Below are 72,089 nucleotides of genomic sequence, written 5' to 3'. Positions count from 1 at the left end.
ATGAGAGGCAAACCACTAGGTCAAAGCCTAGGGTCAAAGATGGAGAAAAAATTCAAGACAGAAGCTCAAATTTGACATGATGAAACTTCAAACAATTATTGACACATAGCAAAAAGTCTCACATCAATATCATTTACCAAATGCATTTTATGATCAATTGAAGTTCAAGGCAATTTTAAAGTGCAAATGTGATCAACCAGAATGAAAAATCTCAATTAAATCAGAAATGATTCACAAAAATCTAGGAAAATTCATGTATATTTAAGACATCTCATATGATCAGCATGCAAAAAATCAGAACAATTGAGCATCATTTGATAGGGTAAACACATAGCACAAGATGAACATCAAAAGGTGTGACACAAATTGTCACACCAACTTAGAAAATTCACAAACCAGAAACCACAAATGATAAAAATGCAAACTCAACACCAAAATATCCAGCAAAGTGTCTAATTTCAACATGCAAATTTTCAGATTCATTGGATCAACAACCATCATTTCACAAATGCAAAAGTAAGGCAATGTCAAAATATGATACATGTTCACAAACCCTAGGGCAAAAAATAAATCCAGCCAAGCACAATTTTGGAATTCATGATCAAAAAATAATAGACAGAAAATGTGGCACAATGCAAAAATCCTCATATTTTTTGGATCATTATTTAATTTGTTATGAATTTTGGAAGATGCAAATGAAAATGAAATAAAAATTGAAATAAGTAAATGAAATAAAAGGATTTAATGAATTAATTTGAAAATGCTGAAACTGGCGCCACATCAAAGCGCTGCGTTTCATTTAGAAAACGCCCAGCCAATCAGTGAGCAGCATGGAGTTCTCATGCAACCAGTAAAAATAAAACCCCAGGAACCTTTGGAAACGGATTTGCGTTGCAAAAACAAAATGAAAACCGTGGCCATAGGGACTGCACATCATCTTCCCCAAACGCGTTTCCAGGAACAGTAACTCATCAAGAACACGATGAACAAAATCTCCAGATTTTAAAAACAAACATATATTCATGTAGCCTAAACCTCATGGATCAAGAATCAAGCAATGGCTAAGCTTCTAACAACCTAAATCAATCGGATCGAGCGAAATAAATTTCAACATGAAAACTTCAATTCATCGAAACTCAGTGGATATGGCATGGATTTAAGCGATTCAAAGCTCAGCATGCTCACACAAACAAGATCTACAAGTTTAGCATAACAAAAATGAGAAATAAGAGACACGATTTCATGACCTCTTGAAGAGCAACTTTCGAATTCACGCGTTCCAGGCCTTGCAGTGCTTAGATCTTCCTCTAGCAAGCTTGTGGAGTTGATTGGAAGAGGTCTTGATGTTCAATTGGCCTTGATTCAACAGAATTTGAAATTCACCATTGATGAGTTCTTGCTTTGAGCTGCTTCAGATTGCACGAATTGCCTTGGATCTTGCTTGAATCTTGATCAGTGATGATACTAGATGATGAATTAAGCAAGGAGATGCAAATTGATTTGAAGAAATTGAGAGAAAAAATGAGAGAAAAGTTTGATGAAATTTTGTAAATCTAAAAATGTGATGTGTTCTCTGCAATTCTGTTAGGGTTTTACTATATATACTCCCTATTAGTCATGCTTTAATCAAGATTAGCAAATTGGTAATGAAAATTAGGGAAAATGGAGGTGTTTTGCAAATTTGGTCATTTCACCCTTGCATGGAAAATATGAGTGAACAGTGCACGAATTTATTTTAATTTCACTAAAAATGAGTTTTTTGGAATCAATGGCAAAGGCAAAATATTTGAATTATGCACAAAATTTAAATTCCATGTTTTCCCTCCAAAATTAAGTGAATTTGCAAAATGCTCATGTGATGAGAAATGATGTAATGCAATGCAAGATTATGAAATTATAGGTCAAAACAAGAATTTAGCAAAAAGAGCCACATGATTTGGACATTTGGTTTGAAAGTTATGCACATTTGAATCTCCATGTACACCTTGCCATTCTTTGATCATAACTCCTTAACCACACATGAGAAATGGATGATCTTGGACTTTTTGGAAATGGGAGAGAAAGATCCACAACTTTCATGTTCAACAAAATTTCATTTGAATAATTTTTGATTATGTAATTTGAAGTTGAAGTTAGGTTAAAACCTTTCCATTTTTGGCAATTTTGAATTATAGGTCACTTTCTATTTTTGGAAAGTTTTGACCTGACTTTATTTTCTTCAATGTTGATGTTTGAAATGTCAAATGAGACTTGTTTGAACATGAATGAAGTATTTCTCATCACTTCCCACCTCCAAAATCCAACAGTTGACTGAGCAGTTGACTGGCTAGGGTTTCAGTTGACTGAAGAATGCCTTGATGAGATTCAAGCCTCTACCACTTGAGATTTTGATTCAAAATGATATCATGGCTCATATGAACTCTTATGAATGAATATGGTGTCCAAATTCTCAAGAATGGCCACCATCTGTGGCTCAATGACTGCCTTTGACTGTCTTGACCTGTGATTGCTTCATCTGCAAGTAACAAGGTTAGATGACATATTTTTGTACTTTTGGTTAGTGGTAAAAAGAAAAGCAATGATATACAAATGAAAAACATGCTTGGTGATCAAGAACCACTCTCAAAAGATAACCCACCCACAGGGAATCAGGTAGGGTGCACAATGATCCTTGAGGCCATGAAATGATATGATATAATGCCATGAGGAATCTTAGGGACAAAATTGGGGTCTTACAAATGCCCCTATTTAAGGTCATTCTAGTCGGAGAAGTGAAGTTTAGAAATCCTCATCTTGACGCGGTAGAATGGGCTTAAATAACCATAATGAGACAAATTTTGGTCCCTGAGAGACCTCATGATGCAGATGTATGGATGCAACACAAATAAAACTCTGTGGGGAATATGAGTCCACAAAGAAGAAAAGACATTCCGTCGGAGTAATGCACGCACCAGGAACAGAGACTCTAACAGGTAACCACAATTCCGTTGGGGAATCTAGTTGAAGATTATCCAGGGAAATCCAAAGGAATGAGATGTTACCGGTTAGTGAGTAACACACTCAGGAAGAATGAATATCTAAGACCTATGTACGGGTGAGAGATATCAATCAACCAAAATCATCTGAGGAAAACCTAAAAAAAGGTAAACTCAGGGAAAATCGGACTCCAACAGGGGACCAAGGTTGCAAAAGGGAGCAGACAAGAAGGAACACCAAGGATACCGGGTTGTAGGTATGTTACAGGTGACCGACCTAGACGTGAATTGGTGTGTGTTCCAAAACACTCATCATCCTGAAGAAAGCTAGAAAAACAGACTTGTTTATAGGATGGACATTTGATTCTGTAAAGAATGCAAATCTTACTCAGTTGGGGAAACAAACAAAGGATTCAACCAAAGAGTGCATGAGATATATTATCTATTGCCGTCAAAACATAGATAATAAACTCGCATGGGAGATTATCCTAAACCGGGTTGTAGGTTGTTAAAGGATAGATCGACCGAAATCGTGAATTGGTTTGTGTTCCAAGACACTCATCATCCTGAAGAAAGCTAGAAAAGCAGACTTGTTTATAGGATGGACATTCGATTCCACAAGGAATACGAATCTTACTCTGATGGTGAAAACAATCAAAAGATTGACCAAAAAGCGCATGAGATATATTATCTATTGCCGTCAAAACGTAGATAATAAACTCGCATGGAAGATTATCCTAAACCGGGTTGTAGGTTGTTAAAGGATAAATCATCCGAAAAGAAAGGCCTCGGGATACCAAACTAGGTATATAAATGATGACCAATCAAAAGGAGCAACTGACGTTACCACGAAAGGGTAAATGAAAGAAGACTCGCTAGGAATACATTGATGAAAATCAATGATCCGGGGAATACAATCACTGGAAAACGGTGAAGGGACCCGCTGGGGATAAAATTGCTAGCATACGGCAATTACCCACAAAAGAGTTGCTGAGGATATAAGTGCTTACTCAAGCAAATTATCCAAACAAAGGGAAAATCAACATCGAGAACTAGATGAAGATAACCGCAAATAGGGCATTACATCTACCAAAGATCGGGTAGAAAACCACAGAAGGGGAATTGTCATCAGTTGGAATTGTCATCATCTTATTATTCAGATTAGATCCATTATCAGTAACGATCTTATCTGGCACACCATAACGGCAAATAAGATGATTCTTGATAAACTTCACAACCACCTGCCTGGTCACATTCGCATACGAAGCGGCTTCAACCCATTTGGTGAAGTAATCAATTGCTACGAGAATAAACCTGTGTTCGTTGGACGCTTTCGGTTCAATCATGCCTATCATGTCGATTCCCCACATAGAGAAAGGCCATGGTGATGAAATCACATTCAGAAGTGTCGGAGGAATATGAATCTTATCCGCATAAATCTGACACTTGTGGCATTTCTTCACATATTTGCAGCAGTCAGACTCCATTGTCAGCCAATAGTAGCCTGCTCTCAACATCTTTCTAGCCATGGCATGTCCATTGGAATGAGTACCAAATGAACCCTCATGGACCTCAGTCATCAACAGGTTTGCTTCGTGTCTATCCACGCATCTGAGTAAAACCATGTCGTAATTTCTCTTGTAAAGCACTTCACCACTGAGGTAGAAACTGCCTGACAACCTTCTCAAAGTTTTCCTATCTTTCACAGATGCCCCAGTCGGGTAGACCTGGTTCTGGAGGAAATTCTTGATATCAAAATACCAAGGCTTGTCATCATTGACTTCTTCAACTGCAAACACGTGAGCTGGTCTATCCAAGCGCATCACGACAATGTTAGGAACTTCATTCCAATACTTGACCACAATCATGGAAGCAAGCGTAGCAAGCGCATCTGCCATCCGATTATCCTCTCGAGGAATATGATGAAAGTCAACTTCTGTAAAGAACGTTGAAATCCTCCTCGCATAATCTCTGTACGGAATGAGACCTGGCTGATTCGTCTCCCATTCACCCTTGATCTGATTGACAACCAGGGCCGAATCACCATACACATCAAGATTTGATTCTCAAATCAATACATTCTTCCAGTCCCATAATACAAGCCTCATACTCAGCCATATTATTCGTGCATTTGAAAGTTAGCCTCGCTGTAAACGGAATATGTGTGCCATGAGGAGTAATGATTACTACCCCAATACCATTTCCGTACTGATTTACAGCGCCATCAAACACCATCGTCCATCTGGAACCAGGTTCCGGACCTTCATCAAGTGTAGGCTCATCACAATCTTTCATTTTTAAATACAGAATCTCCTCATCTGGGAAGTCGTACTGAACAGACTGATGATCTTCAATCGGCTGGTGCGCTAAATGGTCAGCCAAGATACTACCTTTGATAGCTTTCTGAGCTCGATACTCGATATCATACTCAGATAACAACATCTGCCAACGGGAAATTCTCCCAGTTAAAGCAGGCTTCTCGAAAATATACTTGATTGGATCCATTCGGGATATCAACCAAGTTGTATGATTTATCATGTACTGGCGCAAACACTTAGCAGCCCAAGCCAAAGCACAGCACGTCTTCTCAAGCATAGAGTATCGAGACTCACAATCAGTAAATTTCTTACTGAGGTAGTAGATAGCAGATTCTTTCTTCCCTGATTCATCTTGTTGACCGAGTACACAACCCATCGAGTCTTCAAGAACAGTCAAATACATGATCAGAGGTCTTCCTTCCACAGGCGGAGACAAGATCGGAGGTTCAGACAGATATTCTTTAATACTGTCGAAAGCTTTCTGGCAATCCTCGGTCCAATCATGAGATTGATCTTTCCGGAGGAGCTTGAATATCGGCGCACATGTGGCAGTCATATGGGATATAAATATGGAAATATAGTTCAAGCGGCCAAGAAAACCTCGGACTTGCTTCTCAGTTTTGGGTGCAGGTATCTCTTGTATTGCTTTGACCTTGGAAGGATCAACTTCAATACCTCTCTCGCTGACAACAAAACCCAGCAACTTGCCGGAACGGACTCCAAATGTATATTTGTTCGGATTCAGACGAAGTCTAAACTTCCTCAAACGCTGAAAAAGTTTCAACAAATGCTCAACATGTTCAACTTCTGTTCGTGACTTAGCAATCATGTCATCGACATAGACCTCTATCTCCTTGTGCATCATATCATGAAACAAGGTAGTCATAGCTCGTTGATACGTGGCTCCGGCGTTCTTCAAACCGAAGGGCATCACTCGATAACAGAATGTTCCCCAAGGTGTGATGAATATTGTCTTCTCCATATCCTCGGGTGCCATCTTGATTTGGTTATAACCGGAAAATCCGTCCATAAAGGAAAAGACTTTGAATTTAGCTGTATTGTCTACCAACATGTCGATGTGTGGTAGAGGAAAATCATCTTTAGGACTAGCTTTATTCAAATCTCTGTAATCAACACACATACGGACTTTTCCGTCCTTCTTAGGCACAGGCACAATATTGGCCACCCATAGAGGATATGTATAAGTCACCAGAAACCCCGCACCGATTTGCTTCTGAACTTCCTCTTTGATCTTCACTGCCATATTTGGATGAGTTCTTCTGAGCTTCTGCTTCACAGGCACACACTCAGGCTTCAAAGGCAGGAAATGTTGCACAATATCTGTATCTAGACCAGGCATGTCTTCATACGACCAAGCAAAGATATCGGAATATTCTCGTAGCAACTCAATCAACCCCTTCTTGACAAACTCTTCAAGGAGTGCCCCAATCTTCACCATGCGAACACAATCTTCAGACCCCAAGTTGATTGTTTCCAAATTCTCGAGATGCGGCTGAATGATCTTCTTCTCGTGCTCAAGGAGACGGGTAATCTCATCAGGAATCCCTTCAACATCATCTTCCTCTGCTTCGAATACAGGAAATTCAAAATTGGGAGATGGCGTTGGATCATTATGTTCAATGGGTTTTAGAATCAACCTGCATAATGATTTTGGTTAATAAAAAACTTGAGAATTTAAACAAGCAAACCATTATGCAGATGAAAAAGTTGCTTTTATTCTTGTTTTTATGGGTTTTTTTGTGATCACTGATTTCATGCAAAAGCAAAAAGTGAAAACAAATGGAAAAAAAAATGTTTAACAATGCATTAATTGAATGAAATATCATTATATATATGCTGCCAACAATGTCATCACTTCTCCTTTTGGCATGGGAGAAGGGTTTTCGAACAAAGTGAACAAATTACGCTGACTTATGAATGACCGTAGGAACATCCACAACGACCCAATTATGGCAGACACCACCAGGTATGACAAAGTTGTTCAAGTCCTCTGCATCTTCTTCCAGAATAGCAGCAGTTTCCTCAGGTTGATCAGCATGAATGAAACCTCCACTTGTGAACAAACCTTGCTCGTTAAATGCCCCAGACGAATAGCCAATGCCAGCCCGGGATCTATTGTCTTCAAGCTCGATCATCTTCCCTAAACCAGCAACTGCACCACATTCGATGGCCAGTTTCGCATCACGATAGGAAGCAAATGAAAGAGACTTCTTCTCAATCGGTTCAGCAATAGACAAAGCTTGGAAATGCGTTCCAACTTCATCCTCAATATCAATGTAAGAGAAAGAAGACAAGTGGCTAACCAGGAGAGCCTTTTCTCCCCCTACCACAACCAGTTTCTTATTCTTGACGAATTTCGGCTTCTGGTGTAGGGTGGATGTCACGGCGCCAGCTTTGTGAATCCATGGTCTACCAAGGAGACAGCTATATGATGGGTGGATATCCATAACCTGGAAGGTGATTTGGAAATCACTAGGTCCAATCTTGATTGGGAGATCAACTTCCCCAATCACGGTCTTACGCGACCCATTAAAAGCCTTCACAACAACACCACTCTGTCTCATGGGAGGCCCCTGATACGACAATCGAGAGAGTGTGGTCTTTGGAAATACATTAAGAGATGACCCAGTGTCAATTAGCACGTTGAACATAGCGTCAGTCTTGCAATTCATAGAAATGTGTAAAGCCAAGTTGTGGTCTCTTCCCTCCTCAAGGAGATCAGCGTCACAGAAACTCAAAGTGTTGCAAGCAGTAATGTTTGCAACTATACTGTCAAACTGTTCTATGGTGACGTCGTAATCGACATAAGCCAGATCCAAAACTTTCTGCAGAGCCTCCCTATGAGGTTCTGAATTTAGAAGCAAAGATAGCACGGAGATCTTGGATGGCGTTTGTAGAAGTTGATCTACAACATTGTACTCACTCTTCTTGATGAGCCTCAGCATCTCATCACATTCTTCGTTCACAATGCCACTCGGGCCAACAGAAGAATCAGGAGTCTTTTGTACAGAGGAGGGTTTGGCAACAGGTGCCAGATTCGGAATATTCAACGCGGTCCCAACCGGGCGCTCAGCAGAATCCGAAACAGCGTGAGGTTTAGAGGGTGCAGAGAACACACGACCGCTGCGGGTCAACCCACTAACATCAGCAATGTTAATAACAGAAGTGGAGGGCAACGACACTTCTCTTCCTTCTTCGACAGCAACAGCACTGTAACAAAAAGGAATAACTTTCTCAGAAGAATAAGGCACAGGGCCTGCGGGCTTGATAACCAGAGAAGGAGAAACCTTCTGCTTGCTACCATCATATCTGATAACAACAGGCTCAGGAATTTTGAATACCGGAGAAATCACATTCACTTCTGGTTCATCCTCGTCAACATTTCGATTCTGCAGAATCTCAATAGTGCCATCGTCTAGCAGCTCTTGAATATCCTTTCGCACTTTGCGACAACCCAACCTGTTGACAGAGCAGATACGGCATCTATCATGGTCGTGCTCCAAATGACTGTAGTCACATAGCAGACGGTGCAACTCGACCAGTGACTGTCTAATATGGCTCACATATTTGACTTTGTACTTCCTAGGGCAACCCTGGACCATATTGACTGACTTCCCATGCTCGGGCAATGGGTTCTTCTTAACATTCGGGCCTGAGTCCTCGAAGCTCAGGATGCCACATCTCATAAGGTCCTGGACCTTAGACTTCAGTTGAAAACAATTGTCTACATCGTGGCCTGGAGCGCCAGAATGGTAAACACAGTGAAGATCGGGCTTATACCACCATTGGGGGTTGACCGGTATAGCCGGAGGATCTCTCAGAGTAATCAGCTTCCGCTCTATTAAAGAGGGATACAGCTCTGCATAAGATACAGGAATCGGATCGAAATTGATCTTTTTCCTTTCAAAATTCTGACCAGTTTGATTACTACGAGGCTGATAAGCATGCTGCTGAGGGCGATGCTGTTGTTGATGATACTGTTGCTGAGAAGATTGTTGTTGATGGTGTTGTTGATGATGATATTGCTGATGTTGTTGATGTTGATAAGGTTGAGGATTATCTCTGAAGACAGGGGCTACACTAGCCACCTGGTGCTGATGACGCACAGGCTTCCTCTTATCAGAGGGTCTTCTCGGTTTAGCATGGGATTGCACAGCATGTGCCTTCCCATCTTTCTTCTTAAACGTCCCATATCGTTTAGAAGAGCCTTCATCTTTAGACAGACTTCCTTCCCGGACTCCTTCCTCCAGACGCATCCCCATGTTCACCATCTCGGTGAAATCAGAGGGAGCACTCGCAACCATCCGCTCATAGTAAAATGAACTAAGAGTCTTCAGAAAGATCTTAGTCATTTCCTTCTCTTCCAGCGGAGGAGTAATCTGAGCTGCTAGCTCTCGCCACCTCTGGGCGTACTCCTTAAATGTCTCTTTATCCTTCTGGGACATGGCCCTGAGTTGATCACGGTCAGGCGCCATATCAACATTGTACTTGTATTGCTTGACGAAGGCTTCGCCAAGATCGTTGAAGGATCGGATGTTTGCACTATCAAGGCTCATATACCAACGAAGAGTCACACCGGACAAACTATCCTGGAAATAATGAATCAACAGCTGATCATTATCTGTTTGCGTAGACATTTTCCTGGCATACATAACCAGGTGAGCGAGCGGGCAGGTGTTCCCCTTATATTTTTCAAAGTCAGGCACTTTGAATTTGACTGGAATCTTCACACCGGGAACAAGGCAAAGTTCAGCAGCAGACTTGCCAAACAGATCTTTCCATCGAAGGGTCTTCAATTCCTTTCGGAGCTCGAGGAATTGGTCGTTCATGGCATCCATCTTTTCATTGACATCTGGGCCCTCAGACGGCTCAGAATGATAGATGGTGTCGTCTACCCTGGGAATGGTATGCACGACAGGAGGAGCAGCAGCAAGGACCGGGCTAGATGCCGGCATGGAAGCAAAAGTTGGAGGTGGAATATCTGGCATGAAACCCGGAGGCATACCCCATGGAAACCCGGCTGGCATGGCATTAGGCATGAAATGAGCACTGGCGGCTGGCACCGTCGGAGCAACGACTTCAGATATAACCGTCCTCTGGGGAGGAGTTGCAGGAGGTGGAGAAGGTTGGTTTTGAGCAGACAGAAACTGCTCCATCAGAGCACTCAAACGAGCGACCTCTTCCTTCAGTTCTCTGTTCTCTTGTTCCAATTGATCCATCACTCTAGCAGAATTGGCTCTGGTATAGTACCGGTGAGTCAGCTTGTCTTCAAAATAAATGAAGAGCACAGAGTTAGGCCACAGACAAGAAGACCAGAACATCCTGCTTATGCAAAATGATGCATGCAATGCTTGTGCATATGCTTTGTTTTATTTTCAAGGAACTTTTAGGGTATTTATTTGCAAATTTGAATTTTTAAGCATTTAATAGCATATGGAAAAATATCTCATCAAATATATATTTGAGCAAAGAAGTACAGCATTTTTGATTATTACAAGGGGAAAGGAAAATAAACATCCTATGGATCCCTAGAAGCTCGGGATGCTGGAAGACGAGATGCACAAAGCTTTTTGATCTCTCTCTCATAGGCTGCTTCCATATCCGCTTTCTCCTTAGCAAGTCGATCATACTTCCTCTTCCAGAATTTGGAAGACTGAGGAAGCAGAGAAGTCCAAGTATCATTCGGATCATCGATCACCTGATGTTCGAGAAACTCGATCAGAGCGTCCTTCTCCTTGATTTGCTGAAGCAACTCTTCTCTTTCACGGATCCAGGCACGTGAAAGGTCTTCTTCTCTCAACTCCTCTACATCTTGGTTAGGGAGGGTTGAAGGCCCAGCCACAACCAACGGCGTAGGTCTCGGATAATCGTACGGCATCAGATACTCAGAAGCTCTCTGTCTGACCCAAGAAGTATAAGGCTCCAAAGCTATGCAGTTCTTTGGACCCAATTCGCTCCTACCCTTCTTCTGAATCTTGCGCCAAGCGCGGACAAATCTGGCTTTCAGGCCTTGGGGATCTTTACCCTCCTGAAAGAATACACCCTCTAACAGAATGTTATGAGGTTTATCCTTTAGGGGGAACCCAAGCTGACGACGTGCTAAGATAGGGTTGTAGCTGATCCCACCACATGTACCAAGAAGAGGCACATTAGGGAATTCACCACAATAATCAATGATCTGAACTGTATCATACACGCGATCATACCAAGAGATATCATCATTAGTGAGAGACATAAGTCTCTGAGACCACCGTAGACATCCCTTGTTCTCCTTGAAAGCAACCGTCTGCGGTAAGTGAGAAATAAACCACTTATACAACAGAGGCAAACAGCACACAATAACTCCTCCACCCTTTGCATTCCTCAGATGCAAAGAGAAATAGGCATCACCCAACAAAGTAGGAACGGGATTAAGAACTGAGAAGATCCTAATGGTGTTCACATCCACAAATTTGTTGATGTTGGGGAACAATACCAAACCATAGATGAGCAGCACAAACATGGCCTCAAAGGCATCCTCACTCATGGCCTTCCCATAAACGGTAGCTTGAGCAATGAGGAAATCGGAAGGAAGACCCTGAATTCCACCTTTGGTAGTCATATGCGCCTCTATCAGGGATTCATCTATGTGGAACAAGTCTGCAATCTCTCGAGAAGTCAGAATACTCTCTAAGCCACTGAACGGCACCTGATCCAGAATCGGGATCCCAATAAGATGAGCATACTCCTCAAGCATAGGCAACAGCTGGAAATCCGGAAATGAGAAGCAGTGATACAGAGGATCATAGAACTGAGCCAAAGTACTCATCAACCCTTCGTCAACCTGAGTAGTCAACAGAGGCAGAAGCTTCCCATAGCGAGCTTTGAAACCCAAGGGATCTAATACATAAGATGTCAGATTCCTTAACTCTTTCACATCGGGTTGTCTAAAGTTGTACTTCTTTGTATGCCTTTTTGGTCTTTCCATGTCTGAAAATTTTGCAAATAAACCCTTTAAGTTCCTTGAAAATTTTCTGATTTTTTTGATGACATGAATGTAGATGAATGCATGAATGCATGAATGCAACAATCACACTCAAGGATCAAGCAAATCACACCAGACAAAGGTCATGGGAAAGCTCATAGTATCCTTAATATCAATCATCCATTTTGGTGGATTATGGTTTTCACCTTATCAACACCCAAGTTCCATTGATATTAACAATACATGAACCGGCTCAATCATCCTTAATATCAATCATCCATTTTGGCGGATTATGGTTTACACCTTATCAACGCCCAAGTTCCATTGATATTAAGGATGTGTGAACGACTCAACCACGAATCACGGGTTTGTTGTGAATCACGAGCATGGAGTCCTGGTTAAGAACCACCCAAAGGGAGTGTACTAGGGTTTAAACCTGCCAAACATGTTCTACCAAAGGTTCCCATAGTCATCATCCCATCTTTCGAATATTATCGGAGAAACGAATACTCGTATTCCAAAAATATTCTCAAGAGAGACTCTTATGAGTGTAGTATCGCGTAACAATCGCATCAGATCTGACATTTGAACAACCTCCGCACTACGTCCTAAAAATAGGCCAAGATGGGCTTGGTAAACTAAGGTCTTTGGCTTCTAAGGCACATGATTGAAAGAATAATGTCTAACCACAAATAACTTGTGTGACATTATTAATCCAACATGACCTCCACCAAGTGAATGGACTCGCAAGTCAACTTGTTAAGGAATACTCCACACAAGTCGACAAGACTATGCCATTCTCCTATCCTAAGGTGCACTCGAGTTCGGGTATAGAACTCATCTCACAGAGATTACCAAAGCAAACAGCAAATGTATATCAAGCAATTCAAACATTACAATCAATACAGTTATCCCAAATTGTACAAAAATATGTCATATAACAAATAAACAAATATCATACAACAAGGGTGAAAAGTAGGCAATACCACCAAGGAAGGTCTAATCCTATCCCCAGCAGAGTCGCCACTTTTCTGTAGCGGTGTATTCGTCATTTTATGATTTATTGACTAAATCAAAAGCAAAGCATACAAAGAATCGAGTCGCCACCGCACTTTTATTTATCCAAAGGAATGGCTAAAAAGCGAACAAAAGCCTAAGAAGTTTTACACATAGAAAACTAATGAAAAGATCAGAGAATCTGGGTAAGGGGTTAATTACGCAATGGGAAGGTGTTAGGCACCCAAAACGTCCTAGGTACTCCTAGGGAGCCCTTTTCACACTTGTTGTATAAAAAAGTTTATTTGTTTATGACATATTGTGCAAACATGATGGGGAAGATGAGAAAAGAATGTACAATTTTATTATTTTTGTGTTTGAACGGATGAACCCGTTGCCTACGTACCTTTCCATGGAAGGTAAGGATCAAAGCGCCGTAGTTCGGCTAAAAGATTTCCAAATATGAGTGGGTTCATTTTAAAACAAAAGCCCTAAGGTCTTTCGTTATCCACGGGAGAAAACTCAACCTTATACAAACAACAAGTCCACCATGTGAGAAAAGCTTCGACGTACTAGAGGGGTTAACCCTGTTTTCAGTACGGAAGTCTTACAGTTCGATCACTAAGGACGGAAGGCGAGATTAACATCAACCAACTAGGATAAATCAAACCTATGGCTAATGCATGAAAACTTATCAAGAATGGACAACGCCACAAAACGATTGAATGAGTTGGATTAACTAATTAGGATTTATTCACAAAAGAGTGGTCAAGACATGATTAGAATTCAATTCAAAGAAGTATTATGAAATGGAGTTTGAAAAATCAAAGGCCTAAAGCCTAGGTTTCTAATTTGAAAAGAAATGAGAATGATTGCACAACATTTGTCAGGTTTTTGAATTAACATGTGAAAAGGGAGTTTTGAAGACACACACAAAAATGGAAGGGTGAGGAAGTAAAACTTCTTAGATGTTCACCTCTTGAAATCATAGGTAGATGATTCAAGTGATTCCTTTGGAATAGGCAATGAGAAAATAAGCAAATGAACAAAGGAAGGTGATACCGGATGCCAATCAATGGACTTACACCAATCTCACAAACAAATATGGATACCAAATACCAATCAATGGATTTACACCAATCTCCTAAAACAAAACAAATGATACCAGATGCCAATCAATGGACTTATACTAGTCTCACAAAACAAAATAACAAGGATACCAGATGCCAATCAATGGACTTATACTAGTCTCACAAACAAACATGGATACCGGATACCAATCAATGGATTTACACCAATCTCCTAAAACAAAACAATGATACCAGATGCCAATCAATGGACTTATACTAGTCTCACCCCATATCATTGGAACAACTGCCAAGTAATGGACTTATGCTTGTCTCCTCCATGGACAAAGCAAAATGCTATAAAGCAAAGTTTATGAAATGATATACAAATGATGATGATAAATGCACTAAGGCACACTCAAGCAGATATGCACAGATGAACCAAGTAATCAGACAAACAAGTCAATTTGCACACACTATATACAAGCAATTAGGCTCAAGCAAGGGTTAGACTTTACAGTCAACTGGAATGGGGTGTGTTGTGCTCTTAACCTTAACATTGAGAGTTAAGGTGAAGCAGATGAAATGGAGATGAGGGGTGTGCCTCATAGCTCTTATCCCTGGTCAGGGAGAGCTTTGAATAATAGAATGTGTGGGAGTTCAGAAAGTTGGAACTCTTCTCCACAAGTGATTTGACTCTATAAGATCTTGGGTTAGTATCCATAATGCATCAACATGTTATGTGAGCAAAGGGATGACACACTGAATAGTAGAAGATGAACTACACATCTCTTTTATCTACCAATTGCCTCATATGAGGACTTTTCCTGCTTGGCACAAAGAGTAAACAATCACAAGCATTGCCTCTTAAGGAGGACTTCAGACAGATGCCTGACCACATAACAGGCCAGGTCTTCCAGATTACATGAAGAAGAGAGGTTATACCTAAGTGGTTAAGCAACCAAGCAAAAGCAAGTTCAAAATGAACTTAAGCAACTAATGTACCTGCGGAAACATCAAACAAATCAGTACAACTATACAGACAAACAACCAACAGTTAATGCAATAGATAACCAATAAGCAAAGGCATAAGCCACAAGTCAAGCTCAAGAGAGTCAACATCAACCTACAAAACACACATTAGTAATCAAAAGCAAATATCAAATGCTCTCAAGATGAGGCATCATCAATTGTGTAACTTGAATGTGTAACCTGAAACAAAGCTTCAAACATGAGAGGCAAACCACTAGGTCAAAGCCTAGGGTCAAAGATGGAGAAAAAATTCAAGACAGAAGCTCAAATTTGACATGATGAAACTTCAAACAATTATTGACACATAGCAAAAAGTCTCACATCAATATCATTTACCAAATGCATTTTATGATCAATTGAAGTTCAAGGCAATTTTAAAGTGCAAATGTGATCAACCAGAATGAAAAATCTCAATTAAATTAGAAATGATTCACAAAAATCTGGGAAAATTCATGTATATTCAAGACAACTCATATGATCAGCATGCAAAAAATCAGAACAATTGAGCATCATTTGATAGGGTAAACACATAGCACAAGATGAACATCAAAAGGTGTGACACAAATTGTCACACCAACTTAGAAAATTCACAAACCAGAAACCACAAATGATAAAAATGCAAACTCAACACCAAAATATCCAGCAAAGTGTCTAGTTTCAACATGCAAATTTTCAGATTCATTGGATCAACAACCATCATTTTTTCACAAATGCAAAAGCAAGGCAATGTCAAAATATGATACATGTTCACAAACCCTAGGGCAAAAAATAAATCCAGCCAAGCACAATTTTGGAATTCATGATCAAAAAATAATAGACAGAAAATGTGACACAATGCAAAAATCCTCATATTTTTTGGATCATTATTTAATTTGTTATGAATTTTGGAAGATGCAAATGAAAATGAAATAAAAATTGAAATAAGTAAATGAAATAAAAGGATTTAATGAATTAATTTGAAAATGCTGAAACTGGCGCCACATCAAAGCGCTGCGTTTCATTTAGAAAACACCCAGCCAATCAGCGAGCAACATGGAGTTCTCATGCAACCAGTAAAAATAAAACCCCAGGAACCTTTGGAAACGGATTTGCGTTGCAAAAACAAAATGAAAACCGTGGCCATAGGGACTGCACATCATCTTCCCCAAACGCGTTTCCAGGAACAGTAACTCATCAAGAACACGATGAACAAAATCTCCAAATTTTAAAAACAAACATATATTCATGTAGCCTAAACCTCATGGATCAAGAATCAAGCAATGGCTAAGCTTCTAACAACCTAAATCAATCGGATCGAGCGAAATAAATTTCAACATGAAAACTTCAATTCATCAAAACTCAGTGGATATGGCATGGATTTAAGCGATTCAAAGCTCAACATGCTCACACAAACATGATCTACAAGTTTAGCATAACAAAAATGAGAAATAAGAGACACGATTTCATGACCTCTTGAAGAGCAGCTTTCGAATTCACGCGTTCCAGGCCTTGCAGTGCTTAGATCTTCCTCTAGCAAGCTTGTGGAGTTGATTGGAAGAGGTCTTGATGTTCAATTGGCCTTGATTCAACAGAATTTGAAATTCACCATTGATGAGTTCTTGCTTTGAGCTGCTTCAGATTGCACGAATTGCCTTGGATCTTGCTTGAATCTTGATCAGTGATGATACTAGATGATGAATTAAGCAAGGAAATGCAAATTGATTTGAAGAAATTGAGAGAAAAAATGAGAGAAAAGTTTGATGAAATTTTGTAAATCTGAAAATGTGATGTGTTCTCTGCAATTCTGTTAGGGTTTTACTATATATACTCCCTATTAGTCATGCTGTAATCAAGATTAGCAAATTGGTAATGAAAATTAGGGAAAATGGAGGTGTTTTGCAAATTTGGTCATTTCACCCTTGCATGGAAAATATGAGTGAACAGTGCACGAATTTATTTTAATTTCACTAAAAATGAGTTTTTTGGAATCAATGGCAAAGGCAAAATATTTGAATTATGCACAAAATTTAAATTCCATGTTTTCCCTCCAAAATTAAGTGAATTTGCAAAATGCTCATGTGATGAGAAATGATGTAATACAATGCAAGATTATGAAATTATAGGTCAAAACAAGAATTTAGCAAAAAGAGCCACATGATTTGGACATTTGGTTTGAAAGTTATGCACATTTGAATCTCCATGTACACCTTGCCATGCTTTGATCATAACTCCTTAACCACACATGAGAAATGGATGATCTTAGACTTTTTGGAAATGGGAGAGAAAGCTCCACAACTTTCATGTTCAACAAAATTTCATTTGAAGCATTTTTGATTATGTAATTTGAAGTTGAAGTTAGGTTAAAACCTTTCCATTTTTGGCAATTTTGAATTATAGGTCACTTTCTATTTTTGGAAAGTTTTGACCTGACTTTATTTTCTTCAATGTTGATGTTTGAAATGTCAAATGAGACTTGTTTGAACATGAATGAAGTATTTCTCATCACTTCCCACCTCCAAAATCCAACAGTTGACTGAGCAGTTGACTGGCTAGGGTTTCAGTTGACTGAAGAATGCCTTGATGAGATTCAAGCCTCTACCACTTGAGATTTTGATTCAAAATGATATCATGGCTCATATGAACTCTTATGAATGAATGTGGTGTCCAAATTCTCAAGAATGGCCACCATCTATGGCTCAATGACTGCCTTTGACTGTCTTGACCTGTGATTGCTTCATCTGCAAGTAACAAGGTTAGATGACATATTTTTGTACTTTTGGTTAGTGGTAAAAAGAAAAGCAATGATATACAAATGCAAAACATGCTTGGTGATCAAGAACCACTCTCAAAAGATAACCCACCCACAGGGAATCAGGTAGGGTGCACAATGATCCTTGAGGCCATGAAATGATATGATATAATACCATGAGGGATCTTAGGGACAAAATTGGGGTCTTACATTAGGTCCAAAGACAACGGCTACATGTGGAGCTCTCAAGAAACTAGATACTCCTCAATGTGTACCTTAGCCAAAGAAGAAGAGGTAAAGATATGGCATCAAAGATTGGGCCATCTGCACCTTAAAGGTATGAAAAGGATCATATCTTTTGAAGTTGTTAGAGGAATTCCCAACTTAAAGATTGATGAGGGAAAAATCTGTGGAGAATGTCAGATTGGAAAACAAACAAGGATGTCACACCAGAGGCTTAGACATGACACAACTACCAGAGTCCTGGAGCTACTTCATATGGACTTGATGGGACCCATGCAAGTTGAAAGCCTTGGTGGGAAGAAATATGCATATGTGGTGGTAGATGACTTCTCCAGATACACCTTGATCAATTTCATAAGAGAAAAATCTGATGTATTTGAAGTCTTTAAGGAGCTTTGTTTGAAACTTCAAAGGGAAAAAGAAAGTCCTGTTGTCAAAATTAGAAGTGATCATGAGAAGGAGTTTGAGAACAGCAAATTTGCTGAATTCTGCTCTTCAGAAGGAATTCATCATGAGTTCTCATCCCCCATCACTCCCCAGCAAAATGGTGTGGTGGAAAGAAAAAATAGGACTCTTCAAGAATCATCCAGAGCTATGATTCATGCTAAGAAATTGCCCTATCATTTTTGGGATGAAGCCATGAACACAACCTGCTATGTTCACAACAGAGTGACATTGAAGAAAGGAACTCCCATAACCCTTTAGTGATGGACAATGAGTCTTTCATGCTTATTATAGGGTTAACCCCTCACTAGCATGTTGAAGTTATCCTCACATGGTGGATTTGTGGTTTTAGGTTGAGTTTTCTCCCTTGGATAACAAAAGACCTTAAGGCTTTTGGATCAATCAATTTACCAACTCATTTTGAGATTTTTACCCCGAACTACGAGGTTTTGATCCTAATCTTTTTTAAGATGGTACGTAGGCAATGGGTTTCTCCATCCAAACACAAAATGTAAATAACTTGTATCCAAACACAAAATGTAAATAACTTGTATATTCTCTTCTCATCTCTTCAATCATGTTTGCACAAATAAATTTTTCACAAAATACCAACCTTACAACAAATGTGAAAAGGGCTCCCTAGGAGTACCTAGGATGTTTTGGGTGCTTAAAACCTTCCCATTGCATAACCAACCCCCTTACCCAGATCTCTGACATTTTTACTAGTTTTTGATTCGATAAAAAAATTAGGTTTTTGTTCGCTTTCTAACCATTCCTTTGGATAAATAGAAGTGCGGTGGCGACTCGACTTGTATGGTTTACCTTAGATTTAGTCAATATCTCTAATGGTAACGAATACCCCGCTACATAGTCTAAGAATGGATCAATTATTAAATCTTGGATGGAAATTTCTTTTACCGATTTTTGTCGGTAATCTATTATTAACAACTTCGTCTCAATTGTTTTCGGTGTAAAAGAAAGATTGATCTTTTATATCCATTACTTGTCTCAAATAAGAGAAAGAAATCAAACAAAACTATATTATTCATAGATATTTACGATATGTTCCTTATGGTAACTGGGTTCATGAATTATGGTCAACAAACACTATGAGCTGCAAGGTACATTGGTCAAAGTGTTTCATGATTATCTTATCTCACGCAAATCGTTTACCTGTAACTATTCAATACCCTTATGAAAAATTAATCACATCAAAACGTTTCCACGGTCGAATCTATTTTGAATTTGATAAATGCATTGCTTGTGAAGTATGTCTTCGTGTATGTCTTATAGATTTACACGTTGTTTATTGGAAAACAGAAACGGATACTCGAAAGAAACGATTGCTAAATTAGAATATTGATTTCGGAATCTGTATTGAGTATTGTCCAACAAATTGTTTATCAATCACGGAAGAATATGAACTTTTAACTTATGATCGTCATGAATTGAATTATAATCAAATTGCTTTGGGTCGTTTACCAATGTCAATAATTGATGATTATACAAGTCTAAAAATTCAAATCAAAAAAGACAATTTTTTATATTTAAATACAATTCTTAAAAAAAAATTAAAAAAATTAAAAAAAGAATATTCTATATATAAATCGATAATATATAGAATATATAAATAGAATAATCGGAATAAAATATTTTCAAAAATTGTATAAAAAATGAATAATATAGTCGATATCAGATTAGAAATATTCTATAATTATTAGAGAACTATATTCTTAAATAGAACATATCAATATATATTATCGAAATTGAAAATCTCATTGAATTTCAATAAGATTTTCAATGTTATATATGTTCTATCTACCTTTATCTTTAGTTTTAATATCGTTTCAAACTACTCTTTCGTATAAAGAGTGGAATGACATTGATTATATAACCCAAACTATATAAATTTAAACTACTTAGGTTTTTCAATGCAAAGAAAAATTGAAGTATATAAAAAAAAATCCTGGTCATATCAAAAAGGTTATGAAATTTCTATTTCTATCTCTTTTTTTTTTTTTTACATATAATGGATTTTCTTGAAACGCTGCACGATTTTCTTTTAGTCTTTCTGGGATTGGGTATTCTATTAGGAAGTTTAGAAGTAGTATTACTTACCAACCCCATTTTTTCTGCTTTTTCATTGGGACTGGTTTTGGTCTGTATATCTTTATTATATATTTTAGCAAACTCTCATTTTGTAGTTACATCATAGTTACTTATTTACGTGGGAGCTATTAACATTTTAATCATATTTGATGTGATGTTCATGAATAGTTCAGAATATTACCAAGATTTGAATCTTTGGACCGTAGGGGATGGAATGACTTTGATAGTTTGTATAAGTATTTTTGTTTCACTAATAACTATTATTTCAGATACATCATGGTATGGAATTATTTGGACTATAAGACCAAATCAAATTATTGAGCAAGATTTGATAAGTACCAATCAACAAATTGGAATTCATTTATCAACAGGTTTTTTCTTCCATTTGAACTAATTTCAATAATTCTTCTAGTTTCTTTGATAGGTGCAATTGTCGTACCTCGCCAGTAAGAAATCTAGAACTAGTAATAGAAATCAAGATTCTGTCTGAAGCTAATAATCAATGGAAATAACCCTCATCTTATTATAGTGTTAAACTTGGAGGAATTTCGATTCAGTACATCGAAACAAACAACCAACAAAAAAAATTTATATTTTGTAGTACTTGATCTGGTCACTGATTGTGAAATTTCGTTGTTGTATTCCAAGAAGGATAGTTATACTGATTGCGTCTACTCAAAAGAGACCGTTGGTACTCCATTGACGATCGTAACACAAAAATTGAATTTTAGTAAATTTCTACTTACTGATCTTATCTTTTATGGAATCGATCCCCCTTTGACTGTATAAGAATATGTGGAGCTGGACATGTATGGAAGCACAGGAGAATGTTCTTTTGCTAATATTATTACCAGTATTCGATACTGGATTATTTAAAGCATTACTATACCCTCCCTATTCATTGTAGGTTGGTTATTTGTCAGCACGAGTTTAACTTATAATGTATTTGAAAGCCCCCTTCCAAACGAGTATTTTACAGAAACCCGACAAGGAATTCCTGTAATAACTGACCGTTTTGATTCTTTGGAACAACTCGATGAATTTAGTATATCTTTTTAGGAGGCTCAAATGACCATAGATATGAACTATCCCATTTTTACAGTACGATGGTTGGTTGTTCACGGACTAGCGGTACCCACCGTTTCTTTTTTAGGATCAATATCAGCAATGAGGTTCCTCCAACGATAAACCTAATCCGAATTATAGAGCTATGACACAATCAAACCCAAGTGAACAAAATGTTGAATTGAATCGTACCAGTCTCATTCGCTTCGTATAAATAACTCCTTATAAATCTTGTTTCATTAATAAATATATCGGCAATAAAAAAAGAATCTTGATAAAACTCTTTCACTTCACATAGAATTCGACAGAAATGAATGTGAGAAAATTGAAAAATAAAAATAAAATAAGACTCATACGGCTCACCAATCAATTCTTTTGATCTTCCATGGAGTTAATAAAAATAAAAGAGGTTAATTACATCATTTTCAAACTTGCCTTTGGATTAATAATTCAATTTAATCCTTTGTTTTTAGTTTTATCGTTTCTCCTACCTTCTGAAGAATAAAGCATCGACATTAACACTAACACTCTTATTCAAAATTTCTGAAAGGTAACTATCTCGATTTCATACATATATCATTTCAAATATAATATATCTATTTCTACAGAATCTTTGAGAAAGACTTTTCTTCATAAGAAAAGATTTACTATCTTTGGGATCTGATACTACACCGCTGCTCAAAACCTTAGGGGATCAACTTTATTACATAAGTTGATTTCTAATCTATCATCATATAAGTAAGCAGTTCTTGTTGTATTGGCCAAAAACCTTGTTAATTGATCTTTACGGTGCTTCCTTTATCAATTAGATATTGTATCCATAGAAAAAAGTATCTAGGCATATATATTTTGTTTCTTCATATTTTTACTTCTAAGAAGTTTATTTCCTACAGCTCATAAAAATTGTTGTTTCGAACGATATCTATGTAGAAAGCCTATTTCTATTTTTTTGTCTAGAATTTATTACTATTAGTGAAGGTTCTTTTCTTTTTTATTTCTATCATGGAGATAGTCGCACTTAATGACAGATCACAACCATATTGTTAAAAGCTTGAGGTAAGAAAGGGTTTCGTTCGAGTGCCCGAAAATAGTATTCCAAAGCTTTTGTATGTTCTCTGTTACTTGTGTGGATAAGGCCTATGTTATAAAGTATATAACTTCGATCGTAGGGATCAATTTCCAGACGCATAGCCTCATAATAATTATGTAAAGCTTTCGCATAATTTCCTTCCGATTGAGCCGACATCCATTACAGTCGTCACTCGGTTCAAAGAATCTCCGTTACAGAACCATACGTGAGATTTTCATCTCATACGGCTCCTCCTTTATATGGATAATGATAAATATTCATGGAATCAAAAAAGATTTCAATATTCTCATTATCAATTGAGCGAGACTAGTGTTTTTACACGAAATCTCTAGCCAACCTTTTTGTAAAGGATCTTTTATTAACATTTAGTAAGTTATTACTGGATAAATAGTAACTTCAATAATTTCTTTGTCCTCAACGCTGCTTAATTTCTCGAAATTAGTCACTTCAACAGTCTTCGATGGTTATATGGGTATCCAAAATACGAACGAGATGGATGTTTGTTGTCCCAACCATTATAGTTAGTCCCGATCCCGATAAGAAGAAAGGAAAGATTTTTTTACAAAGTTTTCTCCTGTTGTTGATTCCCTAGCGTAATGCTTCTTCCACCATGCTGCCTATTGGTACTCGTGGAGTAGGATTCACCTAACGCCATACATAATTATATATAGGTATAACATTTTGCTTAATACTATAAACCTAAAATTGAAGCATATTGAGGTTGCATTAATCGAGAATACACGACAAAAGGGATTAATCGTTTTTTTATTTCCAAACTTCACCTTCAGCAAGCGTAGATTTTTTTTTTCATTTTTTTTATTTGTCTCTAAAGTCGGTAAAAAAAATCAAATCGCACCATCTCTGTAATAAGTGAATGCCTCTTTTTCTCCAGAAGTTATCGGAGTTATTCGTAATAAGATATTGGCTATAATGGTAAAGGTTTTATCAATAAAATTTTCATTTATCCTAGATCTAATCATAGGTATCCATTCTATAATTTCATTTTTTATCGTGTGATACAAAATTCCCCAAACAAAGGAATTGTACAATACAGTATAAAATAACGTAAAAATGGACTTATTAATCAAATTACTTTATTCTACGGTAGGCCTTGAAGTAGATTTTTTTTTGAATTTTTTTTCTTTCTATTTTTTAGTTTCAATTGATTATGTGCGCCTACACATAGGATATAAATGGATTACTATTCACTCAGTTTAGAGACATTATGTAGGAGAGATGGCCGAGTGGTTCAAGGCGTAGCATTGGAACTGCTATGTAGGTTTTTTGTTTACCGAGGGTTCGAATCCCTCTCTTTTCGCACCCTTACCAAATTCATCAATGTTATTGACCTCAATGTTTGAAATAATAATAGATAACATTATTGCAACTTTGATATGCATTCTCTATTCCTGATTTATTTATGTAATATAGAAAATTGTGGATCAAGTGGGTAAGGAATAACAATTTTCCTACACCCACTTCTATACACGAATGGGAAAAATACTCGGATCAAAATTCTTGTTATTTTAACGAGGTTTAAGTCTAACGAGAATAATATTCTACAACCAGCGATTCATTAATTTCCAAACCAACCCATTTACTATCTATTATTTGCTTAACTAATCCTTTATATTGGAATGGAAGAACCAAATGAGTTGGCAATTGTTTGCGGGGGACTAATTCAAGAGAATTTTGAATCAGAGTTCTAGATTTTTTTTCATCCTTGGCTATAATAATATCTTAAGGTTTACAACAATAACTTGGTATATCTACTATACGATCATTAACTAAAACATGTTTGTGGTTAACTAATTGACGGGCTTGAGGAATAGTCGCAGCCATACCCAATCGAAAAAGCATGTTATCCAAACGCAATTTAAGCAATTTAAGCAATTGTCGTTCTATAAGACCATAATGAAAACGCAATTTTTGTTTTTCTTCTAAACGAATATAATATTGAGATTTTTTACTGGAGCGCGATTTTTCGCTTCCAACTGGAAGCTCTTTTCTGGTTAGTCCTGATAAAGCCCCTAGATGCCGTATTTTTTTGGAACGAGGCCCTTTGTAACGTGACATAAACACTCCTTTTTAAAATAGAAAATTTCATAAAGAAAAATTAAAACCAAACTAAATGACAAATATTATAAATGAAGGGAAATCTACTTAAAGAATTGTACTATTTTAAAGTATTGTAAAAGAAATAGTGTAGTACAAAGAAGAATTGGAAAGATTCTATCCGTATCTTAATTGAATTCTATTATTTCCTAAAGTAATAAAAGATTATCCCTTATGTGAAAAAAAATTAGAGAAAAAAACCCACCGGAAAGATAAAAATAGAGAAAAATGTGATGCTCTGAACTAAGTGGGCTCTCAGAACACAAATTATGCATTTCTCATAATTATTTCATAAACTATTGGGATCCTAGTTATTAACTATTTAATATTAGCTCTTCAGAACACAATTACTATATCATAACATAATGAAATAAATACAAACATACAAAAAAAAATATAGAATATCCTATATTTATTTTATATCTAGTATATAACATATGATAAAAATCGAAATCATTTTAAAATACGAATACAAATTATTTTCATAACCAGTTACCTAGAATTCTCTTTATTATCCATTTATCCAATATTTTTTTATCTATAGAAAAAATAATTTGATAAACAAGAATTTTCATTCATATAGTAAGATTCTTTTTTTATATAGTTTTTAATCCCATTTTTGAATATTTTAGATTCTTTTAATTTCTATTATTTATTATATTTTATCTATTTTTATTATTAAAAATTCATATTTATTATATGTATTTATCCCGATCCTTATTATTTTAATTTATTTTATATAATTTTAATTATTAAAAGTAGAATTATATAGGAAGATAATTTCTATGTATATATTCTTTAGATATTCTTTAATGTTCTAGAATACCTTATATTTCATTCTATCTATATGAAAAACAAAATATATGTAGAAAATAGTAAAGAGTATATAGAATATTATCTTCGATATAAATAAAAATAGAAATTACTATATTAAGATATATTCAATCTTATATTATCATTTTATTTAATTTAAAATTAAATAATAACTAATTAGATTACAGTTATTTATATTCCAAAATGATTATGCATTAAGATGAAATATGTAGAATGTCTTTTATTTTATACATATAATATATCCATATACATATCCATTCGAATTCTAAAAAATTGGATGGATTATCAAAAGAAATTGGATTGAATAAGTAATTAAAAATTAGATCTTTTTTTGAATTTCTAAATAAATATCGAATTATAAATTAATAAATAGATTTCTATAATTTTCGTTTTGTTATTATAAGGTTTGTATGTGTCTACTCGAAGGGAAAAAAAGAATCAAATGTTAGAGTATTCTAAATTCTATAAAAAAAGAATAGAAGGGGAGACATATAAAATAGAGATATATGTAGTATATATCTCTGTATATTGAATTGTGAATACAGAGATAATAGAATCATTTTTTATTTGATGAAATATGGGTATCTCATATAGATGAAAGAAAATCAATCAAGAAAAAACAAATAGAAGGAAATTTTACCCTATCCAATATGGGAGTAGGTTTCGAATAAATTCAACAGTTCCAACATATAATTCTCATAATACTCATAATACAAACAAATGAAAAAACAGCCTAATGCGATATGATATCAATCTCAAAGAAAAAACGGGGGATATGGCGAAATTGATAGACGCTACAGACTTAATTGGGTTGAGCCTTGGCATGGAAACTTACCAAGTGAAAACTTTGAAATTCAGAGAAACCCTGGAATTCAAAATGGGCAATCCTGAGCCAATTCATTCTTTCCGAAAACAAATAAAAGTTCAGAAAGTGAAAATAAAAAAAGGAGAGGTGTAGAGACTCAATAGAAGCTGTTCTAACAAATGGAGTTGACAATATTCAATTGATTAATGAAGATTTCTAACTTCTATTTGTAACTATTTTGATTTTATCATAATTGAAACATTAGAATCCGTTACAACTGGAAGAAAAAAGACTGAATATTCATTGTTCAAATCAGTCATTCCACCATAATTTGATGGATCTTTTGAATAACTGATTAATCAAACGAGAATAAAGATAAAGTCACATTCTACATTTCAATACTGACATTAATGAAATTTTTAGTAAGAGGAAAATCCGTCGACTTTAGAAATTGTGAGGGTTCAAGTCCCTCTATCCCTAAAAGCCAATTAAATTCCCTCATTTTGATGACCTTTTTTTATTTAGGTTGACATAGACTCAAGTAATTTCTTAAAATTAGGATGGTGCGTCAAGAATGGTCGGGATAGCTCAGTCGGTAGAGTAGAGGACTGAAAATCCTCGTGTCACCAGTTCAAATCTAGTTCCCGGTGACTCATTATGTATGAGTATCTATTCCCATATTTCTTTTCAAAAATTGGGGGAATAGATAGATATTTATTAGTGGTCTTAATCATCCTACGTGATTTATGTAGGTGTACGGAGATATGCTCTTTCTAGATGAAGAATGAATAAATGTATATTCTAGGTATCAAAAGGAAGTATGAAAATGAATGATTCGGGTTTGTTTCTATTTTTTGTGCGCTGCAATAACGAATGTTAATATTTCAATTGAAACAACATTCAAATGGTTAAATTAGTTGGTTGAAAGACCAAAAAGTGGAATCTAGGGGAGTTCATAGGTGAGAATAGTCAAAATTTATCTGAGATACATTATCCAAAAATCAGGTCCATTTCTTTATATTTTATTTAATCGTACTTTTTCTTTTTCTTCGTCAGATATCTAATTGATGTTGATGTGCATCTTACATAGTTAATGGTGCCGAACTTTTTCAGTTCATCCTATTGACTCGTCCGAAATAAGTATTGCTCCATCCCATTTTTGAATCTCAATGAATCCCTATATTATTGTCTTTTTTATTTATCAATTTTCTTATTTATCATAATCCAGAATAAGATAGGAATGAAACCCATATTATTATGTCTAATCTATAAGAAAAAGAAAATGTCCACACAAATATTTCTTTAATATTTGGGGTTTTGTCAAAGTTCTGATTACTTTCTTATTTTTATCATTTAGTGAGCATCTTGTATTTCATAAAAATTGGGGGCGATATAAGCTTTACGCAAAGACCATCCTATAAAACTTTCGGGCATTAAAATACATTTCAGACGCGGATGATTATCATAATGGATTCCTAACATATCATAAGATTCCCTTTCTTGAAAATTTGCACTTTTCCAAATCCAAAAAAGAGAAGGAATTCTCGGATTTTTCCTTGGAGTAAATACTTTTATGCATACCTCTTCGGGTTGATCTAGGCTATACTATATTCTCGTAAGATGATAGACACTCACTAATAGTCCTTCTGGTGCTACATCATAGGCACATCGGGAACGCAGATAATTGTAACCATATACATATAAAATAATAGCAATTGAATGCCAATCCTCATGCTTTATTTGTAAAGTCTCTATTCCTTGCTAATCAAAACCCAAAGATCTATGAACTATTCCGTGTTTGACTAGCGAAGCAAACAAATTACCTTGCATTTTTTTACGTCTCCCAGGTTTTTTTATCAGATTGGTATAAGTATTTACCATTTATATACATTACAATGAAATTTTTTAAGATTGACTTGCTTGCTATTTCTTATTGCATTTTGTATAAAAGGATCCTGTTTAATTCACTTTTTCGTTCACTCCGGAGGATACTGAACTTTTTTATATTTCAAAAATGTGTCAGAGGTTATCTTTGAAATAAATTATGGTTGATAGAATAATCCTTGATTAGAATTGTCGGTAGGAGTATTACGTCCAACATAAAACTTGTGGTTGGTAGTAAAAGATATATTCTCTCGTTGATAACTAATTTGATCTTCATCGATTTCTCGAGATATTTTCTTACGAATTTTGTTATCTCATCTATAACAGCTTTCGGTTTAGGTGGACAGCCTAGCAAATAGACATCCACGGGAATTAGCTTATCTACCCCCCGAACAGTACTATAAGAATCGGTACTAAACATACCTTCTGTAATTGTACAAGCTCCCATAGTAATAACATATTTTGGTTCGGGCATTTGCTCATATAATCGACTAAAGAAGGAGCCATTTTCATAGTTACGGTGCCCACTGTTAAAATGAGGTTTTCCTGCCTAGGACTAGAGCGTGGTACAAGTCCATAACGATTGAAGTCAAATCCTGATCCTATTAATGAAGCAAATTCAATGAAGCAATAACTAGTACCATATAGAAGCGACCATAAACTGGATAGTCTTGACCAATTTGAAAGATCATTTAATGTAGTAGAAATAACTGAATTTTTGGTTTTTTGATAAAGTAAGGGAAACTCAATGGAATTCATAATTGTCTAAATGTTTTGTTTAATTGTCTAAATATTCAAGAATTAAGACTATTATAATTCTCCCATTTCCCATCAGTTTGAGTTCACTTACAATAACAATTTCTATTTGAGTATTGGGATGGCACCATTTGAGGCATTGTATGGCAGGAAGTGTAGGACACCCCTGTGTTGCTACGAGTATGGTGAGATTGCAGTAAGTGGACCAAAGATTGTGCAACAGACATCTGAGAAGATCAAGTTGATTCAAAAAAAGATGAAGGCTTCGCAAAGTATCCAGAAGAGTTGCCATGATAAGAGGAGAACGGAATTTGAGTTCCAAGAGGGGGACCGTGTATTTTTAAGGGTTACCCCAGTAACTAGTGTTGGTCGAGTTTTAAAGTCTCGAAAGCTCACGCCACAGTTTATTGGTCCTTACCAGATCTTGCAGAGGATATGAGATATGGCCTATCAGATTGCCTTGTCACGATCGCTTGCTAATCTTCATGATGTGTTTCATGTGTCTCAGTTGATGAGATACATTCCGGATCCATCTCATGTGATCCAAGTGGATGATATACAAGTGAGAGAGAACCTGTTTATGGAGACATCGCCCATGCAGATAGAGGATCGGAAAGTGAAGTAGTTGTGTGGTAAATAAATTTCCTTGGTAAAGGTAGTGTGGGGAGCACCTGATGGTGGGAGCATAACTTAGGAGCTGGAGAGTCAGATGAAGAGTCATATCCGACTCTATTTCCTTCAAATAATTTTCGGGGGTGAAAATTCTTATAAGTGGAGGAGAGTTGTAACACCCCAAGTTCAATTATTTGATTAATCGAATTATTTAAGATTTTATTCGAATTGGTTGGCATGTTAAACTTTTTATGATGTAGTTGTGGGGTAAATGTCTTTGAAGTAAGAGTATAGGGAGAGTATGAGTTGGGAAATGGTGTTTATAATTATTGGGAATTTAATGGATTTTTAGAATAATATTTATTTTTGAAATAATTAAAATAGTGAGGAAATTAGATGTGTAGAGGAAGTGGGGGCAAGGTCGGGAATAAGGAAAATATGGAGGATATAATGAGGATGTAATGATAAGTTGGAGGGTATAAGGGGGATAGTCTATTTTTGAATGAAATAAGTCTTGGAACAAAATAGAGACTTGAGAACCTAGATAGTTAGAACGTGTTTTGGAGAGTTGAATCAAAAGAGGCAAAGAGGGAGAGTAAATACTTATGGTTGAAGAACTCTAGGAAATCAAAGGGCTTTTGCCGGAAATCAGATAACGGGGAGATGTGCTTCTTTAATGGGTGTTAGAACATATGAGGTAGATGGATGAACCCTTAACCTCCTTAGGATTAGGTATTATAGATCTTAATTTTGATGTTGTGTTATCACTTTTTATTGTATGATGGATTAGAGTGAAATTTGTGTATTGTATGTACATATATGTTGTTTTGATGTTGTTGATCATGATATGCCATTGATTGACATTTGAAGGTTTTAAACCTTGATTGTGTTGTTAGTGATTTAAAGATGATGACTATGATGATATGTTGTAACATGATGTTGTCTCTTGAAAACTATGAGTAGATGATGAAATAGGAAGCTATAACCATAAAAAAAATGAGTTTTATTGGATGAGTTCTCGTGGTATGAGTTTTTGGTATATTTAGGAGTGTTTAGATGGTCAAAAATATTGTTTTTTGGAAATTTTTGCAGTATGTGTCGACCTATAAATGCCATGTGTCGACTTATGAAGGTCATGTGCCGACCTATGAATGTCATGTATCGACCTATGAAGGTCATGCATCGACACATGCAAGCGGCACATGAGTCATAACATACAAGCTGTAAAAATGCAACACATGTGTCGACCTGTAACTCGTATGTATCGACTCATACGTAAAAAACTTCTCCTATGTGTCAACCTATGGATCGTATGTGTCGATATGTAGACTAGTTTTTCGCTTAAAAACTTAACTTTTCAGCACAAAACCTTTTCTAACGTATTTCAATGGGCTTATAGGGTTCCTAAGGCTAGGTTGCACTCGCAGTAGTCAATTGTCAATCGTAAAGAGGTTTATGATGATTTGTTTGGTTAGTTAATGAATCGTTACCTTGAATGCGATGATGTGTTGTTGTTTTTGGGTAAAGTGATATGAATGAATGACAAGCAACAATGTGTGATGAAATGTTATTGTTTGTTAATGTTAATGATATTATAACATGAATTGATGATTGCATGAAGAATAATGTGATATATGAATGATGAGATGTGTGTGGGGGATCCTTTGTGGTGAACCTAGTGGTGTTAATGCATATTATTTGAGAGTTATGCATCATGGTGTATGGGCTTCGGTCCGGTTTTGGTGAGCCTCGATCCTATGATGATGGATCGAGTGCGAGTAACTAATTCCTATTATGGAGGATTAGTGAAGCGTTACCTATGGTGATGGTAGCGATTTTAGTGTGCTCCGGTTCCAAGAGGGAATCAATCCTATGGTGGGGATCATGGAGTGAGATGAACCTGAGTGTTCATATTTTGTACCACATGTATGTCAAGTCAGTGTCGAGTGCATTGCGTAAATGTTGCATATTGTTAATTATTGATGATTTGTTTATTGAATGAGAATACTTAGTGTGTTAGTGTTGGTTGGGCATTGTGTATGTTGATGTTATGCAATAATTTACTACCACTTATTTTTCACCGTTGATTTTTGAAGTGTATCCTCACCCCTCATATTTGATTGTTGTCTTTACATGGGTATTGTGCAGATACTCAGGAGTAGTTTGCTGCAACAAGTGGAAGGTAGATATTGGAGTGGTTTCCTGTAGTTGTCGTTTCTTTTAGTAGGGTCTTGCTCTGGTCAATGTAACATCGGGCTGAGAACATTTTGTTTTAATTTCTTTTGTCTTAGTGAACTTGTCATTGGTTTCGATGAGGTTTAAATGGTGATGTTTTGAACGTCACGATATTTGTTATTGCACTATGAAGTTTGAAGTTATGAGCTTTAATACCTTGAATTGCAATTATAAATTGTTTTATTGGTTCTGTTGCAATGATACCTAAGAGAAGGTGAGAATGTGATGATAGGTGTTGTGCGATAAGTTTTGTAACCCGTGTTACAGAGTAGGATTGAATTTTTTATATGTGTGACACTCTTGTAGTCGTAGTTTCAATTAAATTATACATTGAAATTATGTGTTGGGTGTAGGGTGTTACAATAACCACCAACCAATATGAGATTTTAAAACCGGGTTGATCCCTAAACTAAAAACTTTATAGGGTTTAGCTTCAAACTCAAATAAACAATCCCTAAATGGATGAATTATTCAACAAAGGTAAAATCAAAATTTTCTTAGTGAATTTACAATACTACCTTCCAGAATTACAAATGCCTAGCATGCAAAACAACTTTCTCGAAAGCGCTACGGCTGAGTTTAAGTGAGAGAAAGTAAATAAAAAAAATATTTTAGAGAGATAGAAAGTGAAGAGTGAGGTATGAGAGCTCATATTTCTAGATGTGAAAATATGAGGGAAGAGACCTCTATTTATAGGCTAGAGATTGGCACACAAAAAAGATTTTTGGGCTAGATTTGATGAGCTAATCGATTGGCATAAGTACCAATTGATTGGTTGGCCTAAAAATAATTTATTAGAAAGTTTTAAAAGGAAATAAAAGATATATAGTTGTTACATTCGTTAAGATATTTTCCTAAACATTTATGGCACATTTTTTCACTAACCCAATCAATTGGGTATAAGTGCCAATTGATTGCCTAGTGTGAAAAATTGCCCATAACTTTTCTAATAGCTCCCAATTTATATGGCATGACTTTAAAACTTTTAGAAATATTTTCTTGAGAAAATAGGTTATCAAACTCGTTTAGTGTGTGTGTGATTAAATGTATAGCTTTACGAGAAATCTCTTATGCTTTTACAATGGTTATTCATTCATACATGTTAGGACGGGCTTTCACACACTTCAAAACTTGTTAGATTAATCAATCTTTTATACACTTGCTTGAACTTTACTTTAAGATGAGACTTGATTCATATTCCATTTATGTGTCAATCATAAGAGGACTTTTTAGTAATAATTAAAATCTAGCCTTGTCTGCTTGGTGGAATTGCATCTTTAGACCGCTTGTTATTCTTGCACTTAAGTTGTTTAGTTGTCATAATAAAAATCATATCCAGGGGCTGAGATCTTCGTTGATCATTAAACCTGTAAAACATGATTCGACATTCTCTCACACTTTGGTGAGGATAGTGCATCTCTCAGGGACAATGCAAAATGTGATTAAACTCCGCCTCAATTAAGTAGATAATATACTCTATTCCTCTTGAGAGTATATTTCTCCCCTTTTCTCAAAATAAAAAAGAAAGGTAAAGATGCATTGTGATGATTTAATTATACAAAGATATTGGCACATAATTATTTAAGAAAGGAAAAAAAATCACTCTTTTAATAATTAGAAATTTCTAAGAATTCAAAGTACAAAAGAAAAATTGCAGAATTGGAATATTACGGAAAGAAGAAAATTACAGAATAAGAAATAATAAAGAAAGTAAACATCCTAAGACACATAAGTGAGTCTATTCACTTTCATAAGCATTATCATCCCTTGTGATGATTTTCTTGATCTTCTCCATATCCTTAACTAAATTATGACAAACTTGCAACAGTTTGTTGATCTTTGTGTCTTCTACTTCTTCTGGTTCTTCTTCTCCCTTGATTATTGAGCCATCATGTATTTATCCATGTTTAACAAGAATTTTTATTTATCTGAGAGTAGTATAGGTGATCCTATGGTTGTTTGAGTCAACAACTTCATCCATGGTATCAACGTTGAAGGTTACTAAGAGCTTGATGATCATTACTCCATAAGGGAGTCATGTTGACTAATTCTCTTCAGAGTGAATTATATGGTGAAAAATTCCTTCTACCAAATTTGTTGGAATTTCTTGGATACAAAATCTTGTTTAATGACATAAATATGGTCCAGATTCCTTGGAAAGAGGATTATAGTTTGAAGGTAGTGGATGATGTGAATCTTTGGTTTTTAGTGGCTTGATTTGAATGGAACATTTATTCATGTAGATAGTGTTAGATAGATTGAGTATGAGAATGTCATTGGAAGTCATATGTATGTCACTAATTGTATTGAACCCAACATTGAATATGTCGTAGGATTGTTGTGCATGTTTACAAGTAGACCGAGCAATGAGCATTGGAAATCTATTGAGAGAGTCATGCGAATATTAGAAATGTTTGATGTTATTTTTGAAAGACTTTTTTAAATTCAATTGGGGGCTTGTTGAAATATGTCAGTATTCCAATAGGGAGATGAATTTGAAAAAAAATCCTAATTTCCACATTGTTAGAAAAAATAAGTGTTTGTGTGTTAGTTGAAAATATTCATTAGTCCCATATAGCTTAGATTAAAGATCTTGCCTAGTTTACCTCATTATATAAGGAAATCAGTTATTTCATTTTAAAACACACCAAAAACTTCTATTGAGTTTTTCCTTCGTCACTTTTTAACTCCGTGTCTTTTGAGTTGTCGAAGCGTTAACTTCTCCCATTTTCTTTCTACTCGTTGAATTTTCTAAATATATTCTTGATTTCTCTTTAGAGAATAATTTTAATTTCTCCTCGTTTGAGTTGAAAAATTATCAGATATTATTTTTGGATTCACTTTAGAGAATTATTTCTCTTCGTTGGAGAAATCATTTTGAGTGGTCAATTGATAATTATTGAAATTTTTTTGAAAAATTATTTGAATTTCTCTTCATTTGAGAAATTATTATGACTTGTCTTTATACAAAATATTACTAGTGATATTTATACTATATTCAAATGATATTTGTATCATTATAAGTGTATTTTTAGACCAATTATCTATTGTGCAAGTAATAGTCATACAATATAGAACTAAGATGTTTTATCCTGAGACAACATGGTTGAGTGACTGCTTTGCATAACTTTGGAAAGTATCACGAAACATCAAAGACAACGACTTAGACCGTGACTCGACCCGATAATTTTTCCAATAACAAAATTTTCAAACCATTAAACAATAATTATTATTCATTCAGTCTCATATATTATTGGTCTTAATTATTATATATGTCGTATTATTTGTGTTTTTATATCTATTAATAAAATATGAATTATTACTTGTACTAACCTATATATTTATTACTCCTTTTATATTAAAATAATTATCGTATCTTATAAACTTATTTGTTTTAAAATAAATGTCACTTTTAATTTCCAATACAATTGTAATGTTTATGTTTGATTTATGCACTCTAATTAATACTCTTTGTTTATTATTTCCTCAATCTGTATTTATATAATTCGAATACAATAATAGTAAATAATGATAATTTGATAAAGATATTATTCTCTCTTTTACTTATTAATTTTTTTAATCTATATCAAATAATCAACTAGGATAATTATTCTAAGACGGATGAAGAATATATCCTTAATCAAACTAACTAATATAAATTTATGATTAAAATCTAAGAGAACTAGTGATGAATTGGAAGAATATTATTAGAAAGCAAGAATAATAAATTGAGGGCTTAGGAGGGACCGCTTTTATCCACTCCTACATAAAAGGGATGGCATGGCATGGTTCATAGAAACATATAATCTCAACCAAACGCGTCACTCTTTTATTAGTTTTTCAAGATTAGAAGTGAACGTCACAGATTTATCTCCATTTTCTAGATAAATTCACTCATTCATTCATTCTTCTCTCTCAAAAATCCCTTTATCCTCCTTCAACTCTTTCAATAATGGCTGTGGCTATGGCTGCTTGTAGCCTTGGACTTCACCTCACTCCTGATAATAATAATAATAATAATACTAATTGCTTTGCCCCTATCTTGAAAACCACTGCTATGTATGATACTAGTAAACCATGTTTCATTCTTCACAAAACAAGGTAACTAAGTACTTTTGGTTATTTATTATACATATATTGCTACATAGTATATATACTTGCTAATATTAGGCTATAACACATGTTGAGCAACTTGTGTTAATTGTATGTACCATTTTCTCAGATTATTATCTTCAGCAATTACGATCGTCCCTCGAGCAACAGCTGTTTCTAATGTCGAGGTATTTCGATAAATCAATCAAGCATTTGCATGATTGTTGTAAACTGTCATGACTGAAAAGAAACTTTTGGTTTTTTAACTCTCTCTGTTGGAAACAGGATGGGAATCAAAGTGTGGCTGATACTGTCCCAACTCCTGTTGTTATAATTGATCAAGATTCTGATCCGGACGCAACTGTCGTCGAGATTACCTTTGGTGATCGCCTTGGCGCTCTTCTCGACACTGTAAGTATTTATATGCAATACATATAACATGCAGCATAAACCGTGTCTAGTGTCTGACACGTGTTAGTTTTGATGTTATGTTATATTCGTTGTCCATGTCTGAGTTAGGACTTCGTAGTATATATCTATGCATGTGATTCGGTACTATTTAAAAAAACAGAATTGAGAGATGGTTGATAATAAAGTTGAATTAAGAAAATGGTATGAGTGGTGACATTGGTTTCATTGCAGATGAATGCATTGAAAAACTTGGGACTGAATGTTGTTAAGGCTAATGTGTATCTTGATTCCTCTGGCAAGCACAACAAGTTTTCAATCACAAAAGCGTAAGTATTTGAGCATCTAATCTAGTTGATCTCTTTCATTATTCGCATTCAAATAGAGTTGCGAATAACAACGCAATTATGTTGTTGATGAAGCTTATTATTAGATTATTGTACTAGTGATTGATTCGCATATGAAACTTTGATTGCAGTGATACAGGTAGGAAAGTGGAAGATCCAGAGTTGTTAGAAGCGATCCGTTTGACGATTTTAAATAACATGATCACGTATCACCCGGTACGGATGCTTCTCAATAGTCCTATACTGTTTTGGACCATGATTTAGTTACTTGTGCTTTTCAATTGACATGGTTTGAAACTGGTTTTACAGGAATCAAGTGCACAATTGGCTCTAGGAGCGGCTTTTGGACTTGTGGCTCCAAAGGAACCGGTGATGATGAATTCAATACTTTTCATTTTGATGTTGGATTATGGTTTATAATTTTATGAATGACCGAATTTCAGGTTGATGTGGACATAGCAACTCACTTAACCATCGCTGATGACGGTCCAGAGAGAAGGTGATAATCACGGTTGCTTCATCCTTAAGTAACATGTATTAGGTATTGATTCTGTTTTTGGTGTTGCTGCTGCAGTTTGTTCTATGTGGAGACCGCTGATCGCCCTGGATTATTGGTTGATCTTGTAAAGGGTATTACTGACATTAACATTGCTGTTGAATCCGGGGAATTCGACACTGAGGTAAAAAATTTCATTCATACAATCATATCCAAATGTAACAATTTCTCAATTGGAATTGAAAACAAAATTTGTTGTAAAATGTAGGGGCTGTTGGCTAAGGCAAAGTTTCATGTCAGCTACAATGGTAAAGCCATCATCAAGCCTCTTCAGCAGGTAAATTGACTGAATTGAATTGAAATGATATGACTGTATATCGTAGAGTTAATTTCTGTAGTAAAAAACTTAATTTACACGCTATTATCAGAAAATAAGCCTTAATCAGAAAAATGTGTAAGTGTCATTCCTCAAAATTGACACGGATATTTGTGATTAGGTTGAACTTATATATATATATTTTAAATGATCTTAATTAATTTTTGAATATAGTAAAATGATTAAAATTAATTAGTGGTTATGTACCTATTTGGCAGGTTCTTGTTAACAGCTTGAGATACTTCTTGACACGGCCTTCAACTGAGGAATCCAGTTTTTGAGTGGCACATTGTCACAACCAATTGCAACACATTGTATTACTCACTCTCGTCTATAATATTTGTTGTTGCATTTAATCATTTAACACAGAGATAAAAAAAATATAGAAAATCGGGTTTTACTGATTTACCTTTATTAACTATTACTGTTTTTTTATTTTAAAAATTATAACGTGAAAAATAAGATCTTAAAAGTTGTTAGAGATATTTGGGTCAATAAAATATTGAAATAGTTTTATTAAAATTCATAGGATAATTCTCATATATTAAAATATTAAGAATTACAGTAAATTTTTAGAGGTAATGAGGTTAACATATGTCATTATTATTATTTTCAACAATTCTTTCGCATGATTCACTATTTTAGAGCGAAACCGAAAGAAAAAAATGTAGTTAATTGGCAAAATTTTCAACAAAAGTCGTTGGTATAGCAGCGGAAATCTCTGATGATGATGATAGGAGAAAAGAGTGTATATGGTTTACATTTAAGCAAAGTGGATTAAAGTTCAATCAAATTCAATTTTTGGAAAAGAAGAATGGTTTACATTTATAGTGGTTTTTCAAAAAACTCATAGATAAATCAAAACTAGTTAAAATCAGTTATACTTCGACATAATATTAATGAAAAACATTTAAAAATTATTTTTGTAAAGAATATAAAATTTTATAAATTTTTATTAACTTTTATATATATATATATATATATATATATATATATATATATATATATATATATATATATATATATATATATATATATATATATATATGAATAAGTTGGATGAAGAAATTTATTAATTCATTAGTTTGACCAATAAATGATTCGGACACATGAATTTTTATCGGGTCGATTGCAATTATAATTAGATGATCTTACTGAATTGCTCTACTCTAATTTACAGTTGTATCAGTACAATCGACCGAGTTTTAAAACATTAAGAGTATGTTTGGATTGATGGAACATAACGAAGCGGGGCGGAATGAAACATGACGAAGCCGAAATGAGCGGAGTGGAATGAAATATAAATCTCATTTCATTGTTTGATTACTTTATTGAAAATGTTTCCTTCCATCACATACATCCCAAATTGGATAGAACAAAAAAATTGAGATTTTGATGAAATAGAATGAAATGAATTTCATCTTGTTCTATTCCATTCCATCAATTATTTACAAATTCAAATAATAGAATCTCATTAATATCCACTTTAGTTCACTCCGTTCCGTTCCATTCCATTCCATTTCATCTCATCTAATCATTCATATAGAAGATACCCTAAACTCAATATAGTTACCTCGGTTGCAAGCATCCCTTAAAAACTATTTAATGTTACAAGTTTTACTTTATTTTTTAACTTGAAAATCATACAAAAAAGGAAAAAAAATGAAAAATCATAGTAAAAGATGCGGTTTTTCCAATGTAAATATCAAAATGTGGTTGACCTTTCAAGTGTAAGATGGAGTTAACAAGGAATTGAAGAAAAATAACAAGAGAATATGGATGATTCTAATAATAGCATGAGGTTACACCTCCAAGATCCATACACTTTCTTTCCACAATTCTCTCGAATATCCATTTCCCAGGAACACCTTTTCCAAACCACCCCTCTAGTCGGAGACACTTCGCCCAACAATCGCCACCACGATACGCCGTCGGAAATTGACGCCGGTATCATCCCACTCTCCTCTGCTCCCATCCTCATTCTCTCTCCTCCCGATACCAACCAAGACGTTTTTCACACTCCTCCCGAGAACCCCTTGCTTCCCTCTTCCGACATTGATGTTCCTCACTCTACTGGTAATCAGTCCGTCGATGTCGACGCGGAGGCTCAGCTGTTCGTTGATTTGGCTGGAGTTTCCCCGGAGAACTCGCGATTTGTTGGTGGAGATGGATTGGCTGAGATACATTATGGTGAATTTAGGGTTTTGGAAAGGGAAATTTCTGAATTAGGTCAAGCTCCTGTGAAAAAATTGAAATTAGGTTTTGATTCTTTGGGAAATTCCAATGCTGTGGAATGTGAACATGTGAAAGTAGATTCTGTGAACAATGAGGATTTATGCCAAGAAGCTCCTGTGGTTGAACACTCAGTCTTGGAAACCCAAGCTGTTCAATTTCAAAATGCTGAGGCTGTTGTAGAAGGTTCTGGAATGCGCGAGGATCCGGTGCTGCAAATGCTGCAGAAAGAATTGGAATCTGGGAAGGATAAAGGGAAACAAAAGTTTTCTGTTTTCGATGTATTGAAAGTTCTTTCCGATAACAGTAAGGAAGATGAAGATGAAGATGGTGATGGTCTTACTGTGTTGGAAGCTGCAAAGCTTGCTGGTATTACTTTTCCTCGACCAAGTTGGTGGCCGGATCATTATGTATCGAAAATATTCAATTTCGATGATGATCAGGTCAAAAAGTAAAGGAGACAACATAGATGATGCTTTCATGGTGAATTCTCAGTAGTAGTAGTATCTATGGTTGTACTCGAAATTGTGTTTTGATTATTAACCCATGATTATAATTTGTATGGTAGGACTATAGAATTTCTAACATGTTTTGAATGTTGTGTATCAATGGTTTGTAACTAAGGTTTAGAAGTTAGTATCAACCAACCTCCTTGTGAATAATAATTAATCTATCATGTTTTGAATCTTGTTTATCACTTGTAAATGTGGTTCACAATTTATATTGGTATCAACTTCTGTGTGAATACTATATATCATGTTTTGAATGCTGTCTATCACTTGTAACCATGGTTCATAACTTAAATAAAACCTCATTCTCACTTTCTTATGCACTTTTGACATGAAAATTGTGGAGCCACGGTTTTTAGCTTAAACAAATGTGCCCTCCCTTCAAACACAATTCCAAACACTTCCTAAAAATGTTTAATAAAAATGATTAACTTATTATTTAAAAAATATTAAATAATAAATTATTTTAGTCATCTTGTCTTATCATTAAAATATTTTTTATCTTAATTATACCATCACATATATGAAAGTGAAGGGGTAATTAATGTTCTAAAATAAAAAATAAAAAATTTAAAATAGGTAATCAAAAAATAAAAAACACGACAAACATGTATTTAAATTAATTATAATTAATGTATGATACAATTTTAAAAATTATGCTAGTGATAGTATAATATTTTTGACTATTTGTGACTAATTAACCAACTTGTAATTGTATTCAACACACTCAGATCATATCTAATGTAAGTTTTTAATCACTCCTACTTGTAATACATGTCAGATGCAAGTATTTTTGTCTTTTTTATAACTCCAACCTCTATATCCCTTTCTCAAACCACCAAGTCTCTTTATCAAGATGTCTAAGTTAAGTATTCATTTTTTCTTTTGTGTTCTAATGTTATGTTTTTCACGTGTAATAATAGCAATAATAAAGTGAATTAATCTGCCAGAAAGCACTTATTATATAAATCTTTTTCAAACTTTTCTGCTGCCTACCCGACCAAGATGAATATTATTGTAAAAAAAATGATAAAGGATTCCTTCCTGACCCACTAATGAAAATAAAATAAAGAGATAGTTAAGAAAATTTTACTTTTTTCATGAATGATCGTGTAATAAATGATTTGTTTGTTTTTGTATTAAATTAAATTTAGTTTCTCAAATGTATATAATAATTACTCGTGTAGTTATATAATAATCTCTCTTTCATAATAATCATTTATTCTCATTTAATATTTATTACGGTTTTTTTATTCTATTCCAACACTATTTTCATCTTTCTCTTAATTAATATCCGCATTCGCAATGTGTAATAACACTAACACATGGTATCACGAGATCGATTATGAATCCAAAATCAATAGTGATTGAAGTTATGGTTGAAATAGATGACAACTTTCCTACAAATCTTCCCGTTCTTGATGGCAAGAATTGGGAAAATGGTGCATTCAGATGAGAGTCATCTTCAATGTTTAATATGTGTCCGAGTATGTAGCCGAAGGGCTTTAACCGCTAGCAAAAAATGTGACTATGGCTCAAAAAGCTACATATAAGGCATCCAAGAATAAAGGTTAAAAGACCTTATTTTACATTCATCAATGCGTTGAAGCAGATGTGTTTGATAAAATAGTCCATGCTGCAACTTTGAAAAAAGCACGGGATATGCTGGAAAAATACTATGGTAGAGATGCGAAGGTGAAGAAGGTGCACCTCCAATCTTTGAGAATGCGGTATGAAATATTGCATGTGAAATAGGGGGAAACGATATCAGATGTCTTCATAAGGATTCAAGAATTAACTAATCATATGAAGAATTCTGGAAAGACGTTGACATAGCAAATGAAGGTTGAAAAGGTACTTTGAAGTGTCACTCCTCAATATGATATGATAGTAGTAACAATTGAGGAGACTAAAGATCTGAAAACAATAAAGATGGAGGATCTGCAAGGATCTCTTTAAGTCAGAGAACTGTGACTGAATCAAAATGAGACATATAAAGATTCTGAACAGACCCTGATTGCTCATTCAAGAAATTGAGGTTCTTATGACATGAAGAGAAGGTGGAAGTAGGGAAAGGAAAGCACCAGAGAGAAGTCACGTCAGATAGCAAAGAGAGGAAGAAGTATGAAGAAAGATCTGAATCCTCTAAAAGAGGAGGGGATCTAGCAAATTACAAAATAAGAAAAAGTTTCAAGACAAGAGAGATATTTAATGCTTCAATTGTGAGAAATATGGTCAATTTGCTTTAGATTCTGGTTTAGAAAGGGAAAGAAAAAGACTGGTACAGAGGAAGCTAATATGGTGCATGGTGATTCGGATTTAGATCATGTCATATTGATGATAATTACCTTTGAAACGGCTCTAGCTTCTGATGTGTGGTACTTAAACTCTGGTTGTTCTAACCACATGACTGGGCACAAAGGGTGGTTGACCAACTTTAACTCAAACAAGAAAACATGTGTGAAGCTGGCAGATAGCAAAAGCTTAATGAAAGAAGGTATGGGCAAGATTTTCATACAAAGAAAGGAAGGCAAAACATCATTGATAAAAAATTTGTTATTTATCCTTGGTATGCAATGTAATTCGCTGAGCATAAATCAACTGGTAGAGAAAGGATTCTCCGTAATCATGGAAGGAGGATCATTGAATCTATATGACCAGAAGAAAATAATGGTTCTGAAATCAACCCTGACCAAAAACAGAATTTGGAAGGCTACTTTGAAGGCCTCAGAATCACACTGTCTTTATTCATCAATTCCTAATGAAGAAAGTTGGCTTTGGGACAAAAGGTATAGGTACCTGAATTTTAGAAGTCTAGGCTGTAAGACCCTAATTTTGACCCTAAGATCCCTCATGGCATCATAACATTGCATTTGCATTGCCTCGAGGATCATAAGCATCTTGGCTCCTTTACCTTTGGATGGGATCCCTTGAGATTTGGTTTGAGATCACCAAGCATGCTTGAATTGTATATAATTGCTTTTCTCATTTTATTTACTAACCAAAAAGCACAAAATTATGTCACTAACATCTCTTGTTTGTAGCTTGAGCAATCACAAGATCCAAAGCTTCTAGGAGATCCTATGTGCATTGATATGGCCAAGGAAAGATGAAAGCAAGCATGGCAATGGTTCCCAAAGCTCTCATCCACCAAATGTGCCTCCCAAGTATCTCAATTCATCATTTTGATCAAAGCAAATCAAAGGGTTTGAGGCTTGTTCCCCAAGGAAACCCTAATTCATTTGTTCATCAACTATGCCTTGCTCATGAAGTAATCTCAACCCATGGTCAAATACAATCAAGGGAAGTTCCTTAATTCATCATTTCATGCATATTTGAACTTAATTGAGTGTCCTCAATCATCAATTCATCAAAATATAAGGTATGGATTTGAGAAGTTGATCAATCAATTCATCTCACTATTTTGAAATGCACTGAGACCTAACTTTTGATGTGTTCGTCAAATAGAGATGACTCCAAGATAAAAATTATTCTTAAGGACCATATGAACAACTTTCATGTTCATCAAAAATTGATTTGAATCTTGGAAGGTCATCATCCATTCCAAGGTATTATAGGTCATTTTGACTGAAACCCTAATTTTGGGTCAACTTCCCAAGAACATAACTCATTCATTTTTCATGATTTTTATGTGGGATAAAATGAATTGGAAAGCTTAAGATGTCTACTTTAAATGTTATGTTGAGAAAAATTTCAAAATCTCAAAATAAATACATGTGATAATGCAAAACATTATAGGTCATTTTGGACCAAATGCATTGAAATGTGAAAAAGTCTAACTTCAAGTGCCCATAACTTCTTCATAAAACATCCAAATGATGCAAAATTTAAGTCCAGTTGAGTGTATTGAAAAGATATACAACTTTCATGTTGAATATTTTGTCATTTGGAGCTTGCATCATTGAGACAGAAGGGCTTGAACTTTGGCCAATTTTGAAAATCTCACATATGCATGTTTTGCACCCTACACTTCATGTCCAATTTTTATTAATTTCCAAAGCCCAAATGGAGTTTTGATCAACATAACAATTGTTCCTTATGCAATAAGCTTTCCAACCATTACTCATGAGGTGGTGTTCCTATTTTTTACATGGCATTTTCGAAGACTTGAATATTATAATGCAATTTTGGAAGATCACTTAATTTGCCTTGCATGAGCTGATACAGTCTAATCTGCACGTCCATTTTGCTTTCATCATGCACCAGCCTTCATTTCCAGTTGGGATTGGGCCCTCCATGCGCCTGTACAGGCCCATGCATGGAGGCCCTTTCCATTCATGCAAGCAATTTTGATCATGCATATCAGATGCTTTCTCCTATAAATACCATGCCTATGCTCTTCATTTCTTCAACCTTAAGGCGCCCCAGTTGTTGCTAAACTGAAATCCTAGCCATCACTAAAGGAACTAATTCATTTTTCTTCAAATTTTTCAGATCTAAATTTTGATTTCATTGATCAATCTTCAGATCTCAAAGTTCCTAAACCCTCTCTCCTTGATCCATAGTGTCTACTGTAAGGAAAAGCATCCAAAGATTGTGATTCAAAGCCTTGCAAATCAAAGGTTTACTTCAACTATTATTTGCTTTGAATCAGCTTGTATAGTGCTCTATTTTCTTTGTTGTTGTGTGATCCGAAGTCCTCTGCATAGAGGCAACATTGCTATGCTTTCAATTTTTGAAAATCATGAAGTTCATATGAACACCACCGAATTTTCACTTCTGATTTCTCTCAATACAGAGATCTAGAATGGAATTGAGTGGTACATGGGTGATGTACATCACCCCAGCTCTCGATTGATGCCTGGATCGTGCCATTTGGTTACCATTTTTATTTCTGCAACTTTGGACATGGCCGGAAGTTGGCCGGAGAATACGGTGGCGCTGGCCACCGTCTGGTCTCCAGATTCAATCAGATCCGTCCATTCATGTTTCCATATCCAATCCCATACGTCCAATGTTATGACTCATTTAATGGCTCAGTGTGATGTGTTTGACTCGTGTGTATGGTGAGCGTGCGCTTCTTGGCCACATGATGATCCACGTCAATTAATGAGAGATCATCAGACGGTCCACGCTTTTTCTCCTTTTTCTAATTTCTGATTTTATTTCATTTTATTATTTTAATTCCATTTCATTTCAAAAATTCATACCTCTCTCATTATTGGTCCAAAAGTTATGGGACCAATTTCATTCTTCTCCTTTTAATTTCCACTTTCTAAAAATGATTTTTAATATTTTTTATTTTGTCATTTGATATTTTTTAGTAATTTTCCCTTTTCTTGTTATTTTTAATTCATTAAAAATAGTTTTTGATATTCAAAAAATACAAAAATATTTTTTCAACCTTTTTGAATGATGATATATCTATGAAAAATATTCTCATCAATCTATTAATTTATTTGAGATTTATTTGAGATTTTAGTTCAATTAGGTTATTTTTATGCATTTTTAATTGATTTAAAATAGTTTCTGACTTCTAAAAATGCTGAAATTTTTTGTCAAACATTGTTTGACCATGTTGAACTTGGGATAATTCAGTTGGACTTTTCAAAGTTGATTTGAAGTGAATTTGAAGTTTGACCTTTCTTTATTATTTTAATTCAAGTTTTATTTTAATATCAAAAAATGCCAAAAATATTTTATTTGTTTCTTGACTTCTAAGTTTCATTTTGCTTCTGTTTTCTATTATTTGACCTTGATCTTCTCTATCTTTGGTCAATGCTTGTTGATTATCTCATTCTATTTCCATTAATGCACTTTAATTCTTCATCTTCTTCTTCTTTTTCTTTTGATCAATGAGTTAAAGATTGGTGGTTAGCATTGATACATGGAGGTTTAATCTTCCTTGGTTCAAATCTAATTCATTTTGATCATGGATCAAATGAATGGCTTTGCATTAAAGATAGGTTACTTCCTAAATCATGCAAAGAACCTAAATCAATACAAGATCATTTCTCATTTTTCTTTTTGGCATGGCAAGTTATTGGAGTTTGATTCACTAATCAAGACCTCTAACTTGTGTTGTTGCCTACATTATTATTGACCGGCCTCAGATAGTTGTGACTTCTACATAAGTCCAATTACGATTGCTTAACATAGTGCTAAATTTGCCTTATGGCACACTAACTATTAACACTAACCCTTAACCATTAACATTTACTTCTTGCTCTTTACATTTATGCAATTCACTATTCTTGTACATATTATTCATTTGCTTTTCCCCCTTTGCTCATTTGAGCACATGTTTATGTTAATGCAATTTGCCTTTTGCTCACTTGAGCACATAATTGTATATATATTATTGTGCTTGTGTTTTGTTTTGATTGTTGTGGACCAAATGCAAAGAAATGGACAAATGGACTTAGTTTCTAGGACTTTCCCCATGCAAATTGGAGTAAAAGGACCTAAATGTTGAAGATGGATTTAGAAGGACTAAACCTCTAAACTCACTCTTGTCCATTCTTGATTTACTTCATAGAATTCTTTGATGTGTGTGCTTTTGTGCTAGGGGATCCTATGAGAGCTCAAATTGAAGAATCATTGCCATGTTCATCTAAAGTGAAAGATACAAGAGACATTGAGGATCTTCTAAGAGCTTGTTTGATTATGTTGATTGCTTGAGCTTACACTTCAATCATGTTGATTGCTTGAGCTTGAGCTTACGTAGGCAATGGGTTTATCCATCCAAACATAAATTGTAATTAACTTGTGTATTCTCTTCTCATCTCTTCAATCATGTTTGCACAAACAAATTTTCACAAAAATACCAACCTTACAACAAGTGTGAAAAAGGCTCCCTAGGAGTACCTAGGATGTTTTTGGGTGCTTAACACCTTCCTATTGCATAACCAACCCCCTTACCCCGATCTCTGACATTTTTACTAGTTTTTGATTCGATAAAACTTTTAGGTTTTTGTTCGCTTTCTAACCATTCCTTTGGATAAATAGAAGTGCGGTGGCGACTCGACTTGTATGGTTTACCTTAGATTTAGTCAATATCTCTAAAGGTAACGAATAACCCGCTACAGAAAAGTGGCGACTCTGCTTGGGACATTTGCCTAGTGGGTTTTGCCTACTTTTCATACTTGTTGTATTGTATTATATTATATTTTTTGTGACATATTTTTGTGCAATTTGGGATTATTGTATTATATGTAATGATTGAATTGCTTGAATATTAATTCCTTGTATGCTTGGTGATCTTTGTGAGATGAGTTCTATACCCGAACTCGAGTGCACTTAGGATAGGAGAATGACATAGTCTTGTTGACTTGTGTGGAGTTATTCCTTAGCAAGTTGACTTGCAAGCCCATTCACTTGGTGGAGGTCATGTTGGGATCAATAATGTCACACAAGTAGTTGTGGTTAGACATTACTCTTTCCAATATAGACCTTAGAAGCCAAGGACCTTAGTTTACCAAGCCCATCTTGGCCTATTTTTTAGGATGTAGTGTGAAAATCGTTCAAGTGTAAGATTTGATATGATTGTTACGCGATACTACACTCATAAGAGTCTCTCTTGAGAATATTTTTGGAATACGAGTAGTCGTTTCTCCGATAATATCCAAAAGATGGGATGATGACTATGGGAACCTCTTGTAGAACATGTTTGGCAGGTTTAAACCCTAGTACACTCCCTTGGGTAGTTCTTAACCGAGACTCCATGCTCGTGACTTGCAACAAACCCTTGATTCATGGTCGATCTGTTCTTGTATCCTTAATATCAATGGAACTTGGGTGTTGATAAGGTGTAAACCATAATCCACCAAAATGGATGATTGATATTAAGGATGACATGATCCATCCCATGACCTTTGTTTGGTGTGATTTGTTTGATCCTTGAGTGTGATTGTTGCATCCATGCATTCATGCACCCATTTGCATCCATATCATCAATAATGAGAAATTTTCAAGGAACTTAAGAGGTCTATTTGCAAATTTTCAGACATGGAAAGACAAAGAAGGAATACAAAGAAGTACAGTTTTAGACAACCCGACTTGAAAGAGATAAGGAATTTGACATCCTATGTATTAGATCCCTTGGGTTTCAAGGCTCGTTTTGGGAAGCTTCTATCTATTCTGACTACTCAAGTGGATGAAGGATTGATGAGTGTATTGGTGCAGTTCTATAATCCCTTGTACCATTGATTTACATTTCCGGATTTCTAGCTTTTTCCCACGCTTGAGGAGTATGCCTACCTTGTGGGTATACCTATTCTAGACTAGTTGTCGTTCAGTGGCTTAGAGAGTATCCCTACTTCTCAAGAGATAGCTGATATGTTGCATATAGATGAATCTCTGGTTGGTGCTAATATGACTACCAAAGGTGGAATTCAAGGTCTCCCTTCTGAGTTCCTCATTGCTCAAGCTACTATGTATGGGAAGGCCATGAGTGAGGACGCCTTTGAGGCCATATTTGTACTTCTCATTTATGGGTTAATGTTATTACCCAACATCGACAAGTTTGTGGATGTGAACGCTATTAGGATTTTCTCTACTCTTAATCCTGTTCCGACTCTGTTGGGTGACACTTACTTTTCTTTGCATATGAGGAATGCAAAGAGTGGTGGTGTCATTGTATGTTGTTTGCCTCTGTTGTACAAGTGGTTTATTTCGCACTTACCGCAGACGGTCGCCTTCAAGGAGAATAAAGGATGTCTACGGTGGTCCACGAGGCTTATGTCTCTCACCAATGATGATATCTCTTGGTACAACCGTGTATACGATGGTGTGCAGATTATCGACTCTTGTGGTGAATTCTCCAATGTGCCTCTTCTTGGTACATGTGGTGGAATTAACTACAACCCTGTTTTGGCACGTCGTCAGCTTGGGTTCCCCCTAAAGGATAAACCTAATAACATTCTGTTAGAGGGTGTGTTCTTTCAGGAGGTTAAAGATCCCCAAGGCTTGAAGGGCAGGATGGTCCACACTTGGCGCAAGATTCATAGGAAGGGAAGGAAGGAGTTGGGTATGAAGAACTGTATCGCTTTGGAACCCTATACCTCTTGGGTGAGGAGGAGAGCTTTCGAGTACCTCATGCCTTATGAGTATCCAAGACCTACACCTTTGGTTATGGCTGGGCCTTCAACCCTCCCTGACCAAGGAGTAGAGGAGTTGAGAGACGAAGACCGTTCACGTGCCTGGATCCGTGAATGAGAAGAGTTGCTTCAGTAGATTAGAGAGAAGGATGCTTTGATATAGTTCCTTGAGCACCAGGTTATTGATGATCCTGATGATGCATTGACTTCTCTGCTTCCTCAGTCTTCCAAGTTTTGGAAGAGGAAGTATGATCGACTCGCCAAAGAGAAGGCGGATATGGAGGCAGCCTATGAGAGGGAGGTGAAGAGGCTTCGTACAGCTTATCTCCCAGTGTCCAGAGCTTTAGATGATTGTTTCTAGGGTTCCATAGGATGTTCATTTTCCTTCTCTCTTGTATTGTATTTTGGTTACCAAAATTGTACTTCTTTGGTGTAAAAATATTTCCAAATATTATTTATATGATATTTCCATATGTGATAAATGATTAATGTTTCCAATATTTGCAAATAGAGCTCTAAAGTTCCTCTGATATAAAAAACAAATCATATGCACAAGCATTGCATGCATCATGTGCATAAGCAGGTTTTGCTCCAGGCTTCTTGTTCTATGGTCTAACTTTGTATTCTTCATTTATTTTGAAGACAAACTGACTCACCGATACTACACCCGAGCCAACGCATCAAGACTAATGGATCATTTAGAGCAAGAGAATCATGAACTTAAGGAGGAAGTAGCCAGATTGTCTGCCCTAATGGAGTCATTCATGGCTGCCCAGAACCAGTCGTCTCCGACACCTTCAACTCCTCCCCAGAGGACAGTCATCTCCGAGATTGTCTCTTCAACCATGCCTGCGGCCAGCGCCCACTTTGCACCAACAGTTATGCCAGCCGGGCTTCCATGGGGGATGCCTCTCAACTTCATTCCTGAGGATCCTGCACCCACTTTTGCTTCTCTGCCGGCATCTAGCCCGGTCCTTGCCGTTCCTCCTCCTGTCATGCATACTATGCTCAGAGTAGACGACACCATCTATCCTTCTGAGCCGTCTGAGGGCCCAGATGTCTACGAAAAGATGGATGCTATGAATGATCAGTTTCTTTAGCTCAACAAGGAATTGAAAACTCTCTGAGGAAAGGACCTCTTCGGCAAGTCTGCTGCTGAACTCTGTTTGGTCCCAAACGTCAAAATCCCTGTAAAGTTCAAGGTACCTGACTTTGAAAAGTACAAGGGAAATACTTTCCCTCTCAGTCACCTGGTTATGTATGCCAGGAAGATGTCGACTCAGACCGACAACGATCAACTTCTCATTCACTACTTCCAGGACAGTTTGTCCGGTGCAGCCCTAAGATGGTATATGGGCTTGGACATCGCGAATATTCGATCCTTCAATGATCTTGGTGAGGCCTTCGTCAAGCAATACAAATATAACGTGGATATGGCTCCCAATAGGGATCAATTGAGAGCCATGTCCCAGAAGGACAAGGAAACTTTTAAAGAGTACGCCCAGAGGTGGAGAGAGTTAGCAGCACAGATTGTGCCCCCGCTGGAGGAGAAAGAAATGACCAAGATCTTTATTAAGACCTTGAGATCATTTTACTATGAGCGGATGATTGCCAGCGCTCCTTCTGATTTCACCGAGATGGTGAACATGGGGATGCGTCTGGAAGAAGGAGTCAGGGAAGGGCGCCTGACCAGAGAAGAAGGCTCTTCTGCCAAACGGTATGGGACGTTTGGAAAGAAGAAAGATGGCGAGGCACATGCTGTGACCTCCCATGCTAAACCAAGAAGACCCTCAATAAGGAGGAAGACCGTGCGTCCTGCCGGTAACCAGCATCAAGTGGCTCACATAGCACCTATTTTCAGAGATAATCAACAATATCAACATCACAATAATAATCAGCAACAACAACATCCGCAATATCATACACAACAGCACCATCCTCAAAAGCAGGCCTACCAGCCTCGAAACAATAATCAAGCCAGTACAAGCTATGAGAGGATGAAAGTCACCTTTGACCTTATTCCCATGACCTATGTAGAATTGTATCCCTCTTTGATAGAGAGGAAATTGATTACTCTACAAGATCCCCCGGCTATACCTACCAACCCTCAGTGGTGGTATAAGCCCGAGTTACATTGTGTTTATCACTCCGGTGCTCCCGGACATGACGTGGAAAACTGCTACCCACTAAAGACCAAGGTTCAAGACCTTGTGAGATGTGGTATTCTGTGTTTCGAGGACGTAGGTCCTAATGTGAAGAAGAACCCATTGCTCGAGCATGGGAAATCCTCTGTCAACATGGTCCAGGGCTGCCCTGGTAAATACAAAGTCAAATATGTCAGCCATATTCGATAATCACTGGTCCAGATGCACAGATTGTTGTGTGATTACAGTCATTATGAGCATGACCACGACAGATGCCGAGTTTGCACTGTCAATTAAAGAGGATGTCTCTAAATCCGCAAAGACATCCAAGAAATGCTGGATGAAGGAGTCATTGAGATACTTCAGAATCGAAATGTTGATGATGATGAAGTCAATGTAATATCTCCGGTATTTCGGATCCCTAAGCCCGTTGTCATCAAGTATGATGGCAGCAAGCAGAAGGCTTCTCCCTCTTTGATCATTAAACCAGCTGGCCCTGTGCCATACTCTTTTGAGAAGGCGGTCCCCTATCACTATAATGTTGTGGCATTGGAGGATGGGAAGGAGGTGCCCATGCCCTCTACCTCTGTTGTTAATATTACCGACGTCAATGGCCTGACCCATAGCGGTCGTGTCTTTTCGGCTCCGCCAAAACCCCAAGCTGATGTCAGAAGGGCCAATGTTGCTGATTATGCTGAACGCCCAGTTGGGAGTGCTGTGAATGCTCCGAATCCGGCACTTGTTGTCAATAAACCTGCCTCTGTTGTGAGGACTCCTGTCTCTGTTGGCCAGAATGGCAATGCGAAAGAAGACTGTGATGAGATGTTGAGGCTCATCAAAAGGAGTGAGTACAACGTTGTAGATCAGCTTCTACAGACACCATTAAAGATCTCCATTTTGTCTTTGTTGATGAATTCAGAACCACACCGAGAAGCTCTGCAGAAGGTGTTGGACGTGGCGTATGTAGATCATGACGTCACAATAGAATAATTTGACAGTATTGTTGCAAACATTACCGCTTGTAACAAATTGAGTTTTTGTGATGTTGATCTCCCCGAGGAGGGAAGAGACCATAACTTGGCACTACACATCTCCACAAGTTGTAAAGATGATGCCATGTCCAATGTGCTGGTGGATACTGGATCATCGCCGAATGTGTTGCCAAAGTCCACTCTTGCTAAATTGTCATATCAGGGGCCTCCCATGAGGCAGAGTGGAGTAGTGGTTAAAGCTTTTGATGGGTCCCATAAAACTTTGATTGGAGAGGTTGAGCTCCCAGTCAAGATTCGACCAAGTGATTTCCAAATCACCTTCCAGGTCATGGATATTCACCCATCGTATAGCTGTCTGTTGGGCAGACCATGGATTCACGAGGCAGGCTTCGTGACATCCACCCTACACCAGAAATTGAATTTTGTGAAAAACAAGAAGCTGGTGGTGGTAGGGGAGAAAAGGCTATCCTAGTTAGCCATTTGTCTTCCTTTTCTTATATAGATGCTAACGATGAAGTTGGAACGCCATTCCAAGCTTTATCTATTGTTGAGCCTAATAAGAAAGGAACTTCTTCATTTGCGTCCTATAAATATGCTAAGTTGGCCATTGAGCATGGTGCAACTGCTGGATTAAGACAAATGATTAATCTGGAATACAACAAATCCCGGGCTGGCATAGGGTATTCTTCTGGCGTTTTCAACAAGCAAGGGTTGTTCAAAAGTGGTGGATTCATCCACACTATTCAAGATGAGGAAGTTGCTGCTATTGTGGAAGAGGATGCAGAGGAGGATTCTGGCAACTTCGTCATCCCTGGAGGGGTCTGCAATAATTGGGTCGCTGTTGATGTCCCAATAATTATCCATAAGTCAAAGTAATGTTCATTGTGTTTAAAAACCCTCCTCCCATGCCAAAAGGAAGAGTGATGACATTGTTGGCTCATAAATACAATGATATTTTCATTCAATAAATCCATGTTAAATGTTTGTTTTTCCAATTATTTTCACTTTTTTCTTTTCTTGCATGAAATTGGTGATCACATAAAACCCAAAAAATAAGAATAAAATCAATCTTTTCATCTACATAATAATTTGCCTTGTGTGAATTCTAAAATCTCTTTTATATCCAAAAATCATTATGCAGGTTGATCAAACCCATTGAACATAATGATCCAACACCATCTCCCAACTTTGAGTTCCCTGTATTTGAGGCAGAAGAAGATGATGTTAAAGAGATTCCTGACGAGATTACCCATCTACTTGAGCACGAAGAGAAGATCATTCAGCCACATCTTGAGAATCTGGAAACAATCAACTTGGGGTCTGAAGATTGTGTGCGAGAAGTGAAGATTGGGGCACTCCTGGAAGAATCTGTCAAGAAGGGGTTGATTGAGTTGCTACGAGAGTATGTCGACGTCTTTGCCTGGTCATATGAAGACATGCCTGGTCTGGATACTGATATCGTGCAACATTTCTTGCCTTTGAAGCCTGAGTGCGTGCCCGTGAAGCAGAAGCTCAGAAGAACGCATCCAGACATGGCAGTGAAGATTAAAGAGGAAGTTCAGAAGCAAATTGATGCGGGGTTTCTGGTGACTTCTACATATCCTCAATGGGTGGCCAATATTGTGCCTGTGCTTAAGAAAGATGGAAAAATCTGAATGTGTGTGGACTATAGAGACTTGAATAAAGCTAGTCCGAAAGATGATTTCCCTCTACCACATATTGATATGTTGGTAGATAATACAGCTAAATTCAATGTCTTCTCGTTTATGGACGGATTTTCCGGATATAATCAGATTAAAATGGCACCCGAGGATATGGAGAAGACAACATTCATCACACCTTGGGGAACATTATGTTATCGAGTGATGCCCTTCGGTTTGAAGAACGCCGGAGCCACGTATCAACGAGCTATGACTACTTTGTTTCATGATATGATGCACAAGGAGATCGAAGTGTATGTTGATGATATGATTGTAAAGTCAAGAATGGAAGTTGAACATGTTAAGCACTTGTTAAAGCTTTTTCAACGTTTGAGGAAGTATAAGCTTCGTCTGAATCCGAACAAGTGTACATTTGGAGTCCGTTCCGGAAAGTTATTGGGCTTTATTGTCAGTGAGAGAGGCATTGAGGTTGATCCTGCAAAGGTCAAAGCAATACAAGAGATGCCTGCGCCCAAAACTGAGAAGCAAGTTCGAGGTTTTCTTGGCCGTTTGAATTATATCTCCTGATTTATATCCCACATGACTGCCACATGTGCGCCGATATTCAAGCTCCTCCAGAAAGATCAGTCTCATGATTGGACCGAGGATTGCCAAAAGGCCTTTGACAATATTAAAGAGTATTTGTCTGAGCCGCCGATTCTGTCTCCACCTGTGGAAGGGAGACAATTGATTATGTATCTGACTGTCCTTGAAGATTCAATGGGTTGTGTTTTGGGTCAGCAAGACGAGTAAGGAAAGAAAGAATATGCTATATACTACTTGAGTAAGAAGTTCACCGAGTGTGAGTCTCGATACTCGATGCTTGAGAAAACATGTTATGCTTTGGCTTTGGCTGCTAAGCGCTTACGCCAGTATATGTTGAATCATACGACTTGGTTGATATCCAAAATGGATCCAATCAAGTATATCTTCGATAAGCCTGCTTTAACTGGGAGGATTTCCCGTTGGCAGATGTTGTTATCTGAGTATGATATTGAGTATCGAGCTCAGAAGGCTATAAAAGGTAGTATCTTGGCTGACCACTTGGCACATCAACCAATTGAGGATTATCAGTCAGTGCAGTATGACTTCCCAAATGAGGAGATTTTGTATTTGAAAATGAAAGATTGTGACGAGCCTACGATCGATGAAGGGCCAGAGCCTGGTTCCCAATGGAGCATGGTGTTTGATGGCGCTGTTAATCAATATGGAAATGGTATTGGGGCGGTAATTATTACTCCTCAGAGCATACATTTCCCTTTTACAGCAAGGCTAACTTTCAAATGCACGAATAATATGACGGAGTATGAGGCCTGTATTATGGGATTGGAAGAGTGTATTGATCTTAGGAACAAGCATCTTGATGTTTATGGTGATTCGGCCCTTGTTGTTAACCAGATTAAGGGTGAATGGGAGACGAATAAGCCTGGCCTCATTCCATATAGAGATTATGCGAGAAGGATTTCAACGTTCTTTTACTGAGGTTGACTTCCATCATATTCCTCGAGATGAGAATCGGATGGCAGATGCACTTGCTACACTCGCTTCAATGATGACTCTGGAATGAAGTTCCCAATATCACTGTGATGCGCTTGGATAGACCAGCTCATGTATTTGCAGTAGAGGGGGTGCAAGATGATAAGCCATGGTGTTATGATATCAAGTGCTTTCTTTAGAGCCAGATTTACCCGCCTGGGGCATCTGTGAAAGATAAAAAGACTTTGAGGAGATTATCCGGAAATTTCTACCTCGATGGAGAAGTGCTTTATAAGAGGAACTTTGACATGGTTCTGCTCAGATGCGTGGATAGACACGAAGCAAACCTATTAATGACTAAGATCCATGAGGGTTCATTCGGTACTCATTCCAATGGACATTCCATGGCTAGAAAGATGTTGAGAGCAGGCTACTATTGGCTGACAATGGAGTCTGACTGCTGCAAATATGTGAAGAAATGCCACAAATGTCAGATTTATGCGGATAAGATTCATAATCCCCCGACACTTCTGAATATGATTTCATCACTATGGCCTTTCTCCATGTGGGGAATTGACATGATTGGCATGATAGAGCCGAAAGCGTCGAACGGTCACCGTTTTATTCTCGTAGCTATTGATTACTTCACCAAGTGGGTCGAAGCGGCGTCATATGCAAATGTGACCAGGAAGGTGGTTGTGAAGTTTATCAAGAATCGACTCATATGCCGTTATGGTGTGCCGGATAATATCATTACTAATAATGGATCTAACTTGAACAACAAGATGATGAAAGAGCTGTGTAGCGAGTTCAAGATTACACATCATGATTCTTCTCCTTATAGACCCAAGATGAATGGGGCTGTTGAAGCTGCTAATAAGAATATCGAGAAGATTGTCCAGAAGATGGTTATTACGTACAAAGATGTTAGATGGTGTGGCTAGTGATCGAGAGGGGGGGTGAATAGATCACCTCTTTAAAATTTAACGGATTTAAAGTTTTATCAGAGTTTTCAAAGTTGGCGGAAAAATCAGTCCCGAATCGACTTCCGTCTATTCTGAACCGCTACTAGAAAGCCGGACACACAAGTTTAATTGCTGGATTTTAATGAGAATGACAGAAACAATTCACACCAGAATTTTAACTAATTGAATGCACTTATCATTAAAGTCTATTTCCAATGAATAAAATCTAGCTAACCGTTTTGTCAAACAGTTGGTGTGTATGTGATCGATGATAAACAGCAATGGAGTTTGATTAAAAGTTTTCTTGCCACTGCTGTCTTGCAACAGGAACAATCACCACACACTAACTGAAATTGCGAAAACAGTTTTAAAACGTAAAGAGGAGTAAGGTAAGAATACGATACGCAGAGATTTGGTAAGGAAGTTCCCCACGTCGTCCTCGCGTGTGGGTACGTCTCCCTCTCAATTTCAAATGAAATTGAGAACTTTGATTATCAATAATTGCCGAATCCGTTGATACAAGGTTATGATACAAAGACAGAATTTTAAACTCTAAGAACCTCTTCTTGTATGAACCTTCACTTGATCTGAGCACGATCAAGATTTTCCTGCACGAAATTGCAAACAATTCACCGGTTCCACGACCTGCTTGCGAAATCCCCCGATCTCCAAACGCAACGCTGCGGCTGAATATGTTCTACAAACGTGACTCCCAAACCCTCAAGAACACTCCAGTTCTTGAAGGACAAACCAGTAGGTTTTTCCTAGAAACCCCCTTCAATCTTCAACTCAGCTAGATCCTCGATCGTTCCACTGCAAACCACAGCTAGATCCTTGATCGTACCACTGAACGTTATCTCGATGCTTCTTTAATCCAAAGAACAAGAATGGTTATGTGTAAATGTTCTTGAAGAAAAGTGATTGAGAAGATGAAGAAGATGAAGTCTCTTTCAGGTTTCTAATTGCTCTCAAACAATTGCTCCAACACTGCTTTTGATCTTGTGTTCAATTGTTTTCCCTCAATGAATTCGTAACATGCACTGCTTTCATAACCTGTCTTATATATGCTGCAAAAACAGTTACTGTTATAGCACAAAACAGCTTTATGTATTGATACATAAGAGTGTGCATCGATGCATACTGTAAGATATGTGAATTTTTGGTGAAATTGATTAATCATGTATCGATGCATAAGTCGTGTGTATCGATGCATGTGCTTATTACACTAGTATGTATCGATGCCTGATGCGTATGTGTTGATACACAGGCTGTTTCAATTAGTCATGTATCGATGCAGGGATCGTGTGGATCGATGCATAGAGTCTTTTGCCTTTCATGTATTGATGCATGACTCGTATGCATCGATGCATACTGAACAAAAATGTTTTGTGATTTATCACATGCTGTGTGTATCGATGCAGAGGCTTATGTATTGATGCATACTGACACCAAATGCATTTTAATTGTTATTTTGAGGAAAGTATCAATGTAGGTCTATATGTACAGTTATGCAACAATAGAGTGGGATGGAAAACATAATAAAAACACAAATGTATCATGTAATGCAATGCACAACCAACATTTGGATGATGATCACACAATTTTCTATCATTAAAAATTAATTCAAGGTAAAGAATTCTCTCACAAACTCCCCATTTTTTATGATGGCAAATTCTTGGCAAGATGTGTGATACTCCCCCTGAGTTTGTGCATATCTGCATTTTCTCCCCCTTTGTCAACATCAAAAAGAGGAAGAAACAGATTTATCAAGGTAGCATAGTGTAGCAGGACATGGCAAAAAATGGATAACAGGCTATCAATCACAAAGAATGAAGCTTCAAAGTAAAGAATCATTCACAAAGAATGACGAATAAGGGCAATAACAATAGAGATAAACAGAAATAGAAAAGCATTTTAAAGATACAAACGAGTTTAAGAGTTACATAAGCTAAACCATATATTGTGCAACAAAATAAAACTTGAGCAATATGAAATGAAATGCAGTGAGATGAAAAGATGGTTGGTTAATTTGGATTGTGGCCACCACAGGACTCCTCATCATGTCTGTCAGGATCTCTGTAGCTTGGCGGAGGCGGAGGAGGAGGCATTGTGTCTGGATTTTGGCCCATGAAGGAGTATTTCCTAAATCGGTTCTGAACTTCAATGCTTCTAAAGCTGTCCATAATACCAGGATTTTCACGGCAGTCGTCCATAAAGCCGGACATTTTGTTGTAGAAAACCTGATGCCATTTAACCAAGTCTTGGTGCCAAGCGTGTTGATTCTGATACATCCGTGTATGCTCATCATGCCAGTCCCGATGCTCGTTGTGCCATTCAGATTGTTGAACATGCCAGTACCGTGCTTCTTCATGGCGTTCTTTGTTGACAATTTCCATCTGTTGAAGCATATGAGTGATGTCCGCATTTGGTGTTGAGGCTGAAGTACCACCGGAGAATGGAGGGGCTGTAGGTTCAGGTACATAGTTGGTAGGGGACCACCTTCGTGGCACCCAATCACCCCAACCAGCATTGGCCTCAGCTTGTGGTGCATCTGTTTCAGCCGCATCCTGCATTTCTTCATCAGGCTGATCTTCAGCAACATGGATGCGTTCCGAGGGCACGTCAAAGTTGTAAATTCTGGTTTTGGATTTTCTTTCGAAGAAATAGAAACATTTGCGGTCCTTGTCCCACCGATATCCCATATGCGATAGAGTGGCAGAGTCAAACTCTTGAGCAGCAGATGGAGATAGAAGAGGAACAATAGGTATTGCAACTTTCCAAAACTTAAGAATTTTCATTATTTGAGAGGCATAACCTAGAGCCACATTCTTGGAGCTGTCTCGCACGAAAAATAGACGTTTTACAAAGTAATTAGCCCAATTTAAGAACACCTTATTTTGCAAAATGTAGAGAAGATGTATGTTGGGCCTGTCCAACCGCGAATGTCCACTGTTTGTTGGACGCAGAATATGTGTAATAATCCAGTGAAGAATACGCGGAGTTTGCTTGATCATACCAGACGTGACGTGTTCATCATCACTCAATGGTCTGTCTATCTTTAGGATAGATGGAGTAAAGTCATTCATGTCAAATTCAGGATCAAAATGCAGGTCATGCCAGGACTTGACAGCCATCGACGGAGGCGGCATTTAAAATACCGTTTCCCAATCAGAGGCTTCAAAGGTATATGTTCTGACTCCGATAGAACACCGGAACATATAGCCTCTACCAGTTTGTAAGCCAGCATAAAAGACCCGAATGAAATCCTCATGATAATCATCCTTTGTGGACAGAAACGACCCAAGTCTTTGTGCATGTAAGAGTTCAACCACTTCATTTAGGTGTAGGTGAATAGCATCTGTTTTATCAAAGACGTGAGGTTTCATGACTAACCTTGTCTTGAAGGATTCCTCAAATTCAGCAGCAACAGCAGGATGAAGTAGCTCTAAGGCATTTGAAGGAACGTCTGGTGGTTGCTGAGATGTACCGGCTGTTTCCTTTCCCTTTCCTTTTCCTTTGGCTCTGGCTGGAATAGTGCGTGGAGGCATGGTGATGTGAGATTTAGGGTTTTAGAGAGTGAGTGAAGATGAGGAGGATTAGGGTTAGCCACTGGTTTTGGGGTTTTTGAGGGCAGATGATATGAAGTCTTGAGATAGGAAGTGATATGATTGGCTGATGTGTCGATGCATGAGAGAGAAAGAAATGCATTTAATTCAGATAGCATCAGTATGTATCGATGCAGATGGTCATGCGTCGATGCCAAATATTCACAATGGGCATGTGTATCGATACATGCGATGGATGCATCGATGCATCCTGAAGCAGTTTTAAAAAAATTTGAATTTCAGAATGTATGGATCGATGCATGCTTCGTTTGTGTCGATGCATACTGATGCTGAACTAGCTTTTAATGAATTTTAATGCAGTATGAATATGCATTATGCACTATGTCATGATGATTATGCTCAAGAGAGATTCAGAAGTCAGATTGTTAATGTGCACACAATATGGACAAGGAGTATATGCAATCAAATTTTATATCAACTAGAGTAAGAACATTTGTTCTAACATACACAATCACTTAGCAATAAGAAAAATGTAGAAAGGATTGATATTACCTCTGTTGGAGAACTCTTGTGATGGATAATTGACATCTAAAACAGCTCTTATCAACCATGGTGAGGCATAATATAATTTAGAGGTAACATGCTTATGACATCAATTGAGAAAGATCTAAGATTCCCAATTCGCGACGAATGTTAAAGAAAGGTTCCGTTGCCAACGGTTTAGTGAAAATATCAGCAAGCTGATTTTTGGAATCAACGTGCTCAAAGACAACGTCTTCTTTTCAACATGATCACGAAGGAAATGATGTCTAATCTCTATGTGTTTAGTGCGTGAGTGTAAAACAGGGTTTTTAGTAAGGTTTATGGCACTAGTGTTGTCACATTTGATAGGAATACGTTTGAGTTGAATGTTGAAGTCTTGTAGTTGCTGTTTCAGCCATAAAATCTGAGCGCAACAACTACCGGCTGCAACGTATTCTGCCTCTGCAGTTGACAAAGCCACAGAAACTTGCTTTTTGCTATGCCAACTGAACAAGGAGTTTGAAAACAGGTGACATGTACCACTTGTGCTTTTCCTATCTGATTTGCAGCCAGCAAAATCAGAGTCGGAGTACCCCACTAAGCTACAATCACTTCCTTTGGAATACCAAAGCCCATATTTAGGTGTTCCGTGAAGATATCTAAATATGCGCTTCACCGCTTTTAGGTGCGATTCCTTAGGATTTGATTGATAGCATGCACACATACAAACACTAAACATGATGTCAGGTCTAGAAGCAGAAAGATACAAGAGAGATCCAATCATACCTCTGAACCTTTTAACATCTACACACTTACCGTGCTCATCCTTATCTAGATTTCCGTTGGTAGGCATTGGGGTGTCGATTGATTTTGAGTCATTCATTTCAAAGCGCTTGAGTAGTTCTCTGCAGTATTTTGTTTGACATACTGCTGTACCCTCATCAAGTTGCTTTATTTGCAGTCCTAAGAAGTAGTTCAGCTCCCCCATTAGACTCATCTCAAATTCACCCTGCATAACCTTAGAAAATTCTTCGACCAAGTGTATGTTAGTTGAACCAAATATAATATCGTCGACATAAACTTGAACTAAAAGAATGTGCTTCCCTTTGTGTTTAATAAAGAGAGTATTGTCCACTTTACCTCTTGAATATCCATGATCAATTAGGAATTTGCTAAGCCTTTCATACCAAACCCGAGGGGCTTGTTTAAGACCATACAAAGCTCGTTTTAATTTGTAAACATGATCTGGATTTTCAGCATTTTCAAAACCAGGAGGTTGTGAAACATATACTTCTTCATTTATGACACCATTAAGAAAGGCACTCTTTACGTCCATTTGGTAAAGCTTAAAATCCTTAGAACACGCATAGGCAAGCAAAAGACGTATAGCTTCAAGGCGAGCAACTGGAGCATAAGTTTCCTCATAGTCTATGCCCTCCTCTTGGTTATACCCTTGTGCTACTAAACGTGCATTGTTCCTAGTAATCACTCCGTTTTCATCAAGCTTGTTTCTAAGAACCCACTTAGTGCCTATGATATGATGATCTCGCGGACGAGGGACAAGTTCCCAAACGTCATTTCTTTTAAATTGATTAAGCTCTTCTTGCATGGCCATTAGCCAAAATTCATCAATCAAGGCCTCTTTGGCATTTTTAGGTTCTACTTGTGAAACAAACGCGAAGTGAGAACAAAAGTTACTTATCTTAGAACGGGTCATTACTCCCTTTGAAATGTCTCCCAAGATGTTGTCAATGGGATGGTCTTTTGAGGATTTCTAAGCTGTTGGAAGCTCCTTCACATCAGCTGTCTTTTCTTCCTCATTTTCTTCATGACTAGTATCTTCCTCCTTCTCATGGGCAGCTGTCTTGGACTGATCAGTTTCCTCAACAGCTTCCTTGAGTATGTCTTCTGTAGATACACCTGCGTCATCAAAAGAAATACCTTTTCCGACATTTTTCGGATAAGACTCATCAAAAGAAACATGAACAGATTCTTCAACAGTAAGTAAACGTTTATTATACACTCTATATGCTTTACTTGACAGTGAGTAACCAAGAAAGATACCTTCATCAGCTTTTGCATCAAACTTCCCAATGTTTTCCTTACCGTTATTCAAAACAAAACATTTACAACCGAATACGTGAAGATGTGACAAGTTTGGTTTTCTTCCTTTCAAAAGTTCATAAGGAGTTTTATTTAAAATAGGGCGAATTAAGATTCTGTTTAAAACATAACAGGCTGTGCTAACAGCATCAGCCCAAAAGTATTTTGGCAATCCGCCCTCATTAAGCATTGTTCTTGCCAACTCCTCTAAAACACGATTTTTACGCTCCACAACCCCATTTTGTTGTGGAGTTCGAGGAGCTGAAAAATTATGCTCAATACCATACTTGTCACAGAACTTCTCAAAGTGATAATTTTGAAACTCACCACCATGATCGCTACGAATTGTAACTATTTTGGAATTCATTTTGTTTTGGGACAGATTTGCAAAGTTTTTAAAAGCAGAAAAAGTTTCATCTTTGCTATGAAGGAATATAGTCCAAGTAAATCTAGAGTAGTCATCAACTATTACAAAGCCGTAGTAATTTCCACCTAGGCTCTTTGTCCTAGAAGGTCCAAAGAGGTCCATATGGAGAAGCTCAAGGGGTCGTGAAGTTGAAATTACATTTTTAGATTTAAAAGACACCCTCGTTTGCTTTCCCATTTGGCACGCGTCACATAGGTGGTCTTTTGAAAATTTTATTTTTGGTAGACCGACTACTAGATCCTTAGATACAACCTTATTAAGCAAATCGAAATTAACATGCGCTAAACGTCTATGCCAAAGCCAAGAATCATCATTCAAGGTGACTAGACATTTAGTACTTGTTAAAGGTACATCAAACAAGTCAAGCATATAGATATTGTTTACTCTTATACCCTTAAACACAATGTTCTGTTCAGCATGTTCAATTATGCAGCAAGTTTTTGTGAACGAAACTTTATAGTCCATGTCGCATAGTTGACTTATGCTTAACAAATTGTGTTTAAGTCCCTCTACTAGATGGACATTTGAAATAGTAGTGGTGGAGGGATTACCTACACTACCTTTGCCGAGTATAGCTCCTTTGTTATTGTCTCCATAAGTAACATATCCCTTCTTCTTTTCCTTGAAGTCTATAAAGAGCGATATGTCACCGGTCATGTGCCTCGAGCAGCCGCTGTCAAGAAACCACCTTCTATCTGCGGAGGCAAGGCACTCATCCTACAATATCAAAAGAGAGAAGTTGGTCCCCAATTTTCATTGGGTCCAAGTGGGTAAGTGTTAACATGGTTGCCTTTTGGCTTCCATTGATAAATACCTTTAGGGACAAGAAATCTCCTAAACTTGCATTTCTCAATGGTATGGCCAGCACGACAACAATAATGACATAAACCATGATGATGTGTTTGTTGTTTCTTGTTCATTGAATCCTTTAGAATAAAAGAGTATTTTGCATATGGAGGATTCAATGACTTCTTAAACAACTTGGGGTCAACGGCATAAGTAACTTTAGGTTGTAGCACTTTCTCTAATTTGACCTTAAGAGTGTTTACCTCTTTTTGCCAAATATAACAAGCGTCACAATACCTAACTCTACTACATCCGTCAATGTCAATAGTTTTTGAATTTTCTGCAATACTAGTTTTCAATGCTTCTAAATCAATTTTAGCTTTGTTTACTTTACCTTCCAAAAAAGAGAAGATATGTTTGTCGGAAGATAGTCTTTTAAAAGCATCTACAGCTTCGTTATGCAGTTTTTCAAAAGCTATTTTTAGTTCCGAAAAAGACATAGAGGAGAAATTATTGTAGTAGGCTTGTTTTACCTTTTTGTCATTGTTTTTCTTCTTGTGGTAGGACAGATTTTTTGTGTGAGCCATAAGGCACAAATTTGCTGCTTCATCATCATCACTTGAGCTTTGTGTGCTTGATGAATCGCTATCACTTTCCCATGCAATGTACGCTCTTCTTTGTTTGCTGTACCCTTTTGGTGAATCCTTTCTTTGATCCTTATACTTTATAGGGCAATCCGTTTTATAATGTCCAGATTTACCACAATTAAAATAGGATCCTCTTCCTCTACTCTTCTTGTTCTCTTCTTGTTTCGAATTTGTAGATTATTTTCGAAACTTCATGAGATTTTTGTCGGAATGCTTGACTCCATTCTTTCGAATGAATCTATTGTATCTCCTTACAAACAGTCCCATTTCCTCATCATCCGAGTCTTTGTCACTACTTGAATCATTGTCGCTTTGCTCTTTTCGTGAGGACTTAGAGCTAGAGGCCACAAGAGCTATTGGCTTCTTCTCTCCCTCTTTGTCTCTTTTCTTCTCCTTTTCCTTCTTACTTTTGTTCTCATATTTTTCAAGACTTTCCAATGCTTGCTGATGTTCTTCCAGCTTTCCAAACAAAGTTGTAATCGTAAGTCTTGTTAGATCGTTGGCTTCCTTGATTGCTGTTACTTTAGGTTGCCACTCCCTGCTAAGACACCTGAGAATTTTATTAGTAGCAATTTCATTGGAAATAGGTTTTCCAAGAGCATTCAATCGGTTAGTTAGATGAGTGAATCTTTTTTGCATGTCAGAGATGGATTCTCCTTGTTTCATGCGAAAGAGCTCAAACTCTTGATTGAGTGTGTTAATGCGGGACTGTTTTACTTCAGTAGTACCCTCATGGGCAACTTCTAAAGCGTCCCACATTTCCTTAGCTGTCGTGCAATGAGATACTCGATAATACTCATCAACACCAAGTGCTGAAATTAGCATGTTTCGAGCTTTCCAATCGCACGACCACTTTTTCTCATCTTTCTCATTCCAATCATCTTCTGGTTTAGGTACTATGGCGCCAGCCGCATTTGTCATAGTAATTTGAAACGGACCATTTTCAATGGCAGCCCATACTAACCTATCCACAGAATTTATATGAACTCGCATGCAGTCTTTCCAGTAGCCGTAATTTTCACCGTTGAAAATAGGCGCTCTATTATACGCCCCCTTTGGTTCAGAATCCATACTGTTACAGGCAGCCACAGAGCACCAGCGAACCAGGCTCTGATACCACTTGTTAGACGGTGTGGCTAGTGATCGAGAGGGGGGGTGAATAGATCACCTCTTTAAAATTTAACGGATTTAAAGTTTTATTAGAGTTTTCAAAGTTGGCGGAAAAATCAGTCCCGAATCGACTTCCGTCTATTCTGAACCGCTACTAGAAAGCCGGACACACAAGTTTAATTGCTGGATTTTAATGAGAATGACAGAAACAATTCACACCAGAATTTTAACTAATTGAATGCACTTATCATTAAAGTCTATTTCCAATGAATAAAATCTAGCTAACCGTTTTGTCAAACAGTTGGTGTGTATGTGATCGATGATAAACAGCAATGGAGTTTGATTAAAAGTTTTCTTGCCACTGCTGTCTTGCAACAGGAACAATCACCACACACTAACTGAAATTGCGAAAACAGTTTTAAAACGTAAAGAGGAGTAAGGTAAGAATACGATACGCAGAGATTTGGTAAGGAAGTTCCCCACGTCGTCCTCGCGTGTGGGTACGTCTCCCTCTCAATTTCAAATGAAATTGAGAACTTTGATTATCAATAATTGTCGAATCCGTTGATACAAGGTTATGATACAAAGACAGAATTCTAAACTCTAAGAACCTCTTCTTGTATGAACCTTCACTTGATCTGAGCACGATCAAGATTTTCCTGCACGAAATTGCAAACAATTCACCGGTTCCACGACCTGCTTGCGAAATCCCCCGATCTCCAAACGCAACGCTGCGGCTGAATATGTTCTACAAACGTGACTCCCAAACCCTCAAGAACACTCCAGTTCTTGAAGGACAAACCAGTAGGTTTTTCCTAGAAACCCCCTTCAATCTTCAACTCAGCTAGATCCTCGATCGTTCCACTGCAAACCACAGCTAGATCCTTGATCGTACCACTGAACGTTATCTCGATGCTTCTTTAATCCAAAGAACAAGAATGGTTATGTGTAAATGTTCTTGAAGAAAAGTGATTGAGAAGATGAAGAAGATGAAGTCTCTTTCAGGTTTCTAATTGCTCTCAAACAATTGCTCCAACACTGCTTTTGATCTTGTGTTCAATTGTTTTCCCTCAATGAATTCGTAACATGCACTGCTTTCATAACCTGTCTTATATATGCTGCAAAAACAGTTACTGTTATAGCATAAAACAGCTTTATGTATTGATACATAAGAGTGTGCATCGATGCATACTGTAAGATATGTGAATTTTTGGTGAAATTGATTAATCATGTATCGATGCATAAGTCGTGTGTATCGATGCATGTGCTTATTACACTAGTATGTATCGATGCCTGATGCGTATGTGTTGATACACAGGCTGTTTCAATTAGTCATGTATCGATGCAGGGATCGTGTGGATCGATGCATAGAGTCTTTTGCCTTTCATGTATTGATGCATGACTCGTATGCATCGATGCATACTGAACAAAAATGTTTTGTGATTTATCACATGCTGTGTGTATCGATGCAGAGGCTTATGTATTGATGCATACTGACACCAAATGCATTTTAATTGTTATTTTGAGGAAAGTATCAATGTAGGTCTATATGTACAATTATGCAACAATAGAGTGGGATGGAAAACATAATAAAAACACAAATGTATCATGTAATGCAATGCACAACCAACATTTGGATGATGATCACACAATTTGCTATCATTAAAAATTAATTCAAGGTAAAGAATTCTCTCACAAAGATTGGCATGAGATGCTTCCATTTGCTTTGCATGGATATCGTACATCTGTCCGTACTTCAACAGGGGCAACCCGTTTCTCCCTTGTATACGACATGGAGGTTGTGCTCCCAGTAGAGGTGGAGATCCCATCAATGAGAGTCTTGATGGAAGCCAAGCTGACTGATGCTGAATGAGTTCAGAGTCGTTATGACCAACTTTGAATTTGATAGAAGAGAAGAGATTGACGACCATGTGCCATGGTCAGTTATATCAGCAACGGATGAAGAGAGCCTTTGATAAGAAGGTCAAGCCTCGTGTATTCCGAGAAGGTGACCTTCTGCTCAAGAAAGTTTTTTCTTTCGCACCCGATTCCAGGGGCAAGTGGACTCCACAGGTTCATATGTTGTCAAGAGAGCCTTTTCAGGCGGTGCTTTGATGCTTACAACTATGGATGGGGAGGATTTCAATCGTCCTGTGAATTCAGATGCAATCAAGAAATACTTCACCTAGAAATAAAAACAGAATAGCTCGCTAAGTTGAAAACCCGAAAGGGAGGCTTAGGCAAAAATGAGCGTCTCGGTGGATTGAAAACCCGAAGGGCGATCCAGGAAAAAGTCAGAGACATAAAAAATAAATATGTATCCCGCTAGATTGAGTACCTCACCCTGGGGCAATCTAGGAAAAAATTAGGGATTTGGCAAGTAACTGCATCCTGACAAGACTTTGTTCTACAAGCTGTCATCTGTCAAAGATTCTCGCTCAGTCATCGTCAACTGAAGCTTCAAGTACATCGGATTCAGAGTTGGGGGAGAAATGGTCATTATGTTCAATGTAGCCCTTTTCCAATATATATCACCAATTTCAAATTTGTAAAGATCTATGGAGTCTTGCCATTTGCGGACTACCATTCCATCAAATAAATTTGAGCCTTTATCCAATTTTTGCACTCTTATTTGTTTCTATTCAACAAATATTCTGCATGTTTTAATTGAAAAAAATTATCATTGTTTTAAATAAATAAAATTTTCATAAAAAGTTATTTTTAAACAAAATGGACATTCACAATGACAAAAGGATACTTGGGATGTCTACAGTGCTCTCCCAAAGATGCTATGATTCCTAAAAGGGTAAGACATTTGTTCAAATTCCCAGCATGCTTGTGTCCTCTTCTTTTTGCCTTTCAGGTTGTTTCCCCCGTCGGCACAGAAGAAAGTTGTACTTCACACCAAATCCCAGGAGATTGGGGAGTTCTGGGTGTGATATCAATCTTCTAGATCCACATTGAGTTTGGGTTTAACATTCATGTTATCAATTATACGGTTGTCATCCCTTGTGTGGATTGACCTAAAATCCCTTATAGATTGATAAATTGAATATGCTAATCTTTCTGAAGGAGTCAATTCCCCACTTCAAATGAGAAATTCCCCTCAGGCAATTTCGCTCTTCGACCATCCTCAGCAGGGTTAATCCCACTCTTACTCACCAGTTTGGTCACCGTCAGGGTATCTCCAGCATTTTCCTGGTCAAAACTCGTTTGTGGTGTCCTCCCGAGCAAAGTGGTTGATGAAGATGTTTATCTCTCCTTCAACGGAGTAGTGTCCCTTCCTCCTCGGCAGATGTGATTTATTTAGTAGTGCTTTGTGTGTGGTGACATTGGAACTTTCTGATTGTTGGTTGTTCCCCACAGGGTTCCATCTTCCCATCTGATCATTTCCCCAGTAGATTTGTTCCTACCGCGGACTTTATCCGTTCGTTGATCCTGTCACCAGCTGGAGTGACTGATGATCATTCCCCTGTAGAGATCTTTATTTTCCTGGTATCCTTTGCCCCCCATCAGATGGGATGTTCTCCAGCGGGCCGGGCTTTCTCTCTCGAGATGTAGTACCGGATGTTGGTATGTTGATTCTTGGACCTATTTATGTTAGATATGTCTGTTTGTCAGCAATCATCATACATAAACTACGCATATATATGCATAATCTCAACATTTAGATATTCATGTCGCATTATTTGCCATAAATACCTTTGTTCGTTATCTCCTGCTATTTGGTGATACATATCTCCCCAAGCAGATGTCGGTGTTGAATTTCCCCATGTAGAGTCAGCCCCATAAGCAGAAAGTGTTTATCCTTTCCTCCGTATTCTCCACTGAGTTATGTCCTCGTGGATGATTATTGCTTCTGTTTCCTCCCAACACATATATTGGGAAGGAGTCCCCCCTGAGTTATGTCCTCATAGGGATGAGTATTATTTCATCGTGCCTCTCTAGTTTGTTCCTAGATTGGTTCCTTGAGATTTTCCCGGCACTTCCCCGTAGTTTAGATGAATGATTGCTCAGTAATCAGTAATCATCCATCTTTTCCCCGACGGAGTCTGTGGCCTTCTACTCTCATACCGGTAGTTATAAGTCCTATTTCTGTGGTTTTCTACCCTCATACCGGTAGTTGTAAACCCCATTTTATCCCCTTACAGAGTTAACCTTGTTGTTGTTCATCCTAACCGATGACGGTTACTCTTCCGTGGTTTTTTTCTACCTAGCATTGGTAGGTGTAATCCCCTCTTTGACGGTTATCTTTGTCCAATATTCGATATTGATATTCCTTCACCTTTTGAGTATATCTCCCTGTAACCGGTGGTATATCTCCCGGATCATTGCCTTTGTCAATGTATCCCCAGCGGGTCATATTTCACTTACCTTTGATGGGTAATGATTGTTTCTCCATTTGATTGGTCATCATTTTATACCTAGTATTCGGTATCCCAATGCCCTTTCTTTGCAGTTGATTTATCCTTTATTAACCCAGTAACCGGTTGTGGATGATCTTCCATGCGAGTATGTTATCTATGTTCTGACGGTAATTGATAATATATCTCATGCGCTCTTTGGTCGAAGTCTTTTGCTCTTCCCCAGTCGAGTAAGATTCATATCCCCTTTTTACGGAATCGAATGCCCATCCTGTAATTAAGTTTGCTTTTTCAGCCCTCCTTTCGGATGATGAGTGTCTTGGAAATATTCCCCAATTCACGCTTGGTTGGTCACCTATTATATACCCAGTAATTGGTATCCCGGGTGTTCCTTCCCTTCTGCTCCCTATTATGACTTTTTGTCCCATGTGGAGTCAGATTTTCCTGAGTAGAAATACATCTTTTCAGGTCTTCCTCAGATGTTTTGGATGTTTGATATCTCTCACCCTCATACCGGTCTTAGATATTCATTCTCCCTGAGCATGTTGTTCTCTCACCCTTATACCGGTGTTTCGATCACATGTCTCCTTGAGCTTATTACCTAGTAACCGGTAATACCTCATCCTGTTGTCTCCTCAGATGAGTCCTGTTTGGACATTCCCCAGTGAGTCCCTTAGTGGATATCCCCCCATTTGAGTCCGGATTTTCATCCGAAGTATCCCTTGTGGATAGTTTTGTTGTATTGACATATTCCCTAATACATGCATCTTTGAGTCAGCTTGAGTCCTTCCATTGATTTATTTTCATGGAATTCCTCTCGTGTCTCAGCAAGTCTTAAGTTGTGACCTGCTCACACATTTTATTCCCTTTCTTATCCCCATAAGAGTCCCCAGAGTCTCTGCCCCATTGAGTGTGTTACTCATTGTGGATTGTCAGTTTCTCCTGATTTCTTTTTGTGGACACATATCTCCACAGAGTATTTCCTTTTGCATACATACATTTGCAGCATGAGGTCTCTTAGGGACCAAAATTCGTCTCTTTGTTATTATTTAAGCCCATTCTACCCCGTCGAGACGAAGATTTTAACCTTCATATCTCCGGCTAGAATGACCTTAAATAGGGGCATCTGTAAGACCCCAATTTTGACCCTAAGATCCCTCATGGCATCATAACATTGCATTTGCATTGCCTCAAGGATCATAAGCATCTTGGCTCCTTTACCTTTGGGTGGGATCCCTTGAGATTTGGTTTGAGATCACCAAGCATGCTTGAATTGTATATCATTGCTTTTCTCATTTTATTTACTAACCAAAAAGCACAAAAATATGTCACTAACATCTCTTGTTTGTAGCTTGAGCAGTCACAAGATCCAAAGCTTCTAGGAGATCTCATGTGCATTGATATGGCCAAGGAAAGATGAAAGCAAGCATGGAAATGGTTCCAAAAGCTTTCATCCACCAAATGTGCCTCCCAAG

The 72,089-nt window shown here is 37.1% G+C and overlaps 2 protein-coding genes, 1 non-coding gene and 2 pseudogenes across 4 annotated transcripts; 3 read left to right on the top strand and 2 right to left on the bottom strand.

The window, feature by feature from the left end:
* Window positions 1-24,282: 24,282 nt before the first annotated feature.
* TRNAS-GGA (transfer RNA serine (anticodon GGA)) lies at window positions 24,283-24,370 on the top strand. The gene has a single exon. It is a non-coding gene; the product is annotated as a tRNA-Ser (tRNA).
* Window positions 24,371-28,159: 3,789 nt separating this feature from the next.
* On the bottom strand, window positions 28,160-28,636 carry LOC127083687 (NAD(P)H-quinone oxidoreductase subunit J, chloroplastic-like; annotated as a pseudogene).
* A 129-nt stretch (window positions 28,637-28,765) lies between these two features.
* LOC127083688 (NAD(P)H-quinone oxidoreductase subunit K, chloroplastic-like) lies at window positions 28,766-29,470 on the bottom strand (annotated as a pseudogene).
* A 6,582-nt stretch (window positions 29,471-36,052) lies between these two features.
* On the top strand, window positions 36,053-39,496 carry LOC127087642 (ACT domain-containing protein ACR11). Of its 2 annotated transcripts, XM_051028561.1 has the most exons (11): window positions 36,053-36,394; window positions 36,516-36,573; window positions 36,671-36,796; window positions 37,028-37,122; window positions 37,272-37,356; window positions 37,450-37,509; window positions 37,584-37,639; window positions 37,715-37,820; window positions 37,905-37,973; window positions 38,231-38,326; window positions 39,193-39,496. In XM_051028561.1, exons 1-10 carry the CDS (start codon window positions 36,246-36,248, stop codon window positions 38,291-38,293), a joined length of 867 nt encoding a protein of 288 aa, XP_050884518.1. In that variant the 5' UTR covers window positions 36,053-36,245; the 3' UTR covers window positions 38,294-38,326; window positions 39,193-39,496. The 2 variants fall into 2 exon arrangements, with proteins under 2 accessions (XP_050884518.1, XP_050884517.1); XM_051028560.1 differs by lacking the exon at window positions 39,193-39,496 and having other exon boundaries at window positions 38,231-38,430.
* Window positions 39,497-39,635: 139 nt separating this feature from the next.
* LOC127087641 (uncharacterized) lies at window positions 39,636-40,989 on the top strand. The gene has a single exon (XM_051028559.1). The coding sequence runs from the start codon at window positions 39,788-39,790 to the stop codon at window positions 40,697-40,699; it is 912 nt and encodes a 303-aa protein (XP_050884516.1). The 5' UTR covers window positions 39,636-39,787; the 3' UTR covers window positions 40,700-40,989.
* Window positions 40,990-72,089: the final 31,100 nt, after the last annotated feature.

The sequence above is a fragment of the Lathyrus oleraceus genome, chromosome 5 (genome assembly GCF_024323335.1).
Source record: "Lathyrus oleraceus cultivar Zhongwan6 chromosome 5, CAAS_Psat_ZW6_1.0, whole genome shotgun sequence".
Classification (NCBI taxonomy): Eukaryota; Viridiplantae; Streptophyta; class Magnoliopsida; order Fabales; family Fabaceae; genus Lathyrus; species Lathyrus oleraceus.
Note: the sequence above shows the minus strand (reverse complement) of the source record. Positions and strands in the feature narration are given on the sequence as shown.

Excerpts from the sequence above, each read along its gene's own strand:
- LOC127087641 (XM_051028559.1), top strand. The coding sequence starts at position 39,788 with ATGGATGATTCTAATAATAGCATGAGGTTACACCTCCAAGATCCATAC.
- LOC127087642 (XM_051028561.1), top strand. The coding sequence starts at position 36,246 with ATGGCTGTGGCTATGGCTGCTTGTAGCCTTGGACTTCACCTCACTCCT. Across the intron at positions 36,797-37,027 it reads TTGGCGCTCTTCTCGACACT|ATGAATGCATTGAAAAACTT; the intron begins GTAAGTATTTAT and ends GTTTCATTGCAG. Across the intron at positions 37,640-37,714 it reads GATGACGGTCCAGAGAGAAG|TTTGTTCTATGTGGAGACCG; the intron begins GTGATAATCACG and ends TTGCTGCTGCAG.